Raw genomic sequence first — 60,948 nt, forward strand, 5'->3', positions numbered from 1 at the left:
GCCAGGGAGGTTCTCCTCCTCCTCTACTCTGCCCTGCTGAGACCTCACCTGGAATACTGCATCCAGTTCTGGGCTCCCCAGTTCAAAAGGGACAGGGATCTGCTGGAGAAAGTCCAAGGGAGGGCTACAAGGATGCTGAAGGGACTGCAGCACTGCCTGATGAGGAAAGACTGAGAGCCTTGGGGCTGTTTAGTCTGGAGAGGAGAAGACTGAGAGGGGATTTGATCAATGTCTATAAATATCTGAGGGCTGGGGGTCAAGAGGGAGGGGACAGGCTCTGCTCAGTTGCACCCTGTGAAAGGACAAGGGGCAAGGGATGTAAACTACAGCACAGGAAGTTCCACCTCAACATGAGGAGGAACTTCTTCACTATGAGTGGCATGGAGCACTGGAACAGGCTGCCCAGAGAGGTTGTGGAGTCTCCTTCTCTGGAGACTTTCCAGCTCTGTCTGGATGTGCTCCTGTGTGACCTGTGCTGGATTCTCTGGTCCTACTCTGGCAGGAGGGTTGGACTCTATGGTCTCTGGAGGTCCCTTCCAACCCCTAACATCCTGTGAGCCTGTGCTGCAGGCTAGAAGGATCGCATCTGGGAATTCTCTGAGTCATGGACAGTCATGGACACTTCCTTGGCAATGTCAGTTTCATGCAGAATAATAACATGCAAAGGGAATTGCTGGTGTCCTCAGAAGGAATCATTATCATTTCAGGACTTCAGAAGAGAGAGAACTCCCTCTTACATTGCACTTGGTGTCCTCACCAAGTTTCATTCACTCTGACTGTGTTGTTGTGTTGTTTCCATGCCTAAGCTGCTGTGTTATCCCATAGCTGCATGTCAGAACACAGCACAGCCCTCTTCACCAGCAGCTCAGTATCTGCTGAGGCATGGAGAATCTATCCACTCACTGCAGACAGCTGAGGTCTACAAGCCCTAGCAGGTTGATCACTGGAGCAAGGCCAGTTTCTGTGCTGCTTTTTTTGAACATGCTGCCTTTACTCCAGCTGAACAAGTAATACTAGATGTGCTGCTGGTTAACCTTCCCATGCTCTTGTTTCTCCTATAAACAGTGGTCGGTAGAGTTTTTTACTGCTCTTACTGATGCCACACCAACTCCCGTTCCATGTCTGTCCTGTAACTCAATTTATCTGTCATGAGGGATCAGCTGAACAAGAGCCTTGCCTCATTGCCAGTGTGTGAGTTGAACTGCTGATCAAAGAGCTTTCAAGCTTTGTTATTAGGTACCTGCTGATGGCCAAACAAAAGGCCAAACTATAGACTGTGAACGCTGTTTCTTCAGCAACTTACTTTGCCATCTATCAGTTAACATATTCCTAGTGTTCAGCATGATCTCTGAGCCTCATGATCTCTTCCCTGATTTATGTGTTCTTCAGGTTATATTCAGAATAAGATCTCTTCCAGAAGTTCAGGCATGGTCTATTTGATTATTTCCAGAAGTGCTAAGGCATATCTACACATTTGTCAGTGACATGGTACCAAAAGCACAATGACATCAAATTAATCAAAAGCAAGTAGTAGGCTTCCTGTATGTTTTTCCAATTACTATTTTGTTCTGGTCTTAAGTATCCTTTCTGGGGTTAATTTTCTATTCTTCTAGCTCATTGTCAGTACTACAGGCCAGAGAAACATCCTACTACCAGACAGAGTTTTCTGCTCCCCTGTGAACTGCTCAACAGAAACATTGACTTACTCTCACATTCTCTGTGTTCATGACCATGACCCAATATGCCACACTTTTTCCCACAAAACTTTTTAACCTTTCAGGCAGTAAAATATTCTATACACCTTTCCCAAACTGAAAGGTATTGTTAGGGAAAAAAAAAAAATCCAAACCCCAGTACTATAAATATCATAAACCAGGCTACAGTCAAGAATAAATACAGGCAGCTGAGTTTAAAAATGAGTGGTGTAGCTACATCTAAAGTTAAGGGTGTGGAAGGTTAGGGTTTCTAAGGTTAGGGTTTCTATCAGTGCACTTTGCCTGGTATAGAAGTGATCTCTAATGTTATCAGAACAGGTAGCACATACAAAGCATCACAGATTCGAAGCCAAGACTTTTATGGAGCTTTCTGTTGTTTCCTTAGGTAATAAGCTCACCATTGGCATCATCACCTGCCCAAGTGTTTGTAAAACACCTAGTATGACATGAGCACAACATACTCCACACAGACTGTGTTCTGTTGGTGGTCAGTGCTGTGAATGAAGGAGGAATTATCACAGAATTATTAGGGTTGGAAGGGACCTCAAGGATCATCCAGTTCCAACCCCCCTGCCATGGGCAGGGACACCTCACACTACAGCAGGTTGCTCACAGCCACATCCAGCCTGGCTGCAAAAACCTCCAGGGATGAGGCTTCCACCACCTCCCTGGACAACCTCTTCCACTGCCTCACCACCCTCAGGAAGTTAGGAAGAACTTCTTCCTAATGTCTTATCTAAATCTCCCCTCCTCTAGCTTGGATCTATTCCCTCCAGTCCTATCACTCCCTGACACCCTCAAAAGTCCCTCCCCAGCTTTCTTGTAGGCCCCTTCAGATACTGGAAGGCCACAAGAAGGTCTCCTCAGAGCCTTCTCCTCTCCAGTCTGAACAGCCCCAACTCTCTGTCCTCATAGCAGAGGACCTGCAGCAACACAGAAATGGTGCTTCTGCCAAGTGAGAGAAGTATGATGCCTCCCAGGTAGTTCATCTTGTGCTATCAGGCTGATCTGCAAGGGAAGCCTGAATGCAAGGGGCCACAGGATTTACCAGAAGCTCTGCTTACTGGTTGCATTTTCTGCTGTGTATCGAAACCAACCAGGGACTCCTGCACAATCTGTGACTGTAGAAAAATTTGATGGCAGTCCCTGGCTCAGCTTCCAACCCCCCAGGGTGAAAAAGAGCCACTTCTCATCACCAGACCAAGTGCTGTAATCTGCTAATGCATAACATCAGTCTGGCTGCTGATTTAGAAAGAGCACTAAGATGAGATGTGAACTGTAGCCCGCTGTGCAGACAGTCAGCCTGGTATACTCAGTCTCAGCATGCAAAGAATTGAGAAGTCAGCCAAGCCACACAGAGGCATTTTTAAGAGGTACTAAATCACATGACAGGACCTTCCTTGGCAAACCAGCAGGAATAAGTTACTTTCAGTGAGTGCAGCTTGCTGAAAAAGAATGGTAATGGCATAAAATGATTACTGTAGGAGACTGTTCAAGGGCAAATCACATTTGCTAATGATGCCTATGGTATATTAGCCTGCTGCTGGGTCCATGCCATTCAAAATAATTTCTGAAAAGAAAGTTATGGAGACCAGTAAGGCACAGCAGCACATTGCAACAGAAAGCAGCTCATACTTCAGTGAGCACTTGCTTGTGACTCCCAGATTTTTAATCAGGAATCGAGCAGCTGTTTCACTTCTCTTCTCCTGCAAAAGGACACTGAAAAGACACAGTCCTTATACTTTCATTCTGAAGACCACCAAAACAAACCCCAGAGCAAATCCAGTCCCCGTTTGAAAAACCACTGGCTCTGGATTATTAAAGACATCTTAAAATGTACAAAGTTCCAAGAGGAAGGTTGCAAGCAACTGTCACAACAAATGTCAAAAACAGAAAATATTTTTTGTACCCGGTATAGTAGGACTGCAGGTTCTATTATAATTACTGACAGCAACCTGCCAAAACCACCACCTACCTGTGATAAACACCAAATAAGGTGGTATATCTTTTAAAAAAAAAAAATTCTTCAGGTAATTTGAGAAGTCAGAAGAAAATTGAAAAAAAAAAAAACATAAAGAAATCTTTTAAAATTGTCACAGAATCACAGAACATTAGTGTCTGGAAGAGACCTCCAAAGCTCATCCAGTCCAACCCCCCTGCCAGAGCAGGAGCACCTAGAGCAGGTCACACAGGAACACAGCCAGGCAGGTTTTGGATATCTCCAGAGAAGGAGACTCCCCAACCCCCCTGGGCAGCCTTTTCCAGTGCTTATAAAGCATTTTTAAAGAATCACCTGACTTTATAATTAATAAATGAAGCTCCTTCTGCAGAATATAGTTTCTTTTAAATCCTTCTCTCATTCTTCTTCCAGTCAGGTTTTAGCATTCCTTTCAAAACATTGCCACCAATATTGGAGAATCTATTCCCCCCACACTTGTGTTCATTCCCCAATACAGAGGAGCTTTAAATCTCTTTAGAACACCAGCTGCTTTAGCTACAGGGTTGCTATCAGAGTTAATATTCATCTGACTGTTCAGCATAACTCCCAAGATCTCTTCAGCATGTGAGCTTGAGGAATTTGATCCTTCCTAAACATATGACCCTGCTTTTGACAATACTGAAGATGATGAGCAAACACTCTGTAAGCGTTCCACATCACCCCACACCAGTGAACTGACAGCTTTCCTTCTTCACTCTCAGTCTCTGTGTTCTTGAGAAGACTTTATGTAAATTTGGTTTCTAGGGAAGGTGTCAATGAAAATATTTACTCCATCACCTTTCTGAGAAGTAACGCCAAAGAGCGACAGGATTTATTTCCCATGTATTAGTATTCACTAAATCACTTTCCTTTAATGCATTATTAGATCAGACTGCCCAACACTTTGCCCTGGAACTAAAGATGTTAGACTGGCAAGCCAAAAATCACCTGGCTCATACCATCTACCTCTTTTAATAACAACACACATTTCCTCTCAGGAATTCAAAACTGCAGTATATGCTACAGATTAAATTAATTACTTTCATTGAAGACCACATTTCTACTTGTTGTGCTGAAGAATGGCTAAGAAAAAATCATTCCTCTCTGTTCAAGAGAAAATGACATCTGCAAAGGAGAGAAACCACAGCCAAGGCTTTATGATTTCGTAGAAGCAGACATTGCTGTCTTCAAATATCACAGCAGTTCATTCAGAGAGTAATATCATTTGTCAGAACTTTCTACCAAACATCTATGGAGCAATGTGTCATTTCTAAAGTGCAGAGGGCCACTGCAATGTGTAGGCATTGCTGTCAGAGAAAAAAGAAAAAAAAAAAAAAAGAAACATGCTAATTAAGATTCTTCACAATATGCAGAAGCCCAAAGGGAAAGAGAGATCTTCATCTGTTCCTACATAATGCTTCCTTACAACTGGAGCCTTGCAAACCAGAGTTTCAAAGGAAAAACAACCCCAAAACGCCCCATTAGGCAAATCTAAATGTTTTGTAATTTGTAAGATTGGAGGCAGATGCCATCAGAGCCCCTCTGTCAACTCCTAAAGTGCTGAGGATTAACCCAGGCAGACCACTGATTTATCCTACAGATAAATGAGAATGCATGACAGATCTCAAACTGTTTATTAATCACCCCACATCCACATGGAAAGAGACAGCACCTTATTCACTAATTGTTGTAAACCTTCTCATTACTCAGGAGGATCCATTTATTTAGAATTATTGAGTGGCAAATTAATTGAATACTCATAGATGTACAAACCAAAGAATTAAACTAATTCTTATCCCACTCTCATGTCTGAAACTGAGGGTATCTAGATAATAGAATCACACAGAAACACTCAGGTTGGAAAAGTCCCTCAGGATCACCAAGTCCAACCCAGAACCCTACTCTACAAGGCTCACCCCTAAACCAGATCCCCAAGCACCACACCCAAACCACCTTGAAACACATCCAGGCTTGGGGACTCCACCACCTCCCTGGGCAGCACATTCCAATCCCTGACCACTCTTGCTGGGAATAAATTCTTCCTACTGTCCAGTCTAAACCTGCCCTGCTGCAGCTTGAGGCTGTTCCCTCTTGTTCTATCGCTAATCACCTGTGAGAAGAGAGCAGCACCAACCTCTGTAGAGGTAACTATAAATTAGTCACCATTCTTGCTAGTTAGGAGCGCTCCTGTAAATCAGACAAAAAAAGGTCATTGACTAACCATTCAAAAGGTCAAGTAAGTAAATGAGGGAAAAACTAAATTAAAAACCAAACAAACAAAAAAGCACCCCAACAACAGCAAAGCTAACAAGCAAAGGAAGGAAGGACATGGACCTGATGCAGCAGGTCCAGAGGAGGGCCACAAGAATGACTGGGGGTTGGAGCAGCACTGCTACAAGGACAGGCTGAGGGAGCTGGGGGTGTTCAGCCTGGAGGAGAGGAGGCTCCAGGGAGACCTAATAGCAGCCTGCCAGTACCTGAAGGGGGCTACAGGAAGGCTGCAGAGAGACTGTTTGCAAAGGCCTGCAGGGACAGGATGAGGGACAATGGCTTCAAACTAGAGCAGAGCAGATTTAGATTGGATATCAGGAAGTAGCTCTTCACTGTGAGGGTGGTGGAATACTGGAACAGGTTGCCCAAGGAGGTGGTTGAGGCTCCTTCCCTGGAGATATTCAAGGTGAGCCTCAACGAGGCCCTGAGCAGCCTGATCTGGTTGGGGATGTCCCTGCTGACTGCAGGGAGGTCAGACTGGATGACCTTTGGAGGTCCCTTCCAGCCTGGAGCAGTCTATGATTCTATGAAAAAGCCTAAGAAGATAACCTAGGTTAATAGATTGCAGAATCTAATAATTGTAGGATTCATTCAGGTGATGCAGATCACAGTGTATGGCTGAGGGGAACAGAACAGAAAACACTGGGTTATCACAGGAGGATCTGTGGCAGTCTCTAGTATATTTGCCTTTTATACCAAATGTTTCTGACAGCTGTACTACCCAGAGCTTTACCTACAGGAATCAGAAAACCACAGGTGAAGCAGCACTCCCAAGGAAAAGTTCATTAAAGAGTTTAAAATAATTTTCTAGCAGAGAAACAAGAATCAAGAGCCAAGACGTTTTGGCTGATTCACATTCCTCTTTGAAAGGTCTGTGTAACCAGAATAAAATTCCAACTGCTTCAGTCATGCTCATGATCTTTTCAAAGTTCCCTTGTTGTTTCCAAAACTGGCATTTAAATTTCACTGGCTGAAAGACAGTCCTACAGAGCAAGCATTATACACAACTTAAAGGACCATTCAGAACGTCCTGTGAGCACTTAAGCTGCTTTGAGTGTTTTGTAATTGCTTAGGTTAGGGACAATTAAACTGGGGGATTCAAACTGTGGTCAGTTTTGACTGCAGAGTGTGCACACAGAGCTGTCACCCCGGACCTTCCCCACCAAACACTGGCAGAGGTAGACAGATTTGCTCAGGATTTATAGGATTAATATAGGATAGGAGAAAGACTGAGGATTAGGATAATATCTAGCAAAAGCAGGAGGAGGAGGTGGAAGAAGCTGTGGGTCACACAAGGATGTTTGGAAAGCAGACACTCTCAGTTTGGTGAAAGCTGACAGGTGTTGCTGTCAGGTCTGCTGAAGCAGTCATAATGGTAAGGTGATGAAGGCTAAAGGCTGCAATTAAAAGAATAAGGACTGGGAAGGGGATTTGCTTTCAGCACCCTTAACAGAAGCCACTAAACTATTCCACTCCGAGCACTGTCAATCCTAATGGCTAAATTGCATATTGTGGCACACAGTTGGCAGTATTAAATCAGATTTGGACAACCCAGCTGGTGCGCTCACACAACTCTGAAAATGCCCAACACACCTATTTTTCACCTCCCAGTGTCTTTACCTGAACATAACCAAACTAAGCGAAATGCAACCAAGAGTTCTGGTCAGTGTGTAGAAGTTGTGCTCTTTTTGACCTATATTGCACTTCTTAACAATTTACTGACATATCTTTAAAAATTGTTTCCACTAGCTTCAGAAAGCCAGCAATCAGCTCTCCCAATAAGGGGAATTTGTGTCTGTAGTTCTCTGAAGCCAAGTCAAGCCAAGCCAAAAGCTACTTGCTGCCTCTGCCAAGAACAGGTATCCCCCAAAGCAGAGGCTAGGAGATAACACAAGAAATATACCTATGTGGGTCAAAGGCATGAAGGTCTCTAGATACGACCAACACACATGAAATGAAACTGGCAACCATGAAATAAATTCCATGCACTCAAACTGGCAAAAAAATCATCACTTCAGAATATTATGTTGAGGTAGGGCATTTCTTGGGACTAAAGAGAGCTATGAACCTTCAGCTGTCTTTAAGCTCTCATTTCCTTCAGATAGATCTTTAGATCCCTAAAAGTGCTTTCCACTGCCAGCTGAAGGTGTAAATTGGTGTTGTGGAAGTTGTTTGATCTGTGCAATGTTCATTCTTCCATTTCTGAGCTGCAACATATTCCAAGCAATGCCAACAAAACTGGCTGTTTCCAAAGAGAATCAAGTACTAACATGACCCTACCTATATTAGCATATGCTTCATACAGCTGAAGAAATGGTATTTAAATAAAAAACATTCTTGATTGTCAGCAGAAAGGAAAAAAAAATCTACATGTATGATTCACTAACAATTTTTACTGGTGTTTGAAGTGTAAACTATGTGAAAAGATGTTGACACTTACCCTGAAGTGGTGCTGTTCCTTCAGTGAGAGGACAGCTTACTGTGTGTGCTACTCATTCCTTCTTTCTTCTGCCATTGCTGACAGTCCACTGAAAACAGAGAATATAAAAGCTGTCATACAAACACTCAGCAGCCAAAAGGTAATAGTTTTTGATTGCAGTCCTGAGCTGCATTAGGCAAAGAGTACAGACCAACTAAATTAAAGGATGTTTGCAGTTCCCTTGAATAGCTGAAGCACCCCTGACTTTTCCTTCAAACATTAAAATTAATTGTGTCCAGTCCAGTGAAGATTATAAGCAAGAAATAAGGATTAAATTTCTAATCCAAACCCAAAGAACCACCTTCTTTAAGGCTCCTGATTGGACAACTGAAGCACCCCTGACTTTTCCTTCAAGCATCAAAATTAATTGTGTCCAATACAGTGAAGATTATAAGCAAGAAATAATGGAATAAATTCCTAATCCAAACCCCAAGAACCACCTTATTTAAGGCTCCTGACTGCATCAGCTGCAAGTCTGACAATATAGCTAGATCCCCTTTCACAGCAAGCCATTAAAACAGTTTGTGAAATGCAGAGCTACCTGACAAGCCCCTTTCCCAGATCAACAGTAGGCATCAAAACCTTTCTCAAACAGTCATTACACCTACAGGCTGAATGCCAAGGTCATACTTTCAAATTTTAAATTGGTCTGACAAAATAGTTAAAACAGCATCCAGCTTCAGCCTTTACAGGCTATCAGTCTCCAGGTGTGTTTGGGCAGTCAGAAGTCTATAAAGACCATAATGGATCTCCCACCCAACCAAGGATCCTGCTTGCTAGGCTGGAGAGAAACTTCCCAAGACACTCTTCAGAAATTATACCTAAGTAATCAGTACCACCAGTTGCAGATTAGCTTGGCTTTCCTGATGTCACTGGGGAATGGACTTGTTCACATCTGAGAAGATATGACAAGAACAGAGCTTTCTTTTTAATTACCAAAATACTCTTTCATACAACTTGCAGCCAGATTTTTGCCTTATCTATGGTAATAAGCTATTAACCTTTGATCTGCCAACAGTGCTCAGAAGGCCCTATTAAGCCTTCAGGCAGAAGAAAACCAAAATGTTTCCCCACAATGTATTAAATAGTCTGCAAAAGTGCATTTCATGATTTAGTTTATCTAACAACTTACCACCACTTCCCTTCCTTCCTATTCCTCCCTTCTCTTCCCCTGCTCTTTCTCCCTTCTTTGGATTTTCCAGCAGTCACAGTTTCACCCTCTGTCCTCTTCCTCTAACACATTTTGCCTCTCACCAGACTCCTCTGGGTAATGACTTGACTCATTAGCTCAGCAATAGTCACCTCTTTGCTTGGTTAGTTTCCTGACAGCTTAGCAAGTGGATTCAGTGAGCAGCCAGCCAAGTAAGATGTGGAAAACACATGTCCAGGAGAGAGAAGCAGGACAGCTCTTCTTAGTGCCACAGCCATTACCTCAGTTCAAACTTCTCATGTAATTTCACCTAAGTGTATGCCAAGCAAACAGTATAATATCACTCAGAGGATCTGCTTCAGATTCAGGTGAAAAGAAGGAAGATAATATTGCTTTTCAGGTAAGGAAATATAACTGTGAAACAAGTCTGAAATCCTGACAATCAAATCAAATCTTATAAGAAAAATAAAGGAAACCATATTATAGCAAGGGGTTTGGGGTTTTTTTGGGGGGGGGGGGTTTGGTTTGGTTTTTTTGTTTTTTTTGCTCCTAGTTAATAATCACCACATTAAGGTAAAGGGGTTAAGTAAATATACAGTGCTATGAGAGGCCGGAGTGAAATAGCTGAATCTGTTTTAAAATACAAGTTGGTGACATACTCTCACAGGCATCCAGATGACTATTCAGCTTCAGCTGCTTGCACTGCATTGCTTGGCACTCCACTCAGCAGGCTTCAGCCCTTCAGTTAGAGTCCCCCTGTTATTCAGATGACCTACCCAGCACTGAAAACAAACAGGGGACAGCTGAAATTAACAGTGTGAACGACTGACACGTGGAGAGGGTTTTCTCAGCTACTGCTTCCAAACAGCAAACTCCTCATAAAAAAAACAAACCAACCAAACAAAAAAACCCCAAGGCCTTCTTCACTGAAGAAAATAGGCTTGTGTTTACAACATGTTATCTGCCATAAATAATCTTATCAGCTCTCCTAACAATAAAGTTTTTCACAATCCTACGGTGTGTTTTTTTCCATTAACACTTGGAAAGGCTTGCGCAAAGCAGAACTGTACGTGGGGCGTTTTTTATCCTCCCACAGTGCAGAACACTGCCTGCGTGGAAGCTCGGGAAGGATTGCCAGAGCGTGAGCTCATGGTGTTGTCATGGTGCTTTCAAGGATCAGATAAACAGCTCACTGTACATGTTTGTTATACACACCAGTATAAGGTCTCTCTCGTGCTCCCTGGACCACTGCAGGAAGGGAAGCCTGAGGCCTGCGAGATGGCTGAGTTCACATAGTAACTCACAGAATCACAGAAACATTCAGATTGGAAAAGTCCCTCAGCACCACCAAGTCCAACCCAGAACCCTACTCTACAAGGGTCACCCCTAAACCAGATCCCCAAGCACCACATCCAAACCACCTTGAAACACATCCAGGCTTGGGGACTCCACCACCTCCCTGGGCAGCACATTCCAATCCCTGACCACTCTTGATGGGAAAAAATTCTTCCTACTGTCCAGTCTAAACCTGCCCTGCTTCAGCTTGAGGCCATTCCCTCTTGTTCTATCGCTAATCACCTGTGAGAAGAGACCAGCACCAGCCTCTCCACAAGGTCCTTTCAGGTAGTTGTAGAGAGCCAGGAGGTCTGCCCTCAGCCTCCTCTTTTTCAAACTAACCATCCCCAGCTCCCTCAGTCTCTCTTCATCAGATTTATTCTCCAGGCCCTTCACAGCTTCCTTGCCCTCCTCTGCACTGGCTCCAGCACCTCCACATCTTCTGGGATTGAGGTGCCCAAAGCTGAACAGAATATTCAAGGTGCTCACTCCTGCCAGGAGAGTCACATTTCCTCCATCTTTCTCCCACTGAGCCTGTTCATCTCACTAGCATAGCAGACACTCATGGATTTGGGGGGTTAGGTTTGATTCTAAAGGGAGGGGTTAATTGTTTTCCTGAAAGATTAGCAAATTCAATTGGTTCACAGGGTAGGCACAGGAAGGAAAGTGGCTGGAAAATGTGACTGGAAGTGTGGGTGGAGAAAGCAGACATTCATTTCTCTTTGTTGTGCTGAGAGCTACCTGATAAGGTCCATCCCATCTTGCAGAACACCTGAGCTGCAGTGCACAGGGTAGACCTTGCTACAGGCACAGGCTGGTCAGGCAGCTTCACTGGGAGCAGGGTGAGCACTCTGCCCATGCCTCAGGAGAAAGGAATCAACTGATGTAACCTACACAAGATCCCATTCTTCAGTCTGCCATCAACAGGCTGGTCATTAGGGGAACTTGCTGAATGGCTTCACCGCCTCCAGACTTGTCCCTGCACCCCCTGCCAGCTCCAGCTCCAGAAGAAAGGTTTTTATTTAAGGAATTCTTGCTTCAGCTCTGTCTCCCAGACCAGACCATCCATATTTTCAAGGCTTCCACCAGCAACCCTTGTGCTCAGAGCAATCATACCTCATACTAAGCATTCACAAAAACATCTGCAAGGCCTTAATTTGGCTCTGCAGTCCTGCTGAGGCCTATTAGACCCAATCACCACTACCGTTCTCCTTGTACTCTCCAACAGCACCAGAAAAGAAGGATCAGAGGAATATGTCATACAGTTTATCTTAGTATGGACAGCACACCACCCATGTGGGGTTTGCTACATTCCACAGGATTTGGCCCTCCTTATGGGATATTTGGTTTCGCTTAATGAAACACAACCAAACTGCACAACTGAAGCTGGTTCTCAGAGCCCTGCTAAAAATTCCCCACACAGTTGGCTGGGTAGGATTTAAAACACTACACTATTCTTAGAAGTGTCTATCTGCAGCAGCTGGAAAATGCTGGGTTATGAGCAGTGCATTCTGCAACGTGTTTAAGGCTCTGGTCCTGAGTGTTTCAGACCAGTTGCATTTCTTTGCTTTGTTTTTTTTTTAAATAAAAACCAGCCAAACAAACAAAACAAGCCCCCAGCAAACACAATCCTATCACTTTTCTAGGGGTTTGAACCCATTCTGTTCAAAAAAGCATTGGACGTGGCACTTGAAGCCACGGTTTAGTTAGTTTGAGGTGCTGGGTGATAGGTTGCACTTGATGATCTCTGAGGTCTTTTCCAACCTTGTTGATTCTATGATTCTATGAATCTCATGCTTGCTACCACCAAGGTAATCACACTTAAAGTATTCACTGAAGTGTGATATTTTTTTTTTAAATGAGGCATAAACAGAAGTTTGTTAAATCTGCTTTGGAAGAATCTCCTGCATTCAGAGTTTCATGAAACATTTCCAAAACTCATGTAGCCAAGAAGTGACAAGTGGCTGGAAAACCTGAAAAGTGCTGTAAAACTCATGTTTGACTGTTAAAAACAATTAATTAGTAGACTTTGACAAAGTTCACTCTGTGATTTTAGACAATAAGGGCAAGATGATCTGTACTTAGCAGAGCAGCAGCCACAGCTTATCTCCACTGTGTATGTGATGCACACCTACCACAGAAGAGGCATTGGAGCCTTCTGCACTGTAAACCTCCTCTATAGTATTGAAAGATACCTGACAAGAAGATTTATTATCAAAGATGATTAAAATAATGAGTGCTTTGGAAAAAAAGAAAACCTGAAGGCAATGCCCAATGGCTGTTTCTTTAGTTTGATTTTTTTTTAAGAGTTATTATATTCATAGTTATGAATAGCAACAGGAAGGGAGTTGTACCAACAGAAACAAAATAGTTCAAAAGGCTTTTCCTCCCAGAGATTCAGGGGGTGTGCCTATTCCAACAAGTAGAGAAGGTAAAGTTTAGCTTCAGAAAATTGCCTAAAACTGAGACACTCAGATATTGTTTTGCTTCAGTGACAGGACCCAAGAAATTCCTCGTGTTGAAAGACCTACCTGATAGGGAATTAATTCTCCAAAACTGGCCTTCAAAGCAAAATTTTAATCCCTCCTGAGAACTGGCACAGGTTTTGTTATGACCTTCCTCTAAGAGCTTTAAAGTGTACACATCTTAAAATCATTCCTAACATTGCATAATTTGATGGAGGGACATGAGACATTTTCCTTTCCCCTGATTTACCACATACCTTTAAGCATATTAGCTAATACAATTTAGACACTAAAGTATAAAAGAAAGCATCTCACATTTTATTCACCTGGTAAGGGTCAGGCAATCCACATGCTAAACAGTTCATTAGATTAAAAATTTTGTGACCCACAAAAACTAGGCTAGAAAGCTGCAAATGTATGAGCCACAGAGGGGGAAAAAGAAAAAAGCAATGAGAAACTGCCAGAGTCACAACTACTCTGGCAGTTATACATATATCTGCATGCAATATTAAACATGTACAAGTACCCATAAAGATACTTAATATCTTTACTAATTAGCAATAAGCCTTTTATATGTAAAAATATATATTTGTGTATATATATATATATATATATATATAAACCTCCCAGGTTAGCTTGGAATTTATGGCTTGATAGATTCATTACAAAGGTATTTATAATATTAAATAAATTAAACTAAGCTGAAACAAATTTAATGAGATAGGTGCTGCTTCTCCCTAGTATTCTTTCCCTGGACTGGAGAGAAGACTGAGAGGGGATCTAATCAATGTTTATAAATATCTGAGGGCTGGGGATCAAGAGGGAGGGGACAGGCTCTGCTCAATTGCACCCTGGGATGGGACAAGGGGCAATGGATGGAAACTACAGCACAGGAGGTTCCACCTCAACATGAGGAGGAACTACTCCACTGTGAGGCTCACAGAGCACTGGAACAGGCTGCCCAGAGAGGTTGTGGAGTCTCCTTCTCTGGAGACTTTCCAGCCCTGTCTGGATGTGTTCCTGTGTGACCTGTGCTAGATTCTCTGGTCCTGCTCTGGCAGAGGGGTTGGACTTGAAGATCTCCAGAGGCCCCTTCCAAACCCTAACATCCTGTGATCCTGTGACTTCAAGCCTTCTATTTACTGAGAGCTAAGTTTTACATCACTAAGTGTAACGATCTTAAGCTTTTTAACAAAAGCGAAACCAACCCAAAACAAAAATAGCATCATGATAAAGCCACAAGAGTTCTTTAACTGAATGTATTCTAGACAAAAGCTGTTTGCTGCTAATTGTGTAATATTAATGCATTGTTGACTAAACCTGCTGGAAGCACTTTGCAAGACTAATGGTGGAAGCCAGTTTCTGAGTGAGAAAAACTAATCTTGTTTTTTTTGGGCAATAACATACAGCTAGAGAAAGTGTGTATCTAAAGAAAAGTTTTGGGATTGCTCAAAGGTCTTTAGCTGTCTATTTGTACACATTTCATCTGCAAATAACAGAAGTGTTTAGATCTCCAATTTTCTGTTTCTTATTGGCTTGGTTTTTTACCTTTAAAGTGCACAATCTCAGCTCTTGCTGGAGATGAGAGCATTTCCCTGTCAGCTGAGGCATCCCAGACACAAGACCTTTGGGTCAGTTGACAGAATGCTGCAGCAGACATTTTCACTGAGGGACCTTCAATGAAATTTACCTCCTCTCCATTCCTTTGCTGTCAGAGATTCAAGGCTACATACAGACAGATGCATCGTGGCAGTAAATTAGCTCACTGTAAAAATACCAAAGTTCCCTCTGCTATCAGGTCTGAAATGCCCTTTTCCTGTTTCAATCAGCTACAGAAGACAGCTCATCTTGAACCAAAAGAATCAGATTAGTTAAGATGACAAAATGGTAATTCATGAAGGGAGTAACCACTCCTTCCAGAAAGCAGAGGCTACGTTGTCTGTTGGTAACAAATCTGATCCGACTCCATTCACTTCAAACTCACTCTTAAGAAGTGGAAGCTTCTTGATCCCCACCTTTAATGAGATGATTCTCCTCAGAAGCAGCTGTTTGTAACTATGATGATCTATAACTCACTGTAGCTTTGGTTAATGATTTGTTTCATAAGGAATTACAGTGCCAGTAAGAGCAGAACTGAGGATAGTTTTGTTTGTAGAGTATGACCAGGGATAGCTGCTATGGATCTGAAAACAGGATTTCTCAGTGCCAGCACTCACTCTGCTCTAGAAACAGACAGCAGAATCATAGAATTGTCAGGGTTGGAAGGGACCTCAAGGATCAGCCAGTTCCAACCCCCCTGCCATGGCCAGGGACACCTCACACTACATCAGGTTGCTCACAGCCACATCCAGCCTGTCCTTAAAACCTCCAGGGATGAGGCTTCCACCACCTCCCTGGGCAACCTGTGCCAGTGTCTCACCACCCTCATGGGGAAGAACTTCTTCCCAACATCTAATCTAAAGCTCCCTTCCTCTAGCTTGGATTCATTCCCTCCAGTCCTATCACTCCCTGAAACCCTCAAAAGTCCCTCCCCAGCTTTCTTGTAGCCCCCTTCAGATACTGGAAGGCCACAAGAAGGTCTCCTTGGAGTCTTCCCTTCTCCAGACTGAACAACCCCAACTCTCTCAGTCTGTCTCCATAGCAGAGGAGCTCCAACCCTCTGCTCATCCTCATGGCCCTTCACTGGACACCTTCCAGCACCTCCAGATCCTTCTTGTAATAGGGGCTCCAGAACTGGACATAGTGCTCCAGGTGGGGGTCTCACCAGAGTGGAGCAGAGGGGGAGAATCACAGTATATCAGAGGTTGGAAGGGACCTAAAGATATCACCAGGTCCAACCCCCCTGCCAGAGCAGGATCACTTGGGGTAGTCTGCACAGGAATGCATCCAGGTGGGGTTTGAAAGTCTCCAGAGAAGGAGACTCCACAACCTCCCTGGGCAGCCTGCTCCAGGGCTCTGTCACCCTCCCTGTAAAGAAGTTTCTCCTCATGTTGAGCTGAAACCTTCTCTGTTCAAGTTTGAACCCATTGTTCCTTGTCTTATCACTGTGAACCACCCAAAGGAGCCTGGACCCCTCCATTTGACACCCACCCCTCAGATATTTATGGACATTGATCAGATCCCCTCTCAGTCTTCTCTTCTCAAGACTAAATAGCCACAGCGGTCTCAGTCTCTCTTCGCTGGCCCTGCTGGCCACACTTCTCTTGCTGCAGCCCAGGCTCTGCTTGGCTCTCTGGGCTGCAAGTGCTCACTGCTGGCTCCTGTTGAGCTTCTCATCCCCCAGCACCCCCAAGGCCTTTTTTCAGGGCTGCTCTCCAGCCAGTCCCTCCCCAGCCTGTATCAGTGCTTGGGATTGCCCTGACCCAGCTGCAGGACCTTCCACTTGGTCTTGTTGAACCTCATGAGGATGGCTTGGGCTCACCTCTGCAGCCTGCCCAGGTCCCTCTGGATGGATCCCTTCTCTGCACCATGTCTGCTGCACGACAGCTTGGTGTTGTCAGAAAACCTGCTGAGGGTGCACTCAATGCCACCGCCCATGTCACCAACAAAGATGTTAAACAGGACTGAAGATGTATTTCTAGCTGTGAAAGTGCTTCTGTGGTATTCCTTCCAGCCACTGGCTCAGGACATTCCATTCTTCTAAATTCCCATCTGCTTTTCTGTAAACATTCATAATGCAACTCTTTCACCTTGAGCTTTAGATTCTCATTATTACTCCTACATTAGGTACCCAGTGCAGAATAGAAAGGAACAGAGGAAGAAGTGAAGCCAAAAAAATCCAACCTGTGTGACTCATCATGTGATACAACAAACACCTTTTGCACAACTCAGAGAATCTGTTCTACAAAACAAAAACCAACCAACCAACCAAAAAAAAAAAAAAAAAAAAACCAAAAAAAAACCCAAACCCACAGAAACCAAAAAACTGCTGCCAGTTACAGAAATACAGGTAAATATTTGCATCTGGATATATTTCTGGCAGGCAAGTTCTGAAAAGCCTTGTTCCAAGAACCCTGCAGACTGAACACACAGCTGTTCAGATTCACTGCTCTAACCTACAACCCCACAGATAGACTCCTATTGGGGAAGCAGGCTTAAGGGGCAGACAAAGAGACAGCTGGTCAATTTCTTCCTTTGCACATAAATCCCATGTAGAATAGGATTAAGAGAACTGGAAAACAACCTATTGACTGAACAATAAATCCTGCCTAGCAAGGTGGTATAAACATTTTACACTGTTTAAACCATATAAATCAGGCTTTAAATACTCAATAATGGGAAGCAGCATTTTAGAAATATTGTCAATTTACTGAGGGCTTAGATTAGGGAAAGATAACAGTAAGTATTTTTCTGGTCTGTAGCATCCCCTAGTAAGGGTTTTAAAAGCATTTAAATGATGTTGGAGCATAATGTTCAAACATTTTAGACCATAAAGATTCAAAGCAATGCCAGCCCACATCCTAATCTGAACTTGGTATACTGATTTAATTTCTCCACTCATTGAGAATGGAATAATTTATGTATCAGAGTAAAGATCTTGGTTATGTGGTCCTGCTCTGGCAGGGAGGTTGGACTTAACGACATCCAGAGGTCCCTTCCAACCCCTGTGATCATGGCCCCAAACAGGCTTTTTTTTCCTATTTCTGGTGTAATCATTTGCCACTTAAAATGTTGTTGAACGTTTTGAAGTCTATGCAGGCACCTAGATTTGAAGATGAACTTGGCAGAAGGCCGACTCAGTAGGTTTGGTGGGTTGGTTTTACACAAATAAGGCAGGCTATACTAACTTATGAAAGATTAAGCAGAAAGACTTTCTCCATTGGCTTCTTCAGAAGGAAGGTATTTAATTCAGTGAGTTGCCTGAACTTACTCTCCAGTCCATAAAGTGAACACACTTCAATTCCCATCTAATCTGTCTCTCGATATACCTCAGTACACTTGCCTTTGAACTTCACATTTGCTTTGATGTGGCAAGTCTTTTCATTTTCAGGTGCTGTCTAAATGAGGCATCTATTAATATTAAAAATAAATAATCTCCAGTGGAGATTAAAACACAGGGGCTTTGCAAGTTTGAATAAAACCCTGGCAGTACAAATGAAATATTAATGCATCCTCCACCCCAAGTGTGGAGGGGGATATGGATGAGTAACAACATACCAGAAAGGTGGGAACTGCAATTAAATATTGATTCATATTGAATTGTGAGAAGGTAACTTCACCATCAAGTGCTCAGTTGCATCACACCTTAGAATTTACTAATAGTGAGGCTGATTTGTTACCAAGATTCAGGTCACTGTACTGACATGTAACTAAAACCCCTCCCCAGATCCTGCTGAGTTTAGTCATTTCAATGAATTAGCAGGAGAAACAGCAAACAGCACTGACCGACTGTCCTGTGGGCATCCTTACAAAGACCTATGTTATGTGATACTGAGGGTACAAAGGGATTCCAGATGCACACTGCATCTTTTTGCCCTTTTAATTCATCTTTAGCTTGCTTAGATTTTATTCCCCCCCACCGCCAAGTGGATTTTACTAGATGCACTTCCACTTGTTTTGCAACTTTCCTAGATTAATTTTGGAAGGCTGACTCCCACTCGTGCAATTGGAAAGGTCAAAATGTACGTCGTCCCTTCAGGAGCATAATGCTGTTTTCAGCAGAAGCCCACTGCAAAAAAAAAAAAATAAAAATCCTTCAAGTCAGCTGAATGGAAATCCAGCATGAGACTCATCTGGGTAACACTGAAATGATGATCCTGAAATCCTTACTGGGACAAAGCTTTCCCTGAGTCCAAGATAGCTGACGAGTAATTGCGCAGATTAACACTTGCATTCAATGGCAGACCTGACTGCTTAAAGTTTATTTTAATTTGGGTTAGCAGTTCCAAAACATTCTTCCATCTATCAGTACAGCTTCTCTATGAATTTAATCTAGGAAACTAAATTAAAACTGCCATTAAAAAAAACAAAACAAAAAACCCCAAACCCCATGTCATCTGCAACACTCACAACAGGTTAAAAGACACAGGTGAAATAAGTTTCATGAGCAATAGGAAAGCTTAAAACAATTTCAAAACCTCTTTATGACCAGAAGCACACACAAAAGGAGGAAAAAGAAATAGGAACACAATCGAAGTTTACTTCTGCCAGGGTCCTGGGAGATTCAGGTTTGGGCATTGAGGAGTTAAGGAAGCAATGGCACGCTAACCGAGCACATTAAAACAAAGAGTTGGCAGCTCCTGAAGGGAAAGGGCTTGTGCTCTTCTGTTCCGACTTGTCAGTCAACTCATGCCAGCACTCTCCACGTCTGCCTCTTCTACACACCCTCATTACATGTGTCTGTCTGGACTGATCTGCTCATCTGTTCAGAGACTCTCCTGACAAGTCAAATTTTCTGCCTTCTCTCCGCTCTGGAATTGGATCAAATCACCTCAGCTTTTTTTGTAGCCCCACCAGGAGGCTTTTTGCTTATGGTCTCTCTCTGTTTTCCTTCACTACTTGTCTGTTTTTGATTTCTAGAATGGAGGAAGCTGAATTGCTGAAAGAAAGATTCCAGGCCATAACAGTAAGTGTACTTATAGCTTTAACTCACTAGAAAAAAAAAAAGTATTAAATGCTTAGAAGTAATATTGTGTTAAAGAGCTACTGTGTGTTTCCTGAATAATGATTTAGTCTGGGTCAGAAAGAGACTTATAGCTTCTTCAAATTGTTACTTTTTTTGTTTCTGATTCATAAACTATCACTTTAAGACAGGAAAGTTGCCTGTACTGATTTTATTATGGGTTGTATTTTACCTGAAAATTAAATTCAAAGCAGTGAAAGTTTATGTGCAAATCACTACTGGACAGTCTGAAATACAGATCACTGTCATCACGGCTGAATGTTTGCCTGAAGGACAGCAGGTCAAAAGGCAGCTCGAGAATTCCAGAACAAATCAATTCTCCTATTTCACAACAAAAACTGAGAGATGAAAGATTTTTTCTTTTTGCTGTGTGGAATTAAATCCAATTTCTGAATTATCAATGATCTCTCACAAACACCGCTCTCTGAAAAGGAAAAACAGGGCAAGCTTGGAGAAAGCAAATTTTTACCTGTCCAATTTTCAGAGGAAAAAAAGAAAAGAAAGAAAAGAAAAGAAAAGAAAAGAAAAGAAAAGAAAAGAAAAGAAAAGAAAAGAAAAGAAAAGAAAAGAAAAGAAAAGAAAAGAAAAGAAAAGAAAAGAAAAGAAAAGAAAAGAAAAGAAAAGAAAAGAAAAGAAAAGAAAAGAAACATTAAATAAAATAACAGAATAGAATAAAATAAAATAAATAACAGAAAAGAAAATAAAATATAAAATAAAATTAAATAACAGAAAAGAATAGAATAAAATAAATTAAAATAAAGAAAAGAAAAGAAAAGAAAAGAAAAGAAAAGAAAAGAAAAGAAAAGAAAAGAAAAGAAAAGAAAAGAAAAGAAAAGAAAAGAAAAGAAAAGAAAAGAAAAGAAAAGAAAAGAAAAGAGAAAAGAAAAGAAAGTATAAAATAAAATAAAATATAAAATAAAAAAGATTGACGTTTATACTGAAGACATCAGAAAACATTTTCAGTTTCTCTTCTAAAGGGAAATGTGATTCAAAAGATGTGTCTCCCTTAAAGGAATTACTGAGCTATATTTTTAAAGGAATATAACCTGATAGAATAAAAATGGACGAATCCAAATTCCCCTCTGATTTATCTCCACTGAAACCTATTCAGTTACAAAAGAACTAAATAAAATTTGGCCCTTTGAGATGAAAGCTAAACTGCAGAAGGCTCACTTACTGTCATAAGCAATCTTTTAAAAAATCAAATAATGGAAGCAAAGCTATTTTTCAGTCTTAGCATGAGAGGTTACTCGTGAAGCAAGCACCGCTGGCTAAACGGTGGGCACTTAATGAAACCAAAGTAAGTGTGAGAAGGCATAACTGGATATCTACAGGAGCTGACCAGGCTGGGGTTTGGTTTGGTTTGGTTGGGGTTTAAGCATGAGGCTCATTTCTCATGGTTGCTTGAGACATGAGTCAAGCCTGTAACAGGGTTATTGAAAACGTTCTGCAGGCTTCAGAGCTTGCTTGTTTGTTTAACTCTCATGGTGCTTGAATCAGACCCAGAAGCTGGACTTTGTCTCCGCTGTGCATGCTCGAAAGGTATGCTTTAGTGCTCCACAGAAAATTCAGGGCCTTGTAATGCTTTATACTTCCTGGTGTGGGAGACCTTAGAGCTACATTTCAGTATCTGAAGAGGGCCTAACAGAAGGCTGGGTAGCGACTGTTTGGAAGGGCCTGTAGCAACAGGACAATGTTTCTAAACTGGAGCAGGGTAGATTTAGGTTGGACATAAGGAGGAAATTCTTTGCAATGAGAGTGGTAAAATCCTGGAACAGGCTGCCCAGGGGTGTGGTTGAGGCCTCTTCCCAGGAGACATTCAAGATCAAACTAAATGTGGCTCTGGGCAGCTTGATCTAGTTGGAAGTGTCCCTTGCTGACTGGAGAGAGATTTGACAAGATGACCTTTGAGGGTCCCTTCCAATCCAGTGTAGTCTGTGAATCTGTGTCCAGCACGAGGAATGGGGCAGCACACCTGCCTGATGAGGACTCCTATGAACATACCAGGGGTTAGCACCCTCTAGCTTCATCTTTGCCTCCAGAGGAATGCTAGAGAAGGATTTTAAGAAAGAACTTTGACAGCCTCCAGTGTGTTGTGTTACAGGAAATAGGGAATCATATTTGGATTCTGGCCATGACTTCATTTATTACACTTGTTGCATAAACAAGCTCTATGCTGTCTACTTCCATCAGCTGAGAGAATTTCATTGAACCACTGTGTTTGTTATAGTGCTTTGCAGAAATGGAGATGAAGTTGTCACTGGGTTTAAGACTCTGCAGTACAAGATATTTAAGAAAACACCACACTAGGATTGCAATTGCAAGCTACTCAGTGCTTATCCAAAGCAATACACCTGGGAATTCTCAGTGCTCTGCATGTTGGAAAGGATCTAACAGAGAACAGCAAGGGGCACTCAGAGCAGTAAACAACTACCCTTGCACTAAAACCTGGCTTGATTCTGTTGCCAAACTCTTGGCTCCTTTAGAGCCTCTGGCCCTCACAGCACCACTAAGGGTTTCCAAATTCATCTCATATCTCCTCTGTGTAAGAAAGCAAAACAAAAAACTTTGTTATTAAGGTTTGGATGCTCCCACAACTCTATGCTTTTTCTCTGTTATGTAGCTTCCACCTACTGCTGGTGGGTACAGGACATCACAAGTAAAATCAAATGCATCCATTTTGTTAGAGAGGTTGTCATATCTTAAAACACAAAAGCTTTGGTGTTTGCTGTGATTAATATTGAGACAAAACAGTCAGAGAGGAACCTTTGACTTATTTCTTACCAAATCACCCATGCCACAGGAAAAGAAAAATTATAGAGGATTTGAATTGTGACATTTCTGCATCTCATGCCACCAGACTAAAAAGTGTCCACATGTCCAGGAAAGACCCTTCAAAAACCAATCATTACCTCTGGAAAAGTTATCTGAAAACAAAACCATTAGCTGCTCCATTGGCTTTGACAGTACCTGGCACCTGCCATGGGACCAAGCACACCAGCACTCATGACACTGTGGAACACCAGTGTGGCACACGAGATACCTAGCAAGACACAGCTCCTTAGATGTTTCCCTTTCTTTCAGACAGATCCAGTTTAGAACACAGCTTTTTTCTAGGCTCAAAAGTCAGGAAAGATTCCTACTTTTTCACTAGGAGTGAAAATTAGGGCCAAAGCTCAAGTTTCATCTTGCACTGCTGCATAACAGAGTGGAAGGGATGAAGGTGCATCTTGCCCACATTAACAAGAGCATTAGAAGATTAGAGGACTCCTTTCAAGCAACCTGATTAGCTACAGGGGCAGAGTAGGAAGTTTAGTAGAAGTATGGATCCCTTAGCTACTTCAGAATAAACACTTAGTCCATTAGCTGTACAGTCAAAAGTCTGTATAGCAAGATGTGATTTGCAGACAAAGTATAGCAGAATACACTGTAGGAAGTGCCCTAACAGGTTTTAAGAATTATTCTGGCAACACAAGACTCAAAAAAGTTCCTCATCCATCTTCCTTGATTTTAGCTTCTGGCATTAGACTTTCAGCTTTCTTTGACTAGGTATATAAAAGGCACTCTATTTCAACCTGTTTAATCTGGATAATTGTATAATGGATGCTTATTACCAACCAGTGAAATTAAAACATGCTAGAACACCAAAGGATACAAGTAGAAAAAATAAACAAAACCAAAGCTTTAAGAGAAAAAAATATTGGACGCAAAAGAAATTTATACCTCTAACAAAAGAAAGAGGCAGAAGTTTCATTAGTTAATAGGTTCCTTATTATACAATAAGGAACCAAATGCAGTTACAGTAAGATACAAAATGCAGTTAGCTGTGACTTTACACTTTTCTTTCTGCACACTATTTCACTGTAGCAATTCTCATTTCATACTGCCCAAACTCTTATTACACATCTCCACTGGTGCAAAAAGAATATTTAAATTTACTTAAAATATTTCTTAACAGCATAAACCAAGTGGAAGTTCATTCTCTAAGAATCTTATCCAGAACTTTCAGTAAAGAGAAAGAGTAGCTTCCTTAAGAATTGGAACAACCTGTAAACACAAACTCTTGTCATCTTTGCTCCTCTTATGCTGGGTTATTTAAAGGCCATTCATACAATGAGATCAGGAGTATTTCCTAATTAAGGAGAGGTGTGAATGTGAAAGACCAGATGTCACTAAAATCAGGACTGGCTAAGTAAAATCCAGCTCTTGGTTAGTCTCTAAAAAGGGAGAGTGCAGAAAAAATTCCATTGGTAGCAATCCTAAATCAGCCCTTTTGGTAAGAGAGAGCTTTGTTAAGTAAAGAGCATTGGCAAAACACCAAACTACTGCAGAGATGAAAGCAGCATGCTTGGGGCAAGATCCCTACCTGCTCTGCTTGATGTGTTGAAGAGGCAGACTGACACCATCAAGGGAAAAGTGTGAAGTACAGATAGTGTTTAGAGATGGCTACTGCGCTCTACAGACAGAGAGACCATTGACCCTCACTCACCTACAAAACCCCAGCAGAGTATCAGCTGTGCTAGGCCAGTCTCTAGTCCCACCCTTGATCTCTACAAGGCTAGGTTGTTTCTTCTGCCTTCTGTCCTTCAACAAAGAATCTACATAGCCTATGGCCCCACTGCTAACTTCTAATTTCCAAGTGACAGTGAAGTGATTCAGCTAAGCACACTACAGCTCTTCCAAATACCAGATCCTGGGATAAGAGCAGAGAACGAATCCCAGGCCTTGTTATCAAGCACTTCCTTACCGACCTTCTACACTCTTTACTGACAGCTGATTCCTCGAATGGGCTCTTCCTGTGTCTGTGAGGAACTTCACTCCTTCCTAAAACATATTTGTCTGAAAACAGACCAAAAAAAAAAAAAAACAACAAAGAACTAAACAAAACACCAAACAATTCCGTACAGGACAACAGATTATTTCATTCACCTCCCTAAAACATGCCAGGAAGCAAGTGCAAAAGTTGCCACATCCAATAGCAGGATTTTATACCATTAAAGCTGGCCAAGGGAATTAATAGAGCTTGTAGAAGTTAGTTTCATTTGGCATGATTTCTTTCCCACTGGCTGCTGGGGACACAAAGTACTAAATCAGTATTCGGCTTGCTATGGAGGAGCCAAAGGATAGCCCACATGACAGCAGCCACCCAAGGACAAAAGAGACTCAAGTGCTGCCAGCCTTCAGAGGCTGGTCACCCATTTCCTTTTTCCTACAATCTGTAGCAAAAAGGGTAAAAGTGGCACTATGAGAGATCAGTACTGCTAGAGGCTTTTCCCTTCTAAACTTCAGCAGCTATGAAAACAGCCTTTGCACAATGTTTTGTTTTTCTCCCCTCAGATGGAGAGGTAACAACAGAAATTCCCTGTGGTCATCTTTACCCCTACCTGAATAATGAAATACATTTCTCTTTGCTTATTCCTGTTTATTTCAGTTATTAGCCACAAGATGGATAAACTCAGTGCTGGATTCACCAACATCCTGTTTAATTTAGTGATACATCACAGCTGCACAGTGTAGATGGAGACAGGCTGAGAGAGTTGGGGTTGTTCAGTTTGGAGAAGGGAAGGCTCTGAGGAAACCTTCTTGTGGCCTTCCAGTATCTGAAGGGGGCTACAAGAAAGCTGGGGAGGGACTTTTGAGGGTGTCAGGGAGTGATAGGACTGGGGGGAATGGAGCAAAACTAGAAATGGGTAGATTCAGATTGGATGTTAGGAAGAAATTCTTCCCCATGAGGGTGGTGAGACACTGGCACAGGTTGCCCAGGGAGGTGGTGGAAGCCTCATCCTTGGAGGTTTTTGCATCCAGGCTGGATGTGGCTGTGAGCAACCTGCTGTAGTGTGAGGTGTCCCTGCCCATGGCAGGGGGGGTAGAACTAGATGATCCTTGAGAACCCTTCCAACCCTGACAATTCTATGATTGTATGCAGACTTTTTCTTGTCCTCAATGATGTGTGGGCTGCATCAGGAATTTTGGTCAGGACCTATTTCTAATCTCATTTTGCATGTGCAATTGTGCTCAAATGTTATTTCTTTGCCTGACCTTCCCAATAGTAAATTGTTTTTAATGTGGATCATCCCTGATGATCCAAATTAACATGTTTAATGATACTTTAGAGAAAGAGTAATGAAAACCATACCTGCATAGGACACATGACCTGCTGCTGGGAATTATGGACTGCCTGTGTGCAATAGAAGCTTCTAAACAAGACTTCCTTTACATGGATTAATTTCACCCTACTGAAGACTTAAAACATTTTATTTTTTTTAGCAACAAATAATTTCTCTAAACATAGTTTTGTTGTTCTCTTAATTTGTAGGACAAAAGAAAACTGCAAGAAGAAATTACACAGAAACGTCTAAAAGTGGAAGAGGAAAAAATGAAACACCAACATTTAAAGGTAAAGTGCTTGATTTATTTGACTAAGGATAGCCCCAAGTCCTTCAGCACAAGTAAAGGCTTTGGATTCTGAGTGCAAATCTTCATGCATTTAAGTTAGGTATTTTACTGTCAAATTTTCACAGCTTTTTGGAGGCTTGCCAGGACTCCATTAGACTTTTAATAAGAATTACACTCAGGAGCTGATGTTATTTGATCGCTTTCATGGCATAAAATGAGATCATGGCCAGGAATAACTCACAGTTCAAAACTAAGCCTCCCATTTCAGACTAGGTGTGTTCACTCCTCAATTCCACTACAGCAAGCTCACTTGTAATAGAGTGCAGGGGCCTAATTACACTATTTTTCTGGGGGGAAAAAATAAAAAACAGACTATTTTTATTTGACTAGAGCCTTTTGTCAGCTTGTTTAATAACTCTTCAGTGAAATAATGCAGTTTCTTTGTATATATTAAAAAAAAAAAAAAAAGCCTAAATGCTGCAAATATAATCCTGAAACGTGGCCTATTAATCTCAGGATTAAAAAGTCCAAACTACTAACAAACCAAAAGATCCACCTCTGGAGACACTTGAAATTGCACCAATTTCTAGCCAGCATCACCATTCTTTAAATGTTTATTGTAATTTGACAAGTGCATGTCATTTAGGGAATGAGATAAAAATCTATGCTTCAAGACTTGTTGTTTTACATACCCTTTTAATTATGGGACTGGATAAAGAGTTTCAAGAAAGATACGTTGAATCCAATTTCAGAAGTGTGGAGTGTCTAACCCAAGCAAAGGGAGGAGAAGCATCCTGGGATGCATCAAGAAATATGTTTCCAGCAGGGCTAGGGAGGTTCTTCTTCTCCCCCTCTACTCTGCCCCGCTGAGACCACCCCTGCAATACTGTGTCCAGTCCTGGGCTTCCCAGTTCAAGAGAGACAGAGACCTGCTGGAGAGAGTCCAAGGGAGAGCCAGGAGGATGCTTAGGGGACTTGAGCATCTCCCCTGTGAAGAGAGACTGAGAGCCCTGGGGCTGTTTAGTCTGGAGAAGAGAAGGCTGAGAGGGATCTGCTCAATGTCTATCAGTATCTGAGGGGTGGGTATCAAATGGAGGGGGCCAGGCTCTTTTGGGTGGTGCACAGCAATAAGACAAGGAACAATGGAGACAAACTGGAACAGAGAAGGTTTCAGCTCAACATGAGGAGAAACTTCTTTACAGGGAGGGTGACGAAGCAATGGCACAGGCTGCCCAGAGAGGTTGTGGAGTCTCCTTCTCTGGAGACTTTCCAAACCTGCCTGGATGCATTCCTGTGTGGACTACCCTGGGTGATCCTGCTGTGGCAGGGGGGTTGGACTTGATGACTCTGGAAGTCCCTTCCAACCTCTAATGTACTGTGATACTTAAACCAGAATCCTCTTCAAAGTAGACACCTGATCCTGGATTTCATCTCTTCTCTTCTCCTCAACAAGTATGTCAAGCAAAAAAACCACAACCAACCAACCAACAAAAATTTATAATTTATACTTAATCAGTTCACTGGGCCACAGAAGCCAATGCAAAAGTCACCCATGCTTAGGTAGCTGAGTCCTTCAGAACAGGATTGACCAACTATTATGTCACTAACATCTTGCCTAAAAGAGAAGGGAGTGTTTTTTCCAAGTCCTGAAACTAACGAGCAGCAAACATGGGACTGTCTTCCTCCCTCTTAGCACATGGTTGCATGCAGTGCTGTAATTTATGTTTCAAGTTTCCATGTCTATAAATTCAGAATGACTCTTTTGCCCTTCTTTTAAGGAGGATTAACTGATCAGTCCCAGACAACCAGCTAATCCTCGCTACTGCTGTGTACAGGGTACTACAGCAGCTTCCTCACGGATGCCTTCAGCTAACATTAAAGTGGCAAAACAGAGCTAAAAAGTTAAGAACACAAAAATTCACCCTGCAATTTTTTCTGAATGTATTATGGAATTTTACAGAAGCTAAAATACTCCCAGAAAAACACTGCTGGAATGCTTTTCCTTTGGAAGAGAAGAGAAAATGTGATTTGTTTGCCAAACCGTACAGATCTCATAGAGAAAGGGGTTTAAGTGAAAAATCAGATGTATGTCATACAGATCTACAGATACAGATTAAAGGATCTGTGGAGGAAATTATTCACTTGGCAAAGAGGGACCAAGCATCCAGCACACATGCATACAGGTATTTAAATGCAGAAATGCATACATGTCATTAGCTATTTGGAGTACCAAAACCAGAGACTACTTTGCCTAGCTGAGTACCAAGGCAGGCACCTGACATCAGATGCAACATTACTATATAAATATCCTCTGCTTGAAGTCCTTGCCCTTAACAAACATTCTTGCTTCTGGCTAATTCAGGTATGGAGAGAGACTGTTTACAAGGGCCTGCAGTGACAGGACGAGGGGCAATGGCTTCAAACTAGAGCAGAGCAGATTGAGATTGGATGTGAGGAACAAGTTCTGCACCATGAAGGTGGTGGAACACTGGAACAGGTTGCCCAGGGAGGTGGTTGAGGCTCCTTCCCTGGAGATATTCAAGGTAAGGCTTGACAGGGCCCTGGGCAGCCTGATCTAGTTGGGGATGTCCCTGCTGAGTGCGGGGAGGTCTGACTGGATGAGCTTTGGAGGTCCCTTCCGACCCAGACTGTTCTATGATTCTATTTCCATAGACTCAAACAACACAAGAACCTAGTGCAGAAGTTGCTTTAAGGCAGACTGTGACTTCTAAAATGTTTTGGTACTTCAGTTATTTTTATTGTGGGCTGATTTCCCTAGCCAGTCAGGTTGATTTCACTCATTTATACTCCTACCAAAATCACAGAATCAACCCAGTTGGAAAAGACCTGAGGGATCATCAAGTCCAACCTATCACTTAACACCTCCTGACAACTAAACCATGGCTCCAAGTGCCACATCCAGTCTTGTTTTGAACACCTCCACCACCTCCCTGGGCAGCACATTCCAATGGCCAATTACTCTTTCTGGGAACAACTTTCTCCTCACCTCAAGCCTAAACTTCTCCTGGCACAGCTTGAGACTGTGTCCTCTTTGCCTGGGAGAAGAGACAAACCCCCACCTGCGTACAACCTCCTTTCAGGTTGTCCTAGAAACTCCTTACCAGCTGTGCATGGCAAAATCTAGAGCTCCATGACCTACTCAACATATCTCATACCTGTCCCTTAGGAAACTATGGCAGGTTAGTAAATCTCACTGTCATGCAGATGTTCCTGTTAGCTACCTATCACTGTCCTGTTCCTCATTTTGTCCTTCATTCCTGTCTATAACCCTCAGCAACAGCTGTATTAAAACATTGTTGCTATCTTTTGTAGGTTTGGGGGGGGAGGGGGTTTGGTTGAAGTTCCAGCTTCCCAATGACTTGTTTGCTATCCCCAAGCTAGCTCCTTACAAGAAAGAGGCAGATGAGATATCATCACTGGTCTCAGTTATCCAGTAGAGCTATACTGGAGCAGGAATATGCATTCCCTGCATGTGTGCTTCTACTGCATGGAGGACATGCAATAGAGACACCTGTGTGGAGAGGCCTTCACAGAGCTGCAAGGGCTAATGGGGTCTGCTAGTAAAAGTACCAGGGAAATGTAATCCTCAAGGAATTCTAGATGCACCACTAACTAATTCTTCCTCCTACCTGGAATTACTCTCATTGAGGCAACAAAGGGAAAGAACTAGAGATGGTTACTTGAAACACACATGGTTTGCATGTGCTTTCCAAGGGCTTTTCTAGTTGAGTTTAGTACATTTTTATCTTCTGACACACCTGACCTCTGTTAGCGCTCCCCTGTAGGTGCTGGTCACACTATTCCAGGAGTTGGCAGTGTTGAACTACGCCTTCTGTGAACTAAATTTATGCCTCCTTCAACATGCCATAAGGCCAACTGCCATACCTCTGCAAGAGCCAATCCCCCAAACTCACAACACCTCTACCCTCCAGCAAAGGATGAATCTTTCAGTGTTAGCCCAGCCTTATTAAGGATGACAGGGGAGTTATACCTGGAGCACACATACTGGGTATGATTCACAGAATTTGCAGGAATTTACCAAGGGGAAATCATGCTTGACTGATCTGATAGGCTTCTGTGATGTCCTAACTGAAAGGGTAGATGCAGGGAGAGCAGTGGATGTAGTCTACCTTGACCTTAGCAAGGCTTTTGACACTGTCTCCCATACCATCCTTGTGAGCAAGCTCAGGAAGTGTGGGATGGAAGAACAGACAGTGAGAGGGATTAGGAACTGGTTACAAAATAGAGTCCAGAGAGTGGTGGTCAATGGTGCCAAGTCCAGCTGGAGTGCTGTGACCAGTGGAGTCCCCCAGGGATCAGTGCTGGGTCTGGTCCTGTTCAGCATCTTTATCAATGACATTGATGATGGGACAGACAGACAGACAGACAGAGTCTGCTCAGCAAGTTTGCTGATGATACCAAACAGGGAGGCTTGGCTGAGACACCTGAAGGCTGTGAGGCCATTCAGAGACTTGGACAGACAGAGCTGGGCACAGAGGAACCAAATGAGGTTCAACAAGGAGAAGTGCAGAGTCCTGCACCTGGGCAGGAAGAATAAACTGCAGCAGGACAGGCTGGGAGGTGATCTGCTGGAGAGCAGCCCTGGGGAGAAGGACCTTGGAGTGCTGGTGGACAACAAGTTCTGCATGGGACAGCAATGTGCCCTGATGGCCAGGAAGGCCAATGGGGTCCTGGGGTGCATTGAGAGGAGTGTGTCCAGCAGATCCAGGGAGGTTCTCCTCCCCCTCTACTCTGCCCTGCTGAGACCTCAGCTGGAATATTGTGTCCAGTTTTGGGTCCCCAGTTCAAGAGGGACAGGGATCTGCTGGAGAGAGTCCAAGGGAGGGCTAGAGGGAGGAAGGGACAGCCTCTGCTCACTGTACCCTGTGATAGGACAAGGGGCAATGGATGTAAACTACAGCACAGGAGGTTCCACCTCAACATGAGGAGGAACTTCTTCACTGTAAGGGTCACAGAGCCTGGAACAGACTGCCCAGAGAGTTTGTGGAGTCTCCTTCTCTGGAGACTTTCAGGACCCAACTGGATGTGTTCCTCTGCCAGTTGTGCTAGATTCTGTGGCAGGGGGGTTGGACTTGATGATCTTTGGATGTCCCTTCCAACCTCTAACATCCTGTGATCCTGTGAATATTGCTGCAGCACTACTGATGTGGCCATGAACTACAAAAGAAAGTGATTGTTTTCTAGCACTCTGGCCCTTCCCAGTGTCTTATCACAGCACAAGGTATGAGAGTCCCTTTCCACTGATGTACTGAGTCTAATGCAAAATGAAAATGCTTTCACCTAAGTGGTACAACCTAGTGCTGAGCGAGAGCTGCTTTATACCAGGAGGAAAGACCTAAATAGGCCCAAAGCTCTCTTTGGAAAGCTGCAGGCTACTCCTGCACCAGCTTGTGCCAATGGCTCAGTGGAGCAGCCTTGAAACTGTGGCTCAAAGGCTGTTTCCCAACTGTGCAGTGTGTCACTTACTTAAAAGCAGTTAATTAAACCAACAAGATTACATGGCAGCAGCCACATGGGAGCAGCCACAAAGTGTTCCAGAAAAAGGCAAAAATAACACTATTGTCTTATGCTATACTTAGGAAATTTCTTGGGCCTGACCCTATACATACATGAAAGGTTTGCTGGTTTCAATGGGTGTTATCAGTTTGAGATCTACAGTGCCAGGATGGCTGTAATTCTCCCAAGAAACTACAGACTTAGTTTTGGAAACAGTAATGCTAGACTAATTCAATTCCAGCCAGCATTAAAAAAGACCCCTCACTTTTCTAGAAGGTTTGCTTATTAAAATCTGAACAGCTTGATTGAAAGGGAATTAAGAACTCTGTTCCCTCCAACTTGGGAAAGCAGCATTTCATGGCCAATAAGAGTTGTGCCAACACAAGACTACACACACCTACAGGCTCAGGTAAAACCATTCTATTGAAATCTGCATTTATTTCATTTGAGCCTAAGTCAAACACCATGAAGTGCTGCCAAGTGATCTATAGCCAGAGTCAAGGCTCAGGACATCAGCCTCTAGTAGCCCTTATTTCCCCCCAGATTTCCTTGGATCTGGTGTCAAGAGACAGAATACTGCCCCATGATGCTAAGGCAAGTGTAAACATTGCTCCTATGTTCCAGGGGGAAAAAAAGCCACAACCCCAAACAAACAACAACAAACCCAAACAGAGACCAAACCAAACCCAAAGCCAAAGCCAACAGAACCCAAAGCCAACCAGAACCCAAGCCCAACAGAAGCCAACCCCAAACAGAACCCAACCCCAAACAGGACTCACCCCAACAGAAGCCAACCCCAAAGAGAACCCCCAACAGCAACACCACAAAACAACCCCACCACCACCAATACCATAGAGTGCCACGGAATTCCTAACCAGCCTGCCTTAGCCACAGCTTCTGTCACATCACCTATATGACAAGTAAGTGGGAAACTGCATTTTCAGTCAGGTCCTACATGCATCTTTCTTCATCACTTGGGCCTCACTAATAACCTTATGCAAAGTACAAAGTAAACAAAAAGCATAGGAAGCAACAGTTCAAGTGACTGACAGGATGCAGGTTGGGATTCCAACAGGCACAGCAAGCAGCAGTGAGGTTAATGTAGCCTTCTCAGCCAGTGCCATGCACAGATCTGCCTTAAAGCAGTAGTTAGATTCCAACTTCACCTTCATCCACATCCTAAAGTGAACACAATTCTTCAGGAACACCAAACCAAAATAACACCAAAAAAAACCCCAACCCCCCCCCCAAAAAAAAACCCACCAAATCCTGTCCCCCAAACAAACAAACAAACCAACCAAACAAAAACCCAACTAAAATAAAACAAAAAAAACCCAACAAACAAAAAACACTGAAACAAAACAAGAAAAAAATCTAATGTGGAGACAGCCTAAGGAATTTAAATCACAAATAGAAAATGCAAGTTAATTAGAAACCTTACATGTATATTGTTCCCCCCCATGTTCAAAGAGGTTAAGAAATCATAACTCTCACTTCCTCCAAGGCAGCAACTGGACTTATATTCCTGAGCTAGACTAAAGGGTGTAAAAAGAAGGCAAGAAAGTTTGCATTAAGAGCTTTGCTCAGTGATTGATTGATTGATTGATTTACACGTGTACTTCTGAGAGCTCTACTGACTTTCAGATGCCACCTTTCATATTGTAAAGCAGCTGTAGGAAGCAATAGGTGCACACAGCCACATTTTGCAAGCTATTCCACACAGCTGAGAGATCCATTTGTCTACACACACTCAATGCACTCATTTATAAGCCACTACTTTACAGAAAGAATTCCACAGGTAACAAGCAGGTCAAGATCTAAGGATGCAAGCCCTGGCTCACCTCTACAACAGCAGTTCTGAATACAGGGCAGGTCTGCTGGAATGCCAGCCAGACATCCACAACCCACACTCCCTGTCTCCAGCCCTACTCTTACCCCGCACATCCGCACCGGATGAAATACGAACTCACTATGCTCTGCATCACCGACTCCCTGGAGATCTCACCCCCTGAACAGACTTAATGACAGAAACTTTTCACCTGCTGTACCCCCTCCCAGAATTTATGCACTGCCATGACCCCTGACACCAGGGCTATTGAAATAAAACTATAGCATTTCTGACCAGAGCCTTCTGCACAAGCCTGTAAAATGCAGACTTTGATGCAACTGGTTTGCTTTACTGAGGACAAACACACCACTGGATCTGCTTACTAATCACATCATCACAGAACATGGTGGAAGCCTCATCCCTGGAGGTTTTTATAGCCAGGCTGGATGTGACTCTGAGCAACCTGATCTAGTGTGAGGTGTCCAAGGCAGAGGGGTTGGAACTGGATGATCCTTGAGGTCCCTTCCAACCCTAACAATTCTATGATTCTATGATCAGAGCTTGGAAGGGACCTCCAGAGATTGAGTCCAACTCCCCTGCCAAAGCAGGATCACCTAGGGAATTCCACACAGGAATGCATCCAGGCAGGTTTGGAAAGTCTCCAGAGAAGGAGACTCCACAACCTCTCTGGGCAGCCTGCTCCAGGGCTCTGTAACTCTCACTGTAAAGAAGTTTCTCCTCATGTTGAGGAGAAAGCTTCTATGTTCAAGCTTGTACCTCTTGTTCCTTGTCTTATTACTGCACACTGCTTGGCCCCCTCCATTTGACATCCACCCCTCAGATATTGATAGACATTGATCAGATCCCCTCTCAGCCTTCTCCAGAACAGCCCCTAGGCTCTCTTCACAGAGGAGATGCTCAAGTCCTCTGATCATCCTCATGTCTCTCCCTTGGATTCTCTCCAGCAGATCCCTGTCTCTCTTGTTACAGTTTTAATGTGACAGGTAGCAACTGGCATCTCCTAGGTACTTGTTGGACAGACTAATAAAATGAGATGTTTTTCTTAATTACTTTGGTTTTAAGCCAGTCTCAAGAGAGAAATTTGTTTTAGTATTTCTCTTTGACTCAGCACAAGAATGTACCCATGGCATGAAGACAAATGCAGGAAATGACTGAACAGCCTGACTTTTCCAGTCTGCTAACTTGTCTGTGTGTTTCCCCACCAGAAAAAGGCCTTGAGAGAAAAATGGCTCTTGGATGGCCTTAGCTCTCTCACTCCAAAAGAGCAAGAAGAAATGCAGAAGCAGAACTGGGAGGACCAACAACGGACCCATGAGCTGGAACAAGATATTCTCAGGTAGGGTAGTACATCTGTCTGTCTTTCTGGGTTAAACCATTGCCTTCTTAAAATCCCTACCTTGTTTTGCAAAGGAATAAAAGGTCAGCAAGGACTAATCATATGTAGCCTGACACACAAAGCAAAGCAAACTTTGCTGTATTCTCTAGTCCGTTAGAAATAACCAATGCACAATGCAAGCTTCCATGCAGGGAACGTTGTCAAAATGCACAATGAATACCTTGCAGAGTATTTGTTTCTCTGACTCCATACATGCCTCTCATGCTGTACACAACAGATGCAGAGTATGTGGGTTCTGCCCTGACAGAGCAATTGTTGAATCAGGATTTCAAAGTAACAGGAAACAGTTTTAGAAGTTCATCAGTTTCACTGGGTCCTGCACACCCTTTAAAACTCAGCTTCCACCATAACACAGCTCTTCAGAACAGTATAAGCTGCCTAGCCCAATTAGTACTCCTTGCTGGTTTGGCCTCAATCCTTTCTCAGAATCCCATTCATTATACTTCCTAGAGCTAGGCCTACAAATCTCATTGCCTAGTGCCTCCCAACCACTCAAACTTCATAGGCATTCTCACACACAACTCCTTTATTTACTATAAACATGATTCCAGGGGCTTGTTAGCTGAGGTTAGCCCTTCCCAAATACCACTGGGCTCTGTACACACCCAGCTCCTTCCCTGGGTCCAGGCACACTGGCTGGTACTATCCATCAGGACCCCCAGAACAGATGAAGTGTTACTGTTCCTTCAGATTCCGGCAAGTTTCATCCTGCTTTTTTGAGGCTTCCTCCTCCAGTTCAGGTCAACAGCATTTTCCTCCATACTCTTCCTCCACTGCCCTCCTACACACACTTTTGGCAAGCTGTCACCACGATTGCCTTCTCCTGTTGCCTCCCACCCCCTTACTCCATCTCTTCAACACAAATGATAATTTTCTTGGCTGGCAGGCAGAAGCCTAGTGCTAGTTTGTCTTATAATTATGCTGTCTTCTACAGGACACCTTTTCAGACAGAATTCTTTGTTGCAGTGCTAGGAGGTAGACTGTGTGCTCTAAAAATACACCATTAGGTTGTGATTGTGAAGACCAAGTGCCAGGTGCTGCACTTTGGCCACACCAACCCCATGCAGAGCTACAGGCTGGGGTCAGAGGGGCTGAGAGCAGCCAGGTGGAAAGGGACCTGGGGGTACTGGGTGACAGCAGCTGAACATGAGCCAGCAGTGTGCCCAGGTGGCCAAGAGAGCCAATGGCATCCTGGCCTGCATCAGGAATAGTGTGGCCAGCAGGAGCTGGGAGATCATTGTACCCCTGTACACAGCACTGGTTAGGCCACACCTTGAGTCCTGTGTCCAGTTCTGGGCCCCTCAGTTTAGGAAAGATGTTGAATTGCTGGAGCATGTCCAGAGAAGGGCAACGAGGCTGGGGAGAGGCCTTGAGCACAAGCCCTTTGAGGAGAGGCTGAGGGAGCTGGGGGTGTTTAGCCTGGAGAAGAGGAGGCTCAGGGCTGACCTCATTGCTGTCTACAACTACCTGAAGGGAGGTTGTAGCCAGGAGGGGTTTGGTCTCTTCTCCCTGGCAACCAGCACCAGAACAAGAGGACACAGTCTCAAGCTGTGCCAGGGGAGGTTTAGGCTGGAGGTGAGGAGAAAGTTCTTCACAGAGAGAGAGATTTGCCTTTGGAATGTGCTGCCCAGGGAGGTGGTGGAGTCACCATCCCTGGAGGTGTTCAAGAGGGGATTGGACGTGGCACTTGGTGCCATGGTTTAGATAGTCATGAGGTGTAGGGTGACAGGTTGGACTCGATGATCCTTGAGGTCTCTTCCAGCCTTCTTGATTCTATGATTCTATGACATGCAAGCAGGGTCCCTGTGATAGTGTGATCACCAGAAAAGAGACTTGTGTGGGGAAGGACTTGCTCAGGAACAACAGGGAAGTTGCACTGCACAAGCAGCTTCCCACCAGTCCACTGGAAATTCAGCCCTTCTCTGAGCACTGGAAGGACAGAGTCACATTTCAAAGTCCTGCTGACTTTGAGTAAGAGATGGAGGTTCAGCCATGATCTTCTTCATGTCCTAAGAAATTTGGTGATGGAAGACATTAAAAGCTGATTTTTTTTTTTTCAGTCTCAGAACCAAGTCAAAGCTGGATTTGGTCTGTGGCTATATTGGAGGAAGGATGCTTTTATTCTCCCTATATAACCTACATCTACACTGTTGCCAATTACTTTGACAACAGCCATGTGAAGCACAAGCAAAGCTCCTACAATAGAGGTCTGTGAACACCTATGCCACTTAAAAGGAAAGCTACTGAACTCCTGACATATTGACTGCCTTAAAAACAGTGAAACATGCTAGCAGGAAGTCTACTGTATCCCCAGCCTCTAAATTTAGTCTACCACTTCATAACACGCCTTTAGGGTTCTCTGCATCTGAGACATTATCATTGAGCCATCTCATAGCAACCCTGGCAGCAGGTCCCTCCTGTCCTATCCCTAGAACTTGGAATGCAGGATCAGGACTTAAAAACCTCCCTATGATTCCACTAGTTCAGAGATTTCAGGGAAGAGGGTTTGTTGTTCACATAGATAATCACACAGAATCACGGAAAACACCCAGTTGGAAAAGACCTCCAAGCTCATCCAGTCCAACCTTTGACCCAGCACTGCAGGGTCAACACTAAACCATGTCCCTAAGCATCAGGTCAAGAGGCTGCTTAAACACCTCCAGGGATGGTGACTCCAGCACTGCCCTGGGCAGACCATTCCAATGTCTCAGAACCCTCTTGGTAAAGAAATATTTCCTAGCATCCAGGCTGAACCTCCCCTGGTGCAGCTTGGAACCATTTCCTCTGCTCCTGTCACTTGCCACCAAGGAGCAGAGGCTGCCCCCTCCTCACTCCAACCTCCCTTCGGGGAGCTGTAGAGAGCACTGAGGTCTCCCTCAGCCTCCTCTTCTCCAGCCTGAACACCCCCAGCTCCCTCAGCCCCTCCTCTAGCCCAGGGGCTCCAGGCCCTTCTCCAGCCTCATTGCCCTTCTCTGGACACACTCCAGCCCCTCAATGTCCTTCTTGCAGTGAGGGCCCAGAGCTGAACACAGCACTCAAGGTGTGGCCTCACCAGTGCTGAGCACAGGGGGATGGTCACCTCCTATCCCTGCTGCCCACCCTGTTTCTAACCCAAGCCAGGATGCCCTTGGCTTTCTTGGCCACCTGGGCATTGCTGGCTCATATTTAATCAACTATTAACCAGAGCCCCCAGGTCCCTCTCTGAGTCACAGCTTTCCAAACACACATCCCCAAGACTGTAGCTCACCATGGGGTTGTGGTGACCCTCGTGGAGGACCTGGCACTTGGCCTTGTTAGATGTCATACAATGAGCCTTGGCCCATGGGTCTGAGCTGTCCAGGTCCTGCTGCAAAGCCTCCCTGCCCTCTACCAGATCAACACAGCCACCCAGCTTGGTGTCATCTGCAAACTTACTGAGGATGCCTCAATGCCCTTACCCATTGATAGAGATATTAAAGAGGACAGGCCCCAGTACTGGAGCCTGGGGCACACCACTGGTGACTGGGCACCTTAATTTTTATTTACTCAGAGACCAAAACTGAACACACAGAGTGAGCTTCTCTGAATACAGCCATATAAACTTTTTTAGCATGCCTAGAATTGGTTGCTATTGCAAACAGCAAACCAGTAAGCCAACTGGAGCTTCAAACACTAAAAACTCCTTTAATTCCTGTAGGTAAATTAGCATAGCAAAGGAATACTCCCAACTGCTTTAATTCTAGAGTGGATCAAATAGTTGACAAGGGGTTATAAATTTTGAAGTGTATCTGAATTAGAAGCTTACAGGCATTCAGTGGAAGATTTCTAAATGCATTTGTGCTTTAAGGAAGGAAAATTAAAGTGCCAAACCCATCATTTGTCCTTGACTGCTTTATTAAATCTTAGCATGGATTCTGGAGTAACATCTCAGCCCTGGAGTAACATCACAGCCCATATCCATTTTTTTTTCATAATCACAAGGACCAGATGCAGAGGCAGTGTGGGAAGACAGCACATTTAGTACTGCATCACACAACCAAGAGCACACACACTACACCAAACAAGGCAGAGATTCCTCAGCTCCTACACTTGCTGTTTGCCTGAGCCTCTACCAGCCTAGCTACGGAAATGTGGCTGTTAGCTTCCCATTGGAATTTTAGCAGAGTCTGGGTTAACATTTATAGTTTCATAGAATGGTCCAGGCTGGAAGGGACCTCCAAAGGTCATCCAGTCCGACCTCCCTGCAGTCAGCAGGGACATCCCCAACTAGATCAGGCTGCCCAGGGCCTCGTTGAGCCTTACCTTGAGAATCTCCAGGGAAGGAGCCTCAACCACCTCCCTGGGCAACCTGTTCCAGTGTTCCACCACCCTCATAGTGAAGATCTTCTTCCTGATAACCAATCTAAATCTGCCCTGCTCTAGTTTGAAGCCATTGCTCCTTGTCCTGTCACGGCAGGCCTTTGCAAACAGTCTCTCTCCAGACTCTCTCTCTCCAAACAGCCTTCCTGTAGCAGGCTGCTATTAGGTGTCCCTGGACCTTTCTCTTCTCCAGGCTGAACACCCCCAGCTCCCTCAGCCTGTCCTCATAGCAGAGCTGCTCCAACCCCCTGATCATTTTCACAGCCCTCCTCTGGACCCTCTCCATCAGGTCCATGTCCTTCCTATATTGAGGGCTCCAGACCTGTACACAGTACTGCAGGTGAGGTCTCACCAGAGCAGAGCACAGTGGCAGAATCACCTCTCTGGCTCTGCTGACAACACAGCATTTGATGCAGCCCAGGCTGCCACTGGCCTTCAGTGCTGCAAGCTCACACAGCCTGCTCCTGTCCAGCTTCTCATCCATCAGCACCCTCAAGTCCTTTTCCTCAGGGCTGCTTTCTATCCCCTCGTCCCCCAGTCTGTATTGATAGTGAGGATTGTTCTGGCCCAGATGCAGGACCCTGCACTTGCTCTTGTTGAATCTCATGAGGTTCACCCACCACCACCTCTCCAGCTTGTCCACGTCCCTCTGGATGCCCTCCTGTCCCTCTGGTGTATCAACAGCACCACTCAGCTTGGTGTCATCTGCACACAGCTCATGGTGCACTCGTTCTCACTGTCTATGTAATTGATAAAAATATTAACCAGCACAGGTCCCAGCACAGACCTCTGAGGGACACCACTGTGTTGCCAGCTGCACTTCAAGCCATTGAGCACCACCCTCTGGATGTAACCATCCAGCCAATTCCTCATGTATCAAACCCACCCCAAACATTTGTAGAATTATTTTTGTTTGTTTGTTTTCTTGTGCTGCTTTGCAGTTTAGTCTGTGGTTTGGGGGGGTAGTTTTTACCTTGGTTTAGTTTCTATTTATATGCCTGCTTATTAGGTATGACTTCTATTAGCTATGACTTCTAGGAGGTGGTGGAGTCACCATCCCTGGAAGTGTTTAAAGGAAGACTGGATGAGGCACTTAGTGCCATGGGTTAGTGGATTAGATGGTGCTGGGTGATAGGTTGGACTTGATGATCTCAAAGGTCTTTTCCAACCTGGTTAGTTCTGTGATTCTGTAATTCTTTTCCTGCATAGCTACAGTTTGTTAACTGCAAGCACAAGTGATGTTTATATATCTAGATGGCAGATATTCTGACCATAAGTCAGCATTTTAGATGCTGATGAAAATAAAAAGAAAGAAATTTGCCTGCAGCTGTAGGCACTTCAGTGGAAAACAAAAAACTGCAATAAATGTTTGATTGTAGTTGCTGTTTTTAAGAACATTATTTTTCCAAGGATCTAAGAGGACATTTACTTACTACAAGTGCTTAGCAAAACCTGTGAACATCTTTTCTTTATATATATACTCATTTTTCATGGCAATTGATTCTTTTGCATGGTGAACTACTTATTTCCACAGCCTTTTGTTGTTGATACCAGTGTCATCAGCTAACTTTTCCTGCCTGTGACCTTCTGGGAAGCTCCTAATTGCTTCCTCCTTGAAATGATCCCTCCTGCTTAACATACATGTGAAATACTTCAGATTTATGTGTCTGATTCATTCCACTGCAAATTTCATTAGCATAAACTGAAAGGATTAGCTGACAAAAAAGCATAACACCAAATGGCACACTGCCTCCACTCATAGTAACAACTTCACAAGTGTAATACATCCTAGAAAGGGAAATCAGTAAAGAAATGCTAACAAGCTTCCTGAGCCACTGTGAATGAGGAGGACTTCATTCACCATTGTTAAAGTTGGAGAGGCAGTTTACAGGTTTGCAAGGCCTTGCTATCCAAAGAACTGTTTTCATTGCTCCTATACTTAATTGCTCTCATAACTAAACAATCTACACATCGAGTCTTCAGCAGTTTTATCTTCACAGTGACACAGAGGAGACAGACAAGGACGTTGTATTTCCCAGATGGAGAGTGGAGGTAGAAAAGCATACCTAGAGCTGTATGAGATCTTCCCTCTGAACTAGGAATTTCACAGAATGTTAGGGGCTGGAAGGGACCTTGAAAGCTCATCCAGTTCAATCCCCCTGCCAGAGCAGGATCCCCTAGAGCAGATCACACAGGAACACATCCAGGCAGGGTTTTAATCTCTCTACAGGAGACTCCACAACGTCCCTGGGCAGCCTGTTCCAGTGTTCTGTCATCCTCACAGTCAAAAAATTCTTCCATGTGTTCATGTGGAACTTCCTATGCCTCAGCTTCCACCATTGCCCCTTGTACTGTCATTGGGCATCACCCAGCAGAGTCTGGCTCCAGCCTCTAGGCTCTCACCCTGCACATCTTTACAAACATGAAGGAGGTCAGCCCTCAGTCTCCTCCTCTCCAAGCTAAAGAGCCCCAGCTCCCTCAGGCTCTCCTAGTAAGCAGGTTTATTTCAATCACGCGTTTTTGCTATGAATTACACTTCCTTCAACTCCTCGTTAGCTAACAAAGATCTCTGGAAAAACACCCACACTACCTTCCAGGTATCATACTTGGCTTAGACACACCCAGCCTAGTCTCAAACCAGCCAGCAGCCATACAGAAAATCAAGCAATACAGAGTTCAGTTGAACCAAGTCCACTAGAAAATACAAACCATGCACCTCCAGTACTTGCACTGTGCTTCAGCTATACCACAGACACTACCCAAGCTAACAAAAGCTGGGTGAGGTCATACCTTTGTCTTTGCCCTGCAAATCAAAGATAGCTAAACTGACCATGTCACACAGTAGCAGTAAGACATGTTATTGAGATGCTGAGCAGAATTCTTTCTCTTGGGCATTTGATTATTAAGCCTGACTCTACTCTGGCCTAGTGAGACCTCACCTGGAATATTGTGTCCAGTTCTGGGCTCCCCAGTTCAGGAGGGACAGGGATCTGCTGGAGAGAGCCCAACAGAGGGCTACAAGGATGCTGAAGGGACTGGAGCACTGCCTGGTGAGGAGAGGCTGAGAGCCCTGGGGCTGTGCAGTCTGGAGAGGAGAAGACTGAGACGGGATCTAATCAATGTTTATAAATATCTGAGGGCTGGGGGTCAAGAGGGAGGAAGGAACAGCCTCTGCTCACTGTACCCTGTGATAGGACAAGGGGCAATGGATATAAACTACAGCACAGGAGGTTCCACCTCAGCATGAGGAGGAACAACTTCACTGTCAGGGTCACAGAGCCTGGAAGAGGCTGCCCAGAGAGGTTGTGGAGTCTCCTTCTCTGGAGACTTTCAAGACCCATCTGGATGTGTTCCTGTGTGACCTGTGCTGGATTCTATGGTCCTGCTCTGGCAGGGGTCATTGGACTCAATGATCCTCAGAGGTCCCTTCCAACTCCTAACATCCTGTGATCCCGTTTATGCAGAGGGTTTCTGTCCACTCTGATGGCTGTTCTGGGTGGGTTTCATCTTCAGTTAAAAAAAAAAAAGGGAAAAAGATCTGAGTCACTTTAAAGATTTCTTGAACACTCTTAGATTGACCTTTGTTTCTTTCTGCTGAGAAGACAATCACAGCTGTAGGCAGATTATTTACAGTAGCAGCATGGGGGCTTTCCATCACCCTCCTAAATGGGACCTCTGTCTTGAAACATTCTTTACCCTGGTGTCAAACAGAGCCAGTGTGTGTCTGCTAGTAAGTTCAGATTTGAGCATTTTTTGATAAAAGGGAAAGCTCCACTCTTTGTACCAACAACAAACCAGTGACTAACAACTGGCCTGGACCACCCTGCAAACAAATAGCTGAAAGCTCTGGTTAGGGACAGAAACATCGCTATCAGTCCTGGTCACCCTCTTCACATCTTAGAAACTACAATGAGCTAAGTGAGCATATCCTTGAGCTGCCTGCAAGCTGAATGAAGAATTAGAAGTCCCCTTTTTGTTTAATCTTCAGCTAACAGAACTCATTCTTGGTGGAATTAGTTGCTAAACGACATACTTGAAAATGCACAAACAGCTTCACATTACAAACAATCGATTAAGCCTTCGGTAATGTGATATATGAAGGCAGGCTAAGGCTAGAAGGGCTCCAGAGCTGCTGAAGTGTTTGAGTCACCTCAAAACATGTGAGGGCTTGCTGAACTGCCTTTTCTTCCCAGTCTGGTATTCTCCAGGGTGGTGTCCTCCTATCTGCTTTCCAATCTTGGCAGTGGTGCCAAGCCAAGCCAGATCAGCTGGTGGCTGGCAACAGTCAGGTACACTCAATAGAATTCTTAACTGCTGCTTTGGCAGAGAAACCTCCAATCTAGTACGTCATTTTCTAAGGTTTCTTCTTTCACCAGTACCTTCACACTAGTTATTCTCCACTCTCAACTAATGAGCATTCAGAGGATTGTTTGGACACCGTAGCTGTGCCACATTTCCATTTCTCCACAGAACACAGCAGCACCATCGAGAGAGTTTCTTCTCATTGCCAGTGTAGCTGCTAACCCCTGTCAAGCCAAATACCAACTGTCATTGATCTAGAACTTAAACACACAGGGAAGACCCTGGCCTAACTTTTCAACTGTATGAAATCAAAAGGACTTTGAGTTCCTTGAACTATACAGATTGCACCTTTTAAAGTTTCCTTTCAACAAATTCCTGTGTGCACACTCACAACACCCTCTGAAAATGAACCATAAAGTCCTTGTCTGTGTGCAAATAGGAGTGCAAAAGCAATACCCAAGGTTCAGGTGCAATTCCCATTATGTGGGTATGAGAATTTTTCCTTAGCCTCACTGACCACTGAATCAGTTCTCTTAATTACCCCATCAAGTGGGTGTGGGTATGGATGTGAGAGCATATACAAACTAAAATAATACCTTTCTTGATCTCCCAGATAGCTATAGGAGATTTAGCATCTTTGATATTTTTGGGGTTGTGTTTTCACTTTCTCCCTTCCCATCCCATTGCTTTTTTAGAAATGCATTTCCAGGCTTTTCCCTCTTCTTCTTCCACCTATGTTTTAGGTGTATTCAGAGCCTAGACTGAAATAAACTGTTACAGTTTGAAGGGGAACTTCAGCCTAGATCCTGACTGCAAAGACTGAAAGTAAAACAAATTACTGTTGGATACAAAAAGAAAAATTATGCTAAGGTCTATATAATTCATTGGATTGCTAATGAGGAATATAGAGAAGAGGCATAAACAGTTATTTTTCTTTTCTTCTTCTATTGCTTCTACTTGCAACTTTCTTCTCTCTCCTGCGGCCTTGCCAGGGGAATCTCTGTTTTGACTGCTGTGTGAGGTAACAGAAAGGAGGAAGGGAGTGGGGGAGGAGGTGAACAGTCCCCCTGGAGCTGTCCAGGGGGTCTGAGGAGTTTCTGTGTTGTTTATAAGTTGTAAATATCTCTATATTGCACATCTATTGTCTATTTTGTACATATTCATTGCATTTCATATTTCTAGATTGTAGTTTGCTTGTAAATAGAGCTTCACTTGCTTCCATCCCGAACTGAACTGGTCTGGCAATTTTATTTTGGAGGTAATTTCTACAAATTAGTTGCTGAGGGGTGGGGGGTGTAGTCTCAATCCACCACATAAACCCAGAGTGAAAGTTAATGATTTGGAATGGGCTGCCTGGGGAGGTGGTAGAGTCCCTGGAAGTGTTTAAAATAAGACTGGATGAGGCATTTAGTGCCATGGTTTAGTTGATTAGATGGTGTTAGGTGATAGACTGGACTTGATGATCTTGAAGACCTTTTCCAACCTGGTTAATCCTGTGATTCTGTGGTTAATGATCCTTCTGTGAGCTTTCCATGATTAATTAGTGCTTTATGATAATATTGCAATCAAGTCTTATGTAAAAAAGCACCATTTTAATATATTAAATACTAATCTGCAAGAAGTGGAGGAATACAGAGGGTCACTGCATTACTTCCTTTTATAGCCCTACAAGAATATTCATCCCCCTCATAAAATTTTCATTTTTTAGCATGGGGATTTTCATAGGTTTGTCTACTGGGATGCTGAAGGGACTGGAGCATTGCCTTATGAGGAAAGGCTGAGTGACCTGGGGATGTTTAGCCTGGAGAAGACTGAGAGAGGATCTAATCAATGTCTATCAATATCTAAGGGCTGGGGGTCAGGAAGGAAGGGACAGGGACAGCCTCTGCTCACTTGTGCTCTTTGATAAGACAAGGGGCAATGGATGTAAACTACAGCACAGGAGCTTCCACCTCAACATGAGAAAGAACTTCTTTCTGTAAGAGTCCCAGAGCACTGGAACAGGCTGCCCAGAGAGGTTGTGGAGTCTCCTTCTCTGGAGACTTTCAAGCCCTGTCTGGATGTGTTCCTGTGTGACCTGTGCTGGATTTTATGGTCCTGCTCTGGCAGGGGGGTTGGACTCAAAGGTCTCTAGGGGTCCCTTCCAACTACTAATAACCTGTGATTTGATTCTAGACCTTCATGGAAAATGAAGGCTGATAAGAATTTCTGTCTAACGTGTAACAAATGTACTTATGTAGAAAGGAACACTGTTGAATAGAAAGAAAGGGGGGGAAAGAAGGAAGAAAGGAGGAAAGGAAGAAAGGAAGAAAGCAAGAAAGCAAGAAAAATAAAACAGATATGGAGCATGTGCTTAATTCACTACCTTAGTTACCAGAGAATTTGACTGAGATACTTTACCTCAGGAGTGTGCTTTATCTGGCCATAGCTTTCTTCCTCTCTCACATACATACTGATATGTTCTTCCTAGACCTCTTTCTGAATTTCTAGAAATGTTTGAGCAAGTATAGCCCCAAGAAAATACAAACTCTAATTCAGAAAAAGATCCCTTAAAAATTGTATTCAGGTTTAACATGCAAGAAACCATATAATATAGATTTAACACATTTTTAAACAGGGGGCAGGAAGGGAGTACAAGTTTAGAACCGAAGTCAATAGCCCAAAAGAAATTCTGACTGCTGAGCTTCAACCTCCCTTCAGCAAAGCAGTAAAGGCTTTCAAAGAGAACAGCCCATCAGCCAAGTCTCAAGTGGCAAGATAGTTCTGGTTTGCAGTACACGAATTTGACAGGGATAAGTCAAATGCTGAATGTCCTCCTGTCTTACAGAATATCTGAAGTTTCTATATTTGGCATTCAGAAGAGGGAGGCTTGGAGACTTTGTAAAACAAAACTTTCACTGGTTAGTGGTACAATTAAGGATCCTCCTTAAAGATTGTTTCCTGGTGTTGGAAACCTCCCCTAATTACAAGTGTAAAAGGCAGTTGCTATTAAAACCTGATGGTCCTGCACCTGAGGAGGAGTGACAGCAGGCACCAGGACAGGTTAGAGGCTGCCCTGCTGGAAAGCAGCCCCACAGAGAAAGACCTTGGAGTGCTGGTAGACAGCAAGTTCTGCATGGAACAACAATGTGCTCTGGTGGCCAAGAGAGCCAATGGGATCCTGGGGTGCAGCAAGGAAAGTGTGGCCAGCAGGGCTAGGAAGGTTCTTCTACCTCTCTACTCTGCCCTGCTGAGACCATACCTGCAATACTGTGTCCAGTTTGGGGCTCCCCAGTTGAAGAGAGACAGAGACCTGCTGGAGAGAGTCCAACAGAGATCCATGAGGATGCTTAAGGGACTTGAGCATCTCCCCTGTGAAGAGAGACTGAGAGCCCTGGGGCTGTTTAGTCTGGAGAAGACTGAGAGGAGATCTCATCAGTGTGTATAAGTATCTGAGAGGTGGGTGTCCAGTGGAGAGGGCCAGGCTCTTTTCAGTGGTGTGCAGTAATAAGACAAGGAACAACAGGAACAAGCTTGAACACAGAAGATTTCTCCTCAACATGAGAAGAAACTTCTTTACAGTGAGGGTAACAGAGGCCTGGAACAGGCTGCCCAGAGAGGTCTCCTTCTCTGGAGACATTCAAAACCTGCCTGGATGCATTCCTGTGCAGGCTACCCTGGGTGATGCTGCTCTGGCAGGGGGGTTGGACTCAGTGATGTCTGGAAGTCCCTTCCAACCTCTAACATTCTGTGATTCCGTTAGACAATATAAAAGGGAAAATTTGCCTGGAGTTGAGGAAATGCCATGGGGGGGACTATATTCCTTATCTGTACCGTCCTGAAAAATAAGTTGATTTCAGCCACTGGTTTCCTCTGAAGGAATCTATGGCAGGCAATTATTTATTTATTTTTAATATAAAAGCTGATAATACTACTTCACAGTATTTCCTGAGGAATGCAAAGTTGATCTCATTACAGCAAAATTCGTCACAGTAAGTACAACCAACCCTACAAATGCCCATATTCACAATGTACTGAATTTGCAATACTGTCCTCTGCATGGTATTAAATCAAAAGAGAATTGTGATTGCAGACTGGAGAAGGAAATTGAGGCTTTGGAAAAAGAGGAAATGGAAGTTTCAACTAAGGAAGAAGCAATTTTAAAGAAACTGAAGTCTGTTGAGAAAACAACTGAAGACATAATAAAGGTTAGCACCAAATTACTCCTGAAGTAGAATTCATTACTCCCTCATCATAACAACCAGGGAAAGGGGAACTACCTGGATCCTGTAAGTGGTCATAAGCTTTTGTCTAAAGTGTCAGGACTTCAGGTACAAGAGAGGTCAAAATGTTTTGCTGTTCAAGTCCTCAATTGTATCCACTTGCTGATTTATAGAGGTGGGGGAGCAATTCCTATCATTAGTCATCTACAGCACAGCTCAAAAAAAAAAACCAAACCCAGAACTGCCACTGCCAACAATCAGCACCAGCACTTCAGCCAGAGGCAGCTGCAGCAGGTACAGAGGAGAGAGGCAGCTGCAGCAGGTACAGAGGAGAGAGGCAGCTGCAGCAGGTACAGAGGAGAGAGGCAGCTGCAGCAGGTACAGAGGAGAGAGGCAGCTGCAGCAGGTACAGGGGAGAGAGGCAGCTGCAGCAGGTACGGAGGAGAGAGGCAGCTGCAGCAGGTACAGAGGAGAGAGGCAGCTGCAGCAGGTACAGAGGAGAGAGGCAGCTGCAGCAGGTACAGAGGAGAGAGGCAGCTGCAGCAGGTACGGAGGAGAGAGGCAGCTGCAGCAGGTACGGAGGAGAGAGGCAGCTGCAGCAGGTACAGGGGAGAGAGGCAGCTGCAGCAGGTACAGGGGAGAGAGGCAGCTGCAGCAGGTACAGGGGAGAGAGGCAGCTGCAGCAGGTACAGGGGAGAGAGGCAGCTGCAGCAGGTACAGGGGAGAGAGGCAGCTGCAGCAGGTACAGGGAGAGAGGCAGCTGCAGCAGGTACAGGGGAGAGAGGCAGCTGCAGCAGGTACAGGGGAGAGAGGCAGCTGCAGCAGGTACAGGGGAGAGAGGCAGCTGCAGCAGGTACAGGGGAGAGAGGCAGCTGCAGCAGGTACGGGGAGAGAGGCAGCTGCAGCAGGTACGGGGAGAGAGGCAGCTGCAGCAGGTACAGGGGAGAGAGGCAGCTGCAGCAGGTACAGGGGAGAGAGGCAGCTGCAGCAGGTACAGGGGAGAGAGGCAGCTGCAGCAGGTACAGGGAGAGAGGCAGCTGCAGCAGGTACAGGGGAGAGAGGCAGCTGCAGCAGGTACAGGGGAGAGAGGCAGCTGCAGCAGGTACAGGGGAGAGAGGCAGCTGCAGCAGGTACAGGGGAGAGAGGCAGCTGCAGCAGGTACAGGGGAGAGAGGCAGCTGCAGCAGGTACAGGGGAGAGAGGCAGCTGCAGCAGGTACAGGGGAGAGAGGCAGCTGCAGCAGGTACAGGGAGAGAGGCAGCTGCAGCAGGTACAGGGGAGAGAGGCAGCTGCAGCAGGTACAGGGGAGAGAGGCAGCTGCAGCAGGTACAGGGGAGAGAGGCAGCTGCAGCAGGTACAGGGGAGAGAGGCAGCTGCAGCAGGTACAGGGGAGAGAGGCAGCTGCAGCAGGTACAGGGGAGAGAGGCAGCTGCAGCAGGTACGGAGGAGAGAGGCAGCTGCAGCAGGTACAGGGGAGAGAGGCAGCTGCAGCAGGTACAGGGGAGAGAGGCAGCTGCAGCAGGTACAGGGGAGAGAGGCAGCTGCAGCAGGTACAGGGGAGAGAGGCAGCTGCAGCAGGTACAGGGGAGAGAGGCAGCTGCAGCAGGTACAGGGGAGAGAGGCAGCTGCAGCAGGTACAGGGGAGAGAGGCAGCTGCAGCAGGTACAGGGGAGAGAGGCAGCTGCAGCAGGTACAGGGGAGAGAGGCAGCTGCAGCAGGTACAGGGGAGAGAGGCAGCTGCAGCAGGTACAGGGAGAGAGGCAGCTGCAGCAGGTACAGGGGAGAGAGGCAGCTGCAGCAGGTACAGGGGAGAGAGGCAGCTGCAGCAGGTACAGGGGAGAGAGGCAGCTGCAGCAGGTACAGGGAGAGAGGCAGCTGCAGCAGGTACAGGGGAGAGAGGCAGCTGCAGCAGGTACAGGGGAGAGAGGCAGCTGCAGCAGGTACAGGGGAGAGAGGCAGCTGCAGCAGGTACAGGGGAGAGAGGCAGCTGCAGCAGGTACAGGGGAGAGAGGCAGCTGCAGCAGGTACAGGGGAGAGAGGCAGCTGCAGCAGGTACAGGGGAGAGAGGCAGCTGCAGCAGGTACAGGGGAGAGAGGCAGCTGCAGCAGGTACAGGGGAGAGAGGCAGCTGCAGCAGGTACAGGGGAGAGAGGCAGCTGCAGCAGGTACAGGGGAGAGAGGCAGCTGCAGCAGGTACAGGGAGAGAGGCAGCTGCAGCAGGTACAGGGGAGAGAGGCAGCTGCAGCAGGTACAGGGGAGAGAGGCAGCTGCAGCAGGTACAGGGGAGAGAGGCAGCTGCAGCAGGTACAGGGGAGAGAGGCAGCTGCAGCAGGTACAGGGGAGAGAGGCAGCTGCAGCAGGTACAGGGGAGAGAGGCAGCTGCAGCAGGTACAGGGGAGAGAGGCAGCTGCAGCAGGTACAGAGGAGAGAGGCAGCTGCAGCAGGTACAGAGGAGAGAGGCAGCTGCAGCAGGTACAGAGGAGAGAGGCAGCTGCAGCAGGTACAGAGGAGAGAGGCAGCTGCAGCAGGTACAGGGGAGAGAGGCAGCTGCAGCAGGTTCAGTCCTTCAGGTGACCTGCTCAACTCAGGTGCATCATGCTTTCCCCAAGTGCCTGAGGGTGGTTATAATGAAATATGACTTAATATTATCAGTTGTCAGTCTGTGCCATTTTTGTAATTGAAAAATCTTCTTAAACTGACTCCAAAAAAAAAAAAAAAAGGGCAATTAAATCAAAGTTTGGTTCACCAGTTGTTCTTAAAGACATTGTCCCTCTCTCTCAAGATCTGCAGTGAGATTAACACAACCAGAGAGCCAAGCAGAACCTTTAAGAAGTCTTTGAAGCCAACCAGTCTGGGCCACAGTGACCAGGCTGTGTCACTGATTAACAGGGATGAGTTGTCCTTTCCTGTGTGATTTGGAGTCATACTGACAAAAGAGACCAGGAAAAAAAAAAATAATTGCTTTTTCCCTTGCTATGCTCACACTGAAGCAGGTTCCACTTTTAGCCCTTTCTCGTTATGAAGCTGCACACAGAAAAAGTTAAAGCTCTTAGTTAAAACAAAGCAGTCTCTAGTTAACACCTTAAAACTGACTAATTGCATTCATTGTCAATGGCTCTCTTTCCTAGTCTGTGAAGACTGAAAAAGCAGGAGTTGAAAAAGGTATGTTTAATCAGAAAATATGTATTTTTTAAAATATTCTTGTAGAGGTCAGTGAAAACATACTAAATGCTTTGTGGATCTCCTTTACTCAGAAGCAGCAGACTACATATATGCCAACATACCTGACCTGCCCAAGAATTTCAGGCCTTCTGCACTGAGAAATGCAGCACATGCTGCCACCGAGGAGGAAGAAAGGAGAAAAGGTACTGCTTATCAAGAACTCCAAAGGGTGCCAATCTGCACAAAGGCTTCATAGAACCAGAGAATGGTCTGGGTTGGAAGAGACCTCCAAAACTCATCCAGTCCAACCCCCTCTGCAGTCAGCAGGGACATCCCCAACTAGATCAGCTTGCCCAGAGCCCTGTCCAGCCTCACCTTCAATATCTCCAGGGATGGAGCCCCAACCACTTCCCTGGGCAACCTATAAACTGAATCTAATAGACTTTAAAGAGAATGCCAAGCATTGCAGCTATAGGACAATGCTGTTCTTATTGAAGTTGTGTTATCAGTGAGGTAGTCAAAACTGAGAGGTGGGACACTGGTGTAAGGTGTGATGAAGGGTAAGTGAAGACTGGTGTAAGATGAGATGAAGGATAGAGTACTTTCAACATTGTCCCTTCCTCCCTACATTCCTCTACTGGGCATAACCTGAAGTAGTTCCTCCCTTCTTGCCATACATTTCATGTCTTCTATCCACACACCTCCTAGGAAGCCAGCTGTAACCTAGTTATTTCCCACTGAGCTGGTCTGGCAATTTTATTCTGGGGGTAATTTCAACCCACCACACTCACATACTACAAAGCCTCCTAACCCCTCTGGGTGCTCAAGACTCTTCAGTCTCATAGCACACTGATCTCTTTCAGTTTCTAGTGCCCAGCCCACCAGAGGCCAAGGTTAAATCTGACTCTCAACCACATAATGAAAAACGGCTCCCTGACAGCTTGTTAGATGCAAATGAAAACTTTCATTTATCTTTTTTTTCCCCACTTCAAGTTGACAGACTGGAAGGTAGCATTCAAAACTAGAATCCAATGTGTTGGTCATGTATGTGATCATTTCATGCATTTGATAATCCCTTCTGCCAGTCATTCTCCAACGCTCAGAACACTGTCAGAACTCTTCTGTGTTTCTCCCCAACACTGCTTCACCATTTTAAGCACTCGTTTCTTTTAACAGCATTGTTTGCCATGGAAATTAAAGTTGAAAAAGACATGAAGACAGGAGAAAACACAGTGTTGTCAACAATACCTCTCCCCTCAAAGGAGTTTAAAGAGACAGGAATTAAAGTCTACGACGATGGCAGGAAGTCAGTCTATGCAGTGTCCTCAAACGGCAGCACAACACAAAATGAGATGGGTGAGCTTGCTCCTGTCGAGGTGGAAGACCTGCTGCGGCAGGCCACGGAGAAGAACTCCCAGTCTCCCACTGAGTACCATGAGCCTGTCTTTGCAAACAAATTTTGCAGGCCAGTTACTCCTCACAAAGACAAATTAGTCCCTGGACCAAAGCTGGAAGACGCTCACAGAAGAGAGCTCAATGGATTTAGCAACCATCAGACAGAATTATCTTCCAAAACGGAGCCCTTTCTGCAGCAACAGAAAGAGAATGGCCTTGACCTTCCCAAGGTAATACAGCCAAAATCTCCCTCTCCGGTCCTTCCCCATTCAGAGAACCAAGTGCACACTAATCCTGAAAACAGGATGATCCCTAGGGAAGAAAGAAAAGCTGCACTTGCGGAAGTAAAACCTTACCAGAACACAAGGGAAAGACATAACGAGACAAGGGCCTTCAGTCCAGCCCGTGTGAACGAAACACCCCCTGCACCTCAAGATAAGGAAGATGCTCAGTACAGCGTTGTCCAGGCTACACCATGTTACGTGGATGACTCTGAACCAGTGACAATGATTTTCATGGGTTATCAGCGCGTTGATGAAGATGATGATGACAACCCAGAAGGAGACCAAAAACTATCACGCTACGATGGGGTTATCCGTGCAGAATTAGTTATCATTGATGACGACGACGACGAAGACGACAGCAAATCTGAGAAGCCAGCTTATCACCCCATAGGCCACTACAGCCAGGTTTATCAGCCACCAAGCAGGAAATCCACAGAAGTCCCACAGACAAACCTCGTGAGCAGTCTGGGCACAAGCCTGAGCAAAGTACCCCACAAAAACTCCATCTCTCTGCGAGAACAAGAGGAGCGCTTGAGCTCGCCCACACACCCTGCTCCGCTCCACCAACAGCTGTCTGGAGATGGTACTGAAGACCCCTCACTAACAGGTAACACAAAAGGAAAATCATGCCACTGCTGCTTGCTCATGTAGCAAACTGGTACTACTCTTACCTGCTAGCAGCTGCTTCACTTTATACTGTCTAGACTGTTTGATGCACTAATATGCAATTACTAATCACTTCCTTGCCCTCTCCTTTGTTACCAAATCCCAATCTACATTTTGGTCCCCTTGGATTATTTCGTCTTTACCAATGCACAGCAAAATCTGGAGAATAAACAGGTCTCAGAAAAGCCGTTTCTGTAACCCTCAGAGACTAAAAGCAGTTCTCAGTTAGCAGAATTGGGGTTTATTTCTACCAGGTAACTAAAAGCATTGCTGCTTAACACTGTCTCCTCGCTGGAAGGTTTTTGTGCCTGGCTACATTTTAACTACTTCCTAGATAATCCAAACTGGTCCTTAAAATCAGAAAGACTTTTTAACACCCAGCTTTACTTGGCAGTTTCCTGGAATCAGCACTGCCAATCTTGCCTTGACAATGTTTATGCAAGTTTTAACACTTTCTTATTTACCTGAGTTAGGCATTTTTTAAGCCCTTGAAGAATTTGAAAGCCTTTAAAGACTTTGAAAGAGTTTTCGTCACTACATGTGGTTATTCCAGATAGACCACTGTTATTTTAAACATTTTTTTTTTATATTCCAGTAACACTCAAGGTGTCTATTTGTTCAAGTTTTATAACAAAAAGGTTGAAAGAACAATAGTAAGATCATCCAGAAACACAGAAAGCTGCTCTTTGGGATTATGTTGCACTTATATCTAACTGTATGCATTACAGTGTATTTGCAGAGCAGCAGATTTCAGACAGCAGCCACATTCCACTTCAAGGAAAGAACACTGTCCTTGAATTACAGTAAGACTGGGATCCCAATCCCACATTGCTCCTCTTCCAGACTAATATTTTGCGATTTGGGCCCTGTCCAAAGCTGCTCTGGCAGCCCAGCTCTGCAATACTGGTAAAGCCAGGGTAGAGGTTGGTCACCAGACACTATAACCAGCTCACTCTGCTCTGCTGAGACCCCATCTAGAGTACTGCATCCAGTTCTGGAGTCCCTATTACAAGAAGGATCTGGAGGTGCTGGAAGGTGTCCAGGGAAGGGCAACAAGGATGATCAGAGGGTTGGAGCTCTTCTCCTGTGGAGACAGACTGAGAGAGTTGGGGTTGTTCAGTCTGGAGAAGAGAAGGTTCCAAAGAGAACCTTCTTGTGGCCTTCCAGTATCTGAAGGGAGCCTACAAGAAAGCTGGGGAGGGACTGTTTAGGATGTCAGGTAGTGACAGGACTGGGGGGAATGCAGCAAAACTAGAAATGGGTAGATTCAGATTGGATGTTAGGAAGAAGTTCTTCCCCATGAGGCTGGTGAGACACTGGCACAGGTTGCCCAGGGAGGTGGTGGAAGCCTCATTCCTGGAGGTTTTTAAGGCCAGGCTGGATGTGGCTGTGAGCAACCTGCTGTAGTGTGAGGTGTGCCTGCCCAAGGCAGGAGGGTGGAGCTAGATGATCCTTGAGGTCTCTTCCAACCCTAATAATTCTGTGATTCTATTTTTGCATCCCTGTGCTCCGAGTGGGAAGAGCTGCTCAGTACGTAATGCGCAGTCTATAGGAGAGTCCATCTCATGCAGTCATGCACACTGCAGCCTGCAATGTTCCAGCAGTGCTGCCCAGCCTTTCTGACTAATGAGACCACTGCACTTTCATATCACTTGAGAGGACCTTTGTTTCTCTCACACACCAATCCTGCCACCTGCACACTTCCTTGTGTCCTCCAAGAGCAAAGGCTCCTGCCAGCAACTCTTGTGCCAGCAACTTAATGCAGATGTGGCTGGCAGTGGCAAGGTAAGCCACTTGAGCAGCTGCTCCAGCCCATTACAGTTTGGGGCCAGTCCCTTCATTCTCCTATCACATGTGGCTAGGGACATAATGGAAAAGCAGCACTCACCCACCTACCCACCAGCTGCTTGCTATAGAAATCATTAACTCCTCCTATAGCCCACCAGGTGGGTGCTTCTGAACAGCTCCTGGGAGAGAGGTTTCCAAGAAGGAGCTATGAGCTAGCAGCACCATTCAGGTGGGTCATACCCAGGCCATGGGACATAAACTGGGTATCTGTAACAATCTTTGCTTACTTTTGTCTCGTGAAAGAAGAATCTGAAATGTCTTCATTTTCTCCCTGCCGCTCATAGACATTCTCCCGACCATCTGGGTTCTCCTCTTACGAGGTTAGCGGCAAGCAAACGCTGACTGTCAGGGAAGAGGAACGAGTGTAAGTGTAGCAAAGACATCTGAGGATCTGTTCTGCTAATCTGTATTTGGTCTTACTCATCTACTTAAAAATATTCTACCAAGGAGACAATAGATAATTAGGGGGAAAAAATGCCACCAATTAAATTAAAGGCAGATTGGCATCTGCCTCAAAAACCACACCCCAACAGTCAGCACTGCCTCCAAAGCTCTTAAGGGCCCAGCAAAACTTGGAACTAAGCCACATTTGCCTTTACCTCTCCACCTATTTATTGCCACTCCCTGGGATATTTTCATCAGCAGAAAAAAAAAGCCAGGAAGTGACTCAGTTTTTCCCAAGCAGTCCTGTAATCCTACTGTGACTTCTAAAAGGGAAACAAAACCAGGAAAGCCTCTTCAATCTAGAACAATGTATTACATGGAGCTTTTTCTTAGGGAAAGAAATTGTTTCCAAAGCAGGCACTGATGACCTAGCAGCCCTACCAGGTTCACCCTAAACACCACCAGAGAAAGTGGGGACTCTATTTTTTGGTATCTCATGACTCATTACTAAACAAACATTACAACAGGGGGGGAGGGGGAAAAAAATCTTCCCTGAAATTAAATGTTTAATGTTTAAATGCTGCAATTGCCCCTCACAGAGGCAGTGAGGACTCTTTGAAGGAGAATGGAAAGCAAGGAAGCACAGGATAGACCACTAGGGACAGCACCTTATGTAACAATCTTGTTTTGGGAAAAAACTGAACCTTCGGAGCAAAAAATACACCCCCCCCCAAAAGAAATACTAATTAGTGATTGTAAAGGACAACTAGAAGGCAGAGAGAGGAACTGTTCTATCTGCCAATTATATAGAGAAATATCAGATTAAATTAGGAACTTTCAGCATGCCCCTGAACAGACAGAAGTGTAGGACATAACTTTTTTCCCCCATACAGACACAATTTTCCTCTCCCCATGAGCTTGGTGGGGGACCAATATATCAAAGTATGTGACCTGAGAAAAACCATCTAGGGAGAAGGATGACAATGCCATCATTGGAACACCAGAGGGTTGCATCATTAGAGCTTATTTTCTTCTGTAAATTTCAGTCAAGGGAATCAGTGTGCAAATGTTTTGAAGATTGAATGCTCAACAGGGCAATTAAAAGCCCTTGGGGGGAAGAAAGGCTAGACACAGTGGGATGAGCAAGGAAAGGAAAAACTGAAGCTGAATAGGCAGCAAAATCTAGTGACAGTGTGGGACAGGCTCTCATGGGACAGGAAGGTGCAAGGCATTTGACAAGTACTAGTCTAGATAAGCTGAATTTTCCCTTGTGCAGCCACAATGGAGACTTAGCTCTGTCTGGACTGGAGAAATTGGCAAACAGAAATCCTTTTTACCAGAGATGGATTTCTAATGCCAGCTGTTTCTGTACCACACAGAGCAAGCCAAAAATCAGACTACTGCCTATAAGCAAAGCTTCAGAATGATTGTTCTCTCCAGCCACAACCAGGACTTGAACCCTTCAGAATTCCTTCATCTGCAAACAGTAGACAGAATCTCTGCAAGAGCTAAGCTCTGTGACACAAAGGCACACTCACATGCTTCTGCCATTTGCAAGAACTTCAGCATTCAAAACATAACTCAGGTCAGACAACTTGCTGACATCAAGCATAAATCAAGCAAACAGCTGCTTTGACCCCCCTGTCTCAGTACAGGGACACATGCAGGACAAAGGAATGGGACATGCTATTTTGGGTGACTCTTCAAACTACCAGGTCAGAGGGCTGGAGACTATTCCCACTGCATTCTCAGATCAACTACATGGTAGGGGGAAGCTCTTACATATCAAACAGCAGCATTCTATTCCATTCTAAAAATAACCTTACCATTTCTTCATCTGCCCTGTACTGTCACTTTCAAGCTTACCCACATTGTACTGAGTTACAGACAATAGCCCTGCTGATGTTTATACAAATATCAAGTCACTGTCAGGCTTAAATCAGGAACATGACTCTGACTCACCAGGAAGAGAGGAAAAGTCTTCTGTCAATATTAAGACAAAAGCACAAGGCTTCCAAACAGTTACAGCTCCCAACAAAGGGGTTGAAACAAAGACTTTGTTTAGTTATTCATGCATCCTTTTAACCTGTCAGTATCTAGTCAAGGACAACACCATCTGTCTGCAGGACCTTAGTGCAGGTAATGAAAACCAAACCCTTGGAGCAGAGCTGTGCTGATTTTCAAACCCTGATAAACAAAAGTAATTTCTTCATGTACTTACTTACTGCATAGTTACACAACTAATGCCTTCTACTGATTTCTCTCTCTAACAACTAAACCAATGCTTATTCTGCTGGATTAACCACTGGAGGTATGTGCCTTTCTCATTTTTCTCAAGATGGAGGTTTTTGCATCAGAATTAGGTAGCCTGAAAATGCAACAGCCTGCTCTGTTTTCTTTTTGCAGCTCTGCGAATGAGGATGGCAAAGCTGGGGAAAAAGGTCATTTAACAGCTGTAATGACTTGGAAGTCAAATTTACTGTTCAAAGCAGAATAAAGCTAAGAAGAGTTCTTCAACACACCTTTTTTCAGATCATGATTGCTTTGCTCCTCTTTTAATGCACCTGGGTTATTTTGCCCTTTGCATAAGCCCATGGACTTCAGCAGACTTTTAGATTTGACCAACTGCCACAGACACACAAATCCCATTCTGGACTTTGGTAAATGTAGTGGAAAGTTCCCTAAGGACGTCAGCAGGAAGACACATGCATAGCTGGTCCCCCTAGCCAGGAATACCTGGTTGCTATAAACCAGAGCAGATAAACACTCATCTCCAGGGAACTTCACAGGACATCCTTTCATTTCAAAGTGTGCCAATCTACCTGATACTGATTGAAAATACCACCCCAGAACTTTTCTGGTTCATAAAAACTAAAACATGAGAAACAGGAGCAGAAACAAACATAAATATAAAAGCTAGTTCCAAGCATACCAACCTGGCTAGAATTTAAACCATTCCTTTTTCAGTGACAGCAAAACAAACAAACAAACAAACAAAGTAAAGTCAGTATCTAAATATTTAACCACCTCTAGAGCTCCATAGTCCACTCAGCCTCCTGTTTTACACCTGACAGTAAAGGCATCCTCAGAGCCTGCTCCTTTCCCCATGACACAGACATGCTGCCCACCAGCATCCTCACAGAGCAATCCTATGTATAACATTAGGAACAGCCTGACCTCCCAAGCATGGTTCCACCTCCAAGCTTCCTCAGCAAGCTCTGCTTTTCCAGGAAGCTGCTTATCAGATAGGCAGTGCCTGTCCATCAGGGAAAAGCCACCCAACCAACCAAACCAACCCCACCATCCCTCTCTGCTGCTTAGTAAACAGGCTTCAGTTGGCCAGGGAGTTAAAATTAGTGCAAGCCACCCATCAGAAATACTGAGTTGCTGATGGCTTGCCCTGCAGCTACATTAGAAGGTCTGTGTTAAGTGTCACCACTGCTGGGCAGAGCTCTGCAGCAAGGTCCAAGGCTCCCACCAAAGAACAGACTCATTTTTTCCACATGAGAAAGGAGCTAAGGGCCTCTAAAGGGTCTGTAAGGTACAATTACATCCTGAAAATATCTCACATGCAAGTCAGATTCTTCAAGTCAATAATTCCTGGCAGGACAAAGTGCCTTGGTAGCACTAAAACCTTACATCCAAATCAGTATGACAGCTTTATTTCACTAGGTCTTAGCCTGGTTTGCATCACTGAACAGACAAAGCTCAGGTTGTGACATTCTAGTATAGCTGACCATAATTTTTTGCTGGTCTTCCTGGTTTCAAAGCAGGAAAGTGAAGCTACTACCTCATACTGAGGCACAATGGTAGTCATCAGCTGACTTGTAGCCTCTAAACATTTGGTGGCTGCCAGTCTGAAGTGAGTAATAATCTCAAACTTTAGGACTTGTCAGAGATGGTTACCTGGAGAGTGGAATAGTAGATAAGAACAAATAAAATCTGACTGTATCACACTTTCTCTGTGTCTATCCTGGGTTTGTTGTTGTTCCCTTTTGGTTTTTTTTTTTTACTGGCTTGGGGTGAGGATCCTAAGAGCAGCAGTTACCTTTAACTCCTTTTTTTTTTTTTTCCTTTTACATCTTCTCAAAGGTTCTTAACAGGATACCCCAACAAGTGAGAGAGTAGAAGAGTGATAGGAAGTAGTCATGAGCAGTTTTTGTAACAGTGGCAGGTGGCTACAAGACTCATCCCCTACCTTCACCAATGATCTGTGCTGTTAATTAATCTGGAGATAAGCATCAGAACTGCTGTGTCACCATCTTATTCAAAGTGGTTTAAAAGAAAGAAGACTGAAGAGAGATTTCACAACAGAGAACACATAGTAAGTCTCCAGGTGAAATTCACCACCAATACATGAAAAGTAATGAAAAAAAAAATTAGTAATAACCCTAATAGCACAACAGCATGAGGAGCAATCGTTAAGTTGGTGTTCAGAATCTCTTGTTTAGGAGGCAAACCACCCTGGCACTGTTTTAGATAGTCCTCTCAAAATATCAACTCCATGCTCAGAACCAATGTGAACAAAAAAAGAGCTTTAGCACTACTTAAGGGAGACACAGAAAACAAACCAACACACAACCGTGGCACAGCACTTCAGATGTGCAACTGGAGTCACCCTGTGTCTGAAAAGACAAATAGAGAAGAGGGAAAGAAAACAGATTGTCAGAGGTGCAAAATGGCCAAATACAATGGCAGTCACACAGGGGAAAAGACAGTAAGGCATAGCCACAAGAGGCCTAGGTAACTGTGATCACAGGCTCACAGGGTGTTAGGGGTTGGAAGGGACCCCTGGAGATCATTGAGTCCAACCCCCTGCCAGAGCAGGACCAGAGAATCCAGCACAGGTCATACAGGAACACATCCAGACAGGGCTTGAAAGTCTCCAGAGAAGGAGACTCCACAACCTCCCTGGGCAGCCTCTTCCAGTGCTCTGGGACCCTCACAGTGGAGGGTCATGCTGAGGTGGAACTTCTTGTGCTGCAGTTTATAACCATTGGCCCTTGTCCTATCACAGGGCACAAACAGGGCACAAGTGAGCAGAGGCTGTTCCCTCCCTCTTGACTCCCAGCCTTCAGATATTTATAGGCATTGATCAGATCCCCTATTAGGCTTCTCTCCAGACTAAGCCCCAGAGCTGTCTCTCTCCTCACCAGGCAGTGCTCCAGTCCCTTC

The 60,948-nt window shown here is 44.5% G+C and overlaps 1 protein-coding gene across 1 annotated transcript; it reads left to right on the forward strand.

Annotated features, from left to right (window-relative positions):
- The first annotated feature begins 19,913 nt into the window (after positions 1–19,913).
- Positions 19,914–58,276, forward strand: PALMD (palmdelphin). The gene is made up of 8 exons (XM_054384206.1): positions 19,914–19,958; positions 26,332–26,412; positions 35,004–35,134; positions 47,907–48,021; positions 51,163–51,196; positions 51,289–51,399; positions 52,373–53,482; positions 58,180–58,276. The coding sequence occupies exons 1-8, from the start codon at positions 19,914–19,916 to the stop codon at positions 58,221–58,223; spliced, it is 1,671 nt and encodes a 556-aa protein (XP_054240181.1). The 3' UTR covers positions 58,224–58,276.
- The last annotated feature ends 2,672 nt before the right edge of the window (positions 58,277–60,948 follow it).

Source organism: Indicator indicator, chromosome 10, assembly GCF_027791375.1.
Source record: "Indicator indicator isolate 239-I01 chromosome 10, UM_Iind_1.1, whole genome shotgun sequence".
In the NCBI taxonomy this organism is placed as follows: domain Eukaryota; kingdom Metazoa; phylum Chordata; class Aves; order Piciformes; family Indicatoridae; genus Indicator; species Indicator indicator.

Coding starts and splice junctions, on each gene's coding strand:
- PALMD (XM_054384206.1), top strand. CDS start 19,914: ATGGAGGAAGCTGAATTGCTGAAAGAAAGATTCCAGGCCATAACA. Junction 35,135..47,906: donor CTGGAACAAGATATTCTCAG/GTAGGGTAGTAC, acceptor TTGTGATTGCAG/ACTGGAGAAGGAAATTGAGG. Junction 48,022..51,162: donor CAACTGAAGACATAATAAAG/GTTAGCACCAAA, acceptor TCTCTTTCCTAG/TCTGTGAAGACTGAAAAAGC.